This window comes from Callorhinus ursinus, unplaced genomic scaffold (genome assembly GCF_003265705.2).
Source record: "Callorhinus ursinus isolate GAN/ISIS: 27379988/994484 unplaced genomic scaffold, GSC_fseal_2.0 scaffold17, whole genome shotgun sequence".
Taxonomy (NCBI): domain Eukaryota; kingdom Metazoa; phylum Chordata; class Mammalia; order Carnivora; family Otariidae; genus Callorhinus; species Callorhinus ursinus.
This window is the reverse complement of record NW_027397079.1, coordinates 28,353,462-28,412,525: the sequence shown is the minus strand read 5'-3', so window position 1 is coordinate 28,412,525 and position 59,064 is coordinate 28,353,462. Positions and strand designations below refer to the sequence as shown.

The 59,064-nt window shown below is 42.2% G+C and overlaps 1 protein-coding gene and 1 pseudogene across 2 annotated transcripts; one reads left to right on the top strand and one right to left on the bottom strand.

Moving 5' to 3' along the window:
* The first annotated feature begins 6,497 nt into the window (after positions 1 to 6,497).
* On the top strand, positions 6,498 to 48,999 carry GSR (glutathione-disulfide reductase). Of its 2 annotated transcripts, XM_025886079.2 has the most exons (13): positions 6,498 to 6,818; positions 19,475 to 19,501; positions 22,106 to 22,194; positions 23,443 to 23,512; positions 26,045 to 26,192; positions 28,915 to 28,969; positions 32,472 to 32,571; positions 35,608 to 35,694; positions 36,881 to 37,039; positions 40,080 to 40,191; positions 42,980 to 43,111; positions 44,724 to 44,857; positions 48,185 to 48,999. In XM_025886079.2, the coding sequence occupies exons 1-13, from the start codon at positions 6,522 to 6,524 to the stop codon at positions 48,332 to 48,334; spliced, it is 1,560 nt and encodes a 519-aa protein (XP_025741864.1). In that variant the 5' UTR covers positions 6,498 to 6,521; the 3' UTR covers positions 48,335 to 48,999. The 2 variants fall into 2 exon arrangements, with proteins under 2 accessions (XP_025741864.1, XP_073758515.1); XM_073902414.1 differs by lacking the exon at positions 19,475 to 19,501.
* Positions 40,385 to 41,141, bottom strand: LOC112834622 (ubiquitin-conjugating enzyme E2 C pseudogene; annotated as a pseudogene).
* Positions 49,000 to 59,064: the final 10,065 nt, after the last annotated feature.

Below are 59,064 nucleotides of genomic sequence, written 5' to 3'. Positions count from 1 at the left end.
CTTCTCCTAGGACTTCAATAAATGGAATTGTACAAAATGTAGCCTTTGGATTAGGCTTTGTTCACACAGCATAATTGTTTTTAAATTTTTATTTTAAGATAATTATAAGTTCACATAGAATTATAGGAAATAATACAGAGAGATGACATATATCCTTTACCCAGTTTCCCCCAATGATAAATTCATGCATAACCATAGTACAATATCATAAACAGGAAGTCAATATGGACACAACCCACCAATCTTACTCAGATCTTACTGGTTTTACATACAATCGTGTGTGTATTTGGTTCTATGCAATATTATCACTGGCGTTGATTTATGTGACCATCACCAGTCAGGATACAGATGAGTTCCATCACAAGAATCTCTTGTCCTACCCTTTTATAGTCACAATCACCTCACTTTCTATCCTTCACCACCACCAAACCCCAAGCAATCATTAAAGGATCTCTATCTCTTTAATTTTGTCATTTCAAGAGTATTATGTAAGTGTGATCATACAGCATGTAACCTTTAGAGATTGGCTCTTTTCATTCATTATAATCTTGAGATACAAACAAATCGTGTGTATAGATATTCATTCCTTTTTATTGTTGGATTCTATTCCTTTTTTTTTTTTCTTTTCTCTCCCTTTTAAAAAAGATGTTATTTGAGAGAGAGAGAAAGAGAGCGCGTGCGCAGGGGGAGGAGCAGAGGGAGAGGGAGAGGTAGACTCTGTTCTGAGCACAGAGCCCGACACGGGGCTCAATCCCATGACCATGAGATCATGACCTGAGCCAAAACCAAGAGTCAGATACTTAACCAACTGAGCCACCCAGGTACCCCTCCTTTTTTTTTCTTTTTAAGTAAACTCTATGCCAAATGTGGGGCTCCACCTCATCACCCTGAGATTGAGGGTCACAGAAGGAAGAGAGAGAGAAGGATGTGACTAGAATAGCTATACAGAGATATCAGTATGGTGGGACTTCATTTCTTCAGCTGAGAGGTATGGATGTTCACTGCATTATTCTTTATATTTTGTTTATTTTAGATATTACAAATACATTTTGAAAGTAAAGTTACAGAAAAAATAACATATTTAGATTTGGAATAGATGTAAAGATTCTAAAGCTTTTTATGGTCTCCCCCATCTTCTTTCAAAATACATTGGTAACACAATTAAGTAGAGGTCCAAAGGGTGAAAGAGCTATTGAGTGCATGTGTGATTTCCCCCAGATGTGTCTTCTGAGAGAGTGTCCAACTTCCCAACAAAGCTGACTTGCTGTTCTTGTCAGAAAAATTCCTTTTGTGTATCGTAAAATTTGCTTTTTGTTAATCTCACATTCAGTTCTGTCTCTTCAGTGTTTATCCTTTCCTCAATATTAAACACTGAAATTGCACAACTGAATATTTGTTTTATTCCTTTCCTCAAATTATTTTTATACTCATAAATGACAATTATCTTTACATTTGCATCATGAGAAATACATTTCATTGAGCAACCTGTTTATGCAAGGTTCTTTGTATACAACTATTTCCTGTACAGACTTCTCAGATTGTTTGTAGAAGTACTATTACCACCTTCCTTCTAGTATAATAGCCCTTGATCTGTAACCTCAACTAACACAAAGTTGTGATATAAATTAGTCACTGATGAGTCATGAATACAGTTCCTACAAATTACACTATAGAAAGAATGCAGAGGGAGAAAAAGGCTACATTTTTTTTTAAAGGGTATAATGCTAAATGAAATAAGCCATTCACAGAAAGACAAATGCCATATGATTTGTCATATGTGGAATTTAAGAAACAAAACAAACGAACAAAGGAAAAAAGAGAAAAACAAAAAAACTAGACTCTTAACTATAGAGAACAAACATGGTTAAAAGAGGGGAGGTGGGTGGAGGGATGCGTGAAATAGGTGATGGGTATTAAGATTATGATGAGCATTGAGTAATGTATAGAATTGTTGAATCACTATACATATATATATACCTGAAATATATATATATATCTGATACATCACTGAAATTAATATAACACTGTATGTTAATCATACTAGAATTAAAATTTAAAAAATCATTCAATTATACATACAGTAGGTAAATTTTAAGTACGTAAATTCTCAATGGTTTTTTAAAAATAGATGAAGAGATAAAAAATGATACTTGACATTTTCTCCTACACAAAATATCATTTTAAAAAATCTTGGACTGGGGCGCCTGGGTGGCTCAGTCGGTTGGCCATCTGCCTTCAGCTCAGGTCATGATCCTGGGGTCCTGGGATCGAGCACCACATCAGGCTCCCTGCTCAGTGGGGAGCCTCCTTCTCCCTCTCCCTCTGCTGCTCCCCCTGCTTGTGCTCTCTCTTCCAAATAAATAAATAAAATCTTTTTAAAAAAATCTTGGATCTTTTATTTTTACCATAGGACACTATCTATAATGGTTTCTTTCCACTAATGGTTAAGAGAATAGACTTCAGAGTTAGGACTCTAGGATTTGAATTCCAGCTCTGCCATTCACAGCTGTGTAATCTTGTACAAGTTATTTATCCTCTTTGAACCTCAGTCTTTTCATCTATAAAATGGAGATAATAATGGTATTTATTTCTTGGGTTGAGGAGAAATAACAAAGTTCTTAGTACTGCACCTAATAAAGCTCTTAAGCACAGTCCTTAGTTCAATATGTATTAATTATTGGTTTATTATTTTGACAAATATTTTACAGTGTCTTTGTGGAAATCACCTAAGTTTGTCTAATGTTCCAAGAAAAATTCAGGGATGCCTGGGTGGCTCAGTCAGTTAAGTGTCTGCCTTCGGCTCAGGACATGATCCCAGGGTCCTGGGATCGAGTCCCCCATCAGGCTCCTTGCTTAGCAGGGAATCTGCTTCTCCCTCTGCCTGCTGCTTCCCCTGTTTGTGTGCTCTCTCTCTTTCTCTGATAAATAAATAAAAATCTTTAAAATAAAATTAAAAAAAGAAAAATTCAAAAATGAAATTATTAAGAGATGAAATAATGGCTTGGGGCTTTGCTGTTTCACACAAATCATGCTAGTTTATAACGATGTCACAAGACTGTCACACTTGAATAACTCATTGATTTTCATTCTCAGCATTTTTTAAGTTTATTATTTATTTATTATATATTATAATTATTTATTATAATTTGTACACCAAATGTGGGACTCGAACTCAAGACCTGGAAATCAAGAGTTGCATGCTCTTCTGACTGAGCCAGCGAGTTGCCCCCATTTTCAGCATTTAATACCATCCTGAAACTACCTCTTACTAACTACATTGACTAAATTTTTACTGTAGCCGATAATTTTTTTTGCTTGAAGAGAACTTAGAAACAGTCTAAAGTCCTCAAGTGCTTGGGAAATGGCTACCCGTTCCCCTTCCCATGTAAGTCAGAAGCAAAGGTAAAAACACTTATACGAACAAAAAATATTTTAGCCCAAACAATACTTTATAGATCTTTAGTTTCAACATATTGCATGGGTTTATGTAATTAGGTGGTAAAAAGTTCTTTCCTCCTTTAAAACTAGCAGGGATATATAGATCTTTACCTCCTTTCATCTTTATATTGTTTTATGGCATTTTTCTCCCATATTTCCTGGTTCAAAACTTGTCATCTTTGACTATTGTACCCTCCCTCCACTCTGTCTTCACTTCCTCATGCCTGCACAAACTTTTCCTTCCTATCTGTTCTCCATACTGCCACCTTTGCCTCCTAATAGAGTCAATTTCACCATCTCCAGTTCATTTCATATATTTCCAGGGAAAGACACCCCTAAGAAATCTTCAGCAACTCCTCATGGCCTCTGGCGTAATGTCTAAACACCTTAGCCTGGTTACAAGCAAGGCCTTCCAAGACACCACCCATTTCCCATCCCCCCTTTCAAACTGCCTACAGTCCAGCCAATCTGCACTCCTCTATTCACCCATCTACTGCCTCATTATCCTACCAACTCATTTCCTCCACTCGAAGTTATTCTCTTTATTTGACACACCTACCTCCTTTTGGTCAGCCTTCCCATTTCACAGATGAAAAAACTGACACTTAGAGAGGTGAAGTGACCATGACAGTGCCTGTGGTGGGAAATGCATCCAAGTTTCTCAGACTCAGACTCTTTACTCCTCAATATTTCAGTGTGTATCTCTTAAGAACAAGAATATTCTCAGGGCGCCTGGGTGGCTCAGTCGGTTAAGTGTCTGCCTTCGGCTCAGGTCATTATCCCCGAGTCCTGGGATTGAGCCCTGTGTTGGGTTCCCTGCTCAGTGGGGAATCTGCTTCTCCCTCTCTTCCTTGTTCTTGCTCTCTCTCAAATAAATAAAAACTAAAAAAAAAAAAAAAAGAAGGCTATTCTCTTACATAACCACAGTACAATAATCAGGAAATTTTGCATCGATGTAGTACCATAACATATTATATAGGCCACACTTCAAATTTCACCAACTATCCTTTACAGTGAATTTTCGCCAATCCAGAATCCCATCCAGGATCAAGCCTTGTCTTTATTTCTCTTATTTCTTCACTATTCTTTAACCTGGAATAGTTCCTTTGCCTTGCTTTAATTTCAAGACATTGATAGCTTTTATTTTACTTTTTAAAACAATTTATTTGTTTGAAAGAGGGCGGGGAGGGGCAGAGGAAGAGATCTTCAAGCAGACTCCCTGGCTGAGCATGGAACCAGTGGCCAGGCTCAATCCCATGACCCATGAGATCATGACCTGAGCAGAAACCAAGAGTTGGACACCCAACCGACTGAGCCATCCAGGTGCCCCAAGACATTGATAGTTTTTAAAAAGTATGGGCTAGTTGTTTGTAAAATTCTCCTCAGAGTGGGTTTTTCTGAGTGTTCCCCCGTGATTAGATTCAGATTACGGATTTCCAGCAGGAATACAACATAAGTGAAATTGTGTACTTCTTACTGCTTCACCTCACAGGGCCCACAGTGACAACTGTCTCTTTACTGGCAATATTCAACTTTGATCACTTGGGTATGGTGGTGTCTGGCCCCCTGTAAAGTTACTCTTCTCCCTTTGTAATCAATAGCAATCTGTGGGGACATATTCTAAGACTGTGTAAATAAGCTTTTCCTCATCAAATTTTCACCCATTTACTGATGTTTACTGACACAATTATCACTATGATTGCTGCAAAATGTTGCTTTTCCTAACTGTTGTTCCTTCTACATTTATTACATGGTGTCCTACTGGAAGAACTTTCCTTTCTTTCCCCATATTACTTTTTTTTTTAAGATTTTATTTATTTATTTTGACAGAGAGAGAGAGAGGGAACACAATCAGGGGGTGGGGGAGGGAGAAGCAGGCTTCCCGCCGAGCAGGGAGCCCGATGCGGGACTTGATCCTGACCTGAGCCGAAGGCTGACGCTTAACGACTTGGGCCACCCAGGCGCCCCTCCCCATATTACTTTCTAAACAAGGGGGTAAAAAGGCTTAAAAAAAAAAAAAAAAAAAAAGAAGCGGATACCATTTTAACTGGAGTGTAGTTAGTCCCCATTCCCCTTCAGTGCGCTGGGTCCAGCTTCTCTGTGACATGGACCTTCATTCCTCGGGCTACAACAAGGGCTCTCAGCCTGTGGGTGATGGGCCCGGTCATAGTGCGGCAGAGGGTGGCCTAACACCACACAAATTCAAAGCCCACTTACTCCTTTCTTGTGCAGTTGGTGGTTCCAGAGATTCTAAAACGACAGTCCAGGGACGCCTGGGTGGCTCAGTCCTTAAACGTCTGCCTTCGGCTCAGGTCATGATCCCAGGGTCCTGGGATAGAGCCCCGCATCGAGCTCCCCGCTCAGCGGGAAGCCTGCTTCTCCCTCTCCCACTCCCCCTGCTTGTGTCTCTCTCTCTCTGTCAAATAAATAAATAAGATCTTAAAAAGAAAAAAATAAAACGACTCTCCAGTCTCTATTGCTTGGGAGTAAAATGCTTTTGTTATGCTTAACTTGTGGACCACAAAAATATTTATTCCAATGTTTCCCAAACTAAATATGTTCTAGATTCTCCTGAAACCTAGAGAATTGTTTACAGCATAGATGGCTGGGGTCCGGCCCCCAGAGAATCCGATTTAGTACATCTGGATTAAAGCCCAGGAATCAGCAAATCAGCAATCCAGGTAGTCTGCGGATCAAACTGAGAAACATCACCCTCCAAAATAATGAAGGGCATACCTCCCTTCCTCAAGAAGTTGGCGCCACTAGCAACTCCCAAGGTCCCCGCTCAGGAAAAGGCGGGTGAAACAAAACAGGGCGCTCATCCCTCCTCGCCCCACAGGGCCTTCGGAAAGCTACATCCGGTTGATGCCACTCGGGTGCGGGGTCCCAGGTGCTGGGCTGAAAGCCGAGAGAGCCCTCTAACCCGGTGGGTTTGGGCCGGGCGGGCAGGCTGGCGCGCGGGGGGGGGGGGGGGGCGCCCGGGGGCCCGGGCCCGGGGCCCCCCCCCCCCCCCCCCCCCCTCCCCCGGGCCCCCCCCCGCCCCCCCCCTCCCCGCCCCGCTCTTCGCGCGTACTTCCGCGTGCATGGCCCTGCTGCCTCGGGCCCTGAGCGCGAGCGCCGGGCCGAGCTGGCCGCGGGCCGCGCGCGCTTTCCCCCGCTTCCCGCTGCTTCCGCCGCGGCGCACCCGCGCCCTCTCCCGCGCCATGGCGTGCAGGCAGGAGCCGCAGCTGCAGCGCCCGCCGCCCGCCGCCGGCGTCTCGGCCTCTTACGACTACCTGGTGATCGGGGGCGGCTCGGGCGGGCTGGCCAGCGCGCGCAGGGCGGCGGAGCTGGGCGCTAGGGCCGCCGTGGTGGAGAGCCACAAGCTGGGCGGCACATGCGTGAGTACGGGGTCCCCGGCGGCGGGCGTCTCCTGGCGCTTGTGTCTCTGCGGCGCCGCGTCCCGCAGCCCGGCTTTGTCTTCGCTTCGCAGGGGCAGCCCGTCCTCTTTGCTAGTGCGGTCCGTCTGTCCGGGCATGGGTCCCCAGCGCCGCGCTCTCTGCTTTCCCACCCGCATCTGAAATCAGGGTCCCAGCAGGTTTAGAGGAGACAAGTGTTAAGGGCTTCCCCGCGGCTCCCAAAGCGAAGCCTTCGTCTCTTCCAGCCCAGGGGCAGTGTTAACCGTAGGGGGTTAAAACCTAACAGAACTTGACTGCATCCTCCCTCCTCAAGGTGGAAGAGTACTGTATTCCATCCTTGATCTCATTCCCAGATCCGTGAAACAGAACTGCCCGTGGAAAAAATTGCAGCTGGCGCGGGGGGTCGGGGAGCCGGATTGGGTACACGCCTTGGAGGAATGCGGATCCTGATCCTCTCATTTCAAGGGGCACAATGATTTACAGCGGTGGTTCTCGCCCCTTGACTGCATATTCGAATCACATGAGAAGTTGGCAAAATTCTGCCTGGGTTCCACTCCCGTGGCTTCTGATTTCACTGGTCTGAGGTGCAGCCTGGGCTTTGGGAGTCTTTAGAAGCTCAACAGGTGATTCTGATTGCAGCCAAAGTTGACAACCACTGACTATAGTTTACCTCGATGTAAGATTTACAATTAATTGAATTCTCATATCTTTTCCTTTTGTTGGTTTTGTGTTTTTTGGGGGGTGGATTTTAAAACCGCCTCCAAAAAAGAGGGTCGAAAATCTTAGGATTGAGAAGCTTCGTTAAAAAAAAAAAGTTCCCATGTAATTGCTGTGGCCTTTTCTGTCACAAGACTTGGGTGAGGTACTTGCTATTAACATTACAATTCTGTATCCAAGAGTAACCTGGGATTGGAAAGGGTTTTCCACATTCTTTTGGAGACTGATGTTTAAATTACACCAAATTGGGGACTCCTTAAGGGCAGGGATGGGTTCATGTGTTTTGCCCGTTTTATCACCTTAACAAAATATCTTGCTCAATAACCATATGTGTAATGAATCAAACTCAAAATTGACAGTTTGTGGAAAGGGCTGACTCCGTTGTCCAGTACTCGTTTTTCATGTTCAGAATGAAAGGGGGAATGGAGGAAAGGAAAAATCCCTGGTAATCATCACCTTGCACCTTGACATCTTAGTGCAGACTCCATTAGAAGTGTGTCTCTGCAGAAAACAGAGGGGTGCCACTAGGAGGCCCCCTGGACAGCTGGTGAGAGCACTTGATGATTTCTCATCCTCCTACCTCTTTTTTCTTTCTTTCTTTCTTTCTTTTTAGGATTTTGTTTTTACGTAATCTCTACACCCAACGTGGGGCTGGAACTCACAACCCAGAGATCCAGTCTCACGCTCTACTGACTGAGCCAGCCAGGCACCCTGTACCTCTTTACTTTTCTCAGTTTTCCTCCTTCTGCGTTACATCATAATCAGCGTGTGGCATCCATCATTCTTGCCTGGTTCCACTGATATTAATCAAGAAGGGGCATTTTTAGGTTCTTGTTAGGAATATGAATACACTAAGAGGTAAACTACGTCTGGAGCAAGCGAAGAATAGCTCTGTTCAGCCATTTACTGCTTCCTTATAGAATGCCTGGCCTTGCCTGTGTCATTCTGCCACAGCAACTTTTCTTTTTCTGTAAGCATTGGTATCTTGGGGAGATCCCCTATTTCATATTTTCATGACATTCCATTTGGGTTCTTCTCAAACTGGCTTTTGGTTTTGAATTACAAGGAAGGGTGTTAGGTATGTGTTGAATATCAGAGAATATATAACAATTGATAAGACAAGAGTTTAAATTTAAGATTCCAGTTATCTAGGCTAGCTATAGTTGCAGTAATAAACTTCTTATGTCCTGTGATTTCCAAGCAGGTGCAGGGAAAAGGGAGGCCCTCTGAAGCACATCATTTCATTTGTTCATGTCTTCATTTCCTGTATTCTAAGTGCTAAGTACTTGGATTGAGGCTGGCGGAGAGAAAAGGGTAGATACAAATATCTGAAAGGCAAAGGTCCCTTCCCACATGGAATTTGCAATATAGTGGGGAAACAAAATGTTGACAGTCAACTCCAAAGTGAGGTGGTCTGTGTTAATTGCTGCCGATAGTAAAGAATTACAGTAGTGGAGAGTTGGAATCATCACTTCTGCCTGGGCACCATGGGATGGATGCTTTTGTGAAGGAGAGAGTATCTTTCTTTCTTTCTTTTTAGAGATTTTATTATTTGTCAGAGAGAGAGAAAGAGAGCACAAGCAGGGGGAGCGGCAGGCAGAGGGAGAAGCAGACTCCCCGCCGAGCAGGGAGCCCAGTGTGAGACTCAGTTCCAGAACGGTGGGATCATGACCTGAGCTGAATGGAGACGCTTAACTGACTGGGCCACCCAGGCTTCCTGGAGAGAGTATCTTTCTGAACTTGAACAGGATGAATACCATTTTTTGATAGGGTAGGATCAGAGGCAAAGGCAGAGAGGCAGGTTAGGTTGTGAAATTGAATTTGGAGCAGAGGGTGTCTCTAATAGAAGTCAGATAGGGGAAGCTGATGGGTAGGTTGTGGTAAAAAAAAAAAAAAAATGAAGTTCCTGGGGGCACGTGGCTGGCCCAGTCCATAGAGCATGTGACTCTCAATGTTGGGGGGGTGAGTTCAAGCCCCACACTGGGTGTAGAGCTTACTTAAAAAGAATGAAGTGAACTGTGTGAAATGGTTTTTGAGTAGGGGAGTGACTCAATAAAAGTGGTTTTGTGGTAGTGGTACAATTGAAAGATGTCCCTGGGGATAGTCAAAAAGAAGTTTCTTTAATATTGATTTGTTAAGCATTTTCTTCCTAAATAAAATATTTTGATTCTGGAGCATGGTGAATTTTTTAAGTTGCTGCGGATGAATTCACACTGAAGATCCAAATTAAAGTCTTCCTGTACCTTAACTCAACTTCTGGTGGTGATCATCCCGTTATAGGGATTGTGTTTTTTCTTTTTTAAAGATTTTACTTATTAGAGAGAGAGAAAGAGTGAGCATGAGTGGAGGGGGCAGAGGGAGAGAGAGAGGCATACTCCCTGCTAACCAGGGAGCCCGATGGGGGGTTCAGTCCCAGGACCCCAAGATCATGACCAGAGCCAAAGGCGGAGGCTTAATCGACTGAGCCCCCCAGGTGCCCCAATACTTTTAGCTTTATGAAACACTACATGAACCTTGTTATTTTCCTTTCATTTAGGATTAGACTCCCACAGATCCTTGTAGCAATTTGGGAAGCATTGTTCTGGTTCAGCACCCTTACTTACTGAGGAGCAGAGTGGTGGCAGCTAAAATATACTAAACCTAATGGATAAACCAGGTCAAGAGGCATGGGTAGCTCTCATACCATGATTCCACCCTTAAATTGGTCTTTATTTTTCTCCATGGGGAAAAAGTTGTAGGGTATTAGGTTGGACACTAAAAGTGGGAAACTGGAAGAAATCATCTATTTTTCCCTAGAATTCAATTAAAGATAATAAACTCTTGTTGCCTATTGCAATTAAGTCATTTCTGAGGGCAGAAAAATAAATGAGATGATCTTTGAATTCAGTTTTTGGCATCTCCAAAACATTAAGCGTAATACTTCCCTCGTGATCAACTAAGGAGACATGCAAAGATTGCCCAGAGCCAAGGTGAATGAGAGCCTTCTGGGAGTTTTGTCTCTGTGGTTCAGTTCTCGGCCTACGCAGACATGGGAAGAATCAGCTTGAGGAAAAGTTCTTTCTGATTTACTGCGCCCTTTGCCTCAGGGCCTGTGGGAGCACATGTTCCAGTGTTCTTGCTGAGTGTACTGATTCTGTAACCGGATTCTTGTGGTATAGGTGTGCAGTTCTTACCAACGGGAGTTCGTTCTAAGGGTTGATTACCGGGCCCAAAACCTTTTCTCTTTTTCTTTCCTTTTCTCTCCTCTCCTCTCCTCCCCTCCCCCTCCCTTTCCTCTCTTTTCTCTCTTCTCTTTTCCTTTCTCTTTTCTTTTTTAATAGAGATGTAATTGACGTATAACATTGTATTAAAGTGTACAGCATAATGATTCCATATTTGTATATCCTGCGGAATGACCACCAGAAGTTGAGTTAAGCTTGTCCCCATGCATAGTTACAAATCTTTTTCTCTTGTGATAAGAATTTTTAAGATCAACTCTTAGCAACTTCCAAATATGCAATATAGTATTATTAACCATGCTGTACATCATATCCCCATGACTTACTGATTTTATAGCTGGAAGTTTGTACCTAGTAGAAGTCTTGATTATTAATGTCACTGTGAACGGTGCTGCACAGCGCCAATTGGAGAGGCCAACAGGAAAGGCGGGGGTTTTAAAAGATGCCTGAGAATCAGGCTGCTCAGTAGACTGTTGTTTGTGTTTATCTAGGCTGAAAACAATGACTTAGCCACATGTAAATCGACCGACCTTGGAGGTGATATCAGGTACTTTGATATTATGATGCCTATATCTCCACATAAGGCTGAACATATTTTTAAAAAAATTTTAATGGTAAGAACACTTAACATGAAATATACCCTCTTAACAGATTTCTAAGCAGTGCAGTGTTGTTGACTATAGGTACAATGTGATACAGCAGGATACCTAGAACTTACTCATCTGCTTAACTGAAATTTTGTGCCTGTTGATTAGTAACTTCCCATTCCTCTCCCACCCCTGTCCAGACCCTGGCAACCACCATTCCATCCTTTGGTTTTATGAATTCAACTATTGTAGATATCTTATGTAGGTGAAATCCTGCAATATTTCATTTATTTCCCTTATTTTAATATAACGTCCCAAGGTTGAATATGCATTTTTAAGTGGACATTTACATAAAGGAGATCATACCTTCAGTATTTTTTAAGACTTTATTTAATATTTATTTGAGAGAGGGCGCCTGGGTGGCTCAGTTGGTTAAGTGACTGCCTTCGGCTCAGGTCATGATCCTGGAGTCCCAGGATCGAGTCCTGCATCGGGCTCCTTGCTCAGCAGGGAGTCTGCTTCTCCCTCTGACCCTCCCCCCCCATGCTCGCTCTCTCTCTCTCTCATTCTTTCTCTCAATAAATAAATAAAATATTAAAAAAAATATTTATTTGAGAGAGAGCATGCACAAGCAAGGGGGAGGTGCAGAGAGGGAAGTTGACTCCCCGCCGAGCAGGGAGCCCAACCTAGGGCTCCATCCCAGGACCCTGGGATCTGACCTGAGCCGAAGGCAGACGCTTAACTGACTGAGCCACTCACATGCCCCAACACAGCTTCAGTATTCACAGGTAACCCTCAAAAACAGAAGGTTACCCTAATTTGTTTTGTGGGTTTAGAGTTTCGTAAGGTGTGGCACACTTAGATTCATAAGTGCCAGATAAAGGAGTGATCAGAAAGGGTGGGGTTAGTTGAAGTAGGCAAATCCTAGTGTTGAAATTGCTCTTTTGATTTACCCTGTTGATTGTTTAATTTTTTTGTGCTAGGATTAGTGTAATATTGCTTTGTCATCTTGCTTCAGAACCCACTAAGTCTGCCAGGCCAGAAAAGAAAGGCTGCCTCGGAGCTCCTCAGAGGTCCTATCTGTTTGTAAAGGGTACTTTAAACAAGTCGTAACAGAGAATGTTTCTTGTAGAGTGGGATTGAAGGAATTTTGTGGGAAGACTAATGACCTTATAATTAATAACCATTTATTCACTGGGTGTTACAACATTAGATATGAAATGAGGATATACAATCCTAGGTTCTTTTCTTTTGGTGAGGGAGCAGGAGATGTAGGGCCAGAGATCACTGTCGTGGGCCTCAGGGGGTAGAGAACTGACCATCCAGAAGAAGTTCTGTCTCACGTAGCTATTTCTGGGTCCCCCTGGATGCCTCAGAGTAACAGTTCTTTTAAATTTGACAGCTGAGGGGCCCCTGGGTGGCTTGGTTAAGCATCTAATTCTTGATTTCGGCTCAGGCCATGATCTCAGGGTCGTGGGATCAAGACCTTTGTTGGGCTCCGTACTCACGGGGGAGTCTGCTTGAGATTTCTCTTTCTTCCTCGCCCTCCACCCCTCCCCCAGCTCATGCTTTTCTCTCTCTCAAATAAATAAATCTTAAAAAAATAAAATAAATTTGACACCTGGGACTGAGAGGTCCACATTAATCTCATGTTCTGCTTAGCTAAGTATTGAGCCAAAATGATTTTATTAAAATATTTTATTTATTTGAGAGAGAGCACAGAGTGAGAGGGAGAAGCAGGCTCCCCGCTGAGCAGAGATTCCCAGTGTGGGGCTCGATCTCAGGACCCTGAGATCACGACCTAAGCCGAAGGCATATGCCTACCCGACTGAGGCGCCCAGAGCCAAAATGATTTTAATTCCAACCTTTGTTAATATCTCTTGTATCATTTCATTTTCTTGCTTTAGATTCTGTTTTGCACAGAATACTTTTTTTTTTAAAGATTTTATTTATTTATTTGAGAGAGAGAGAGAATGAGAGATAGAAAGCACGAGAGGGAAGAGGGTCAGAGGGAGAGGCAGACTCCCCGTTGAGCAGGGAGCCCGATGTGGGGCTCGATCCCGGGACTCCAGGATCATGACCTGAGCCGAAGGCAGTCGCTTAACCAACTGAGCCACCCAGGTGCCCCAGAATACTTTTTTTTTTCTTTAGCCTCCCAGTACTAATCTTTAATTGAAGTCTGAAATTTGAAGGTAAAGACATGGATATTAGATGTTTAAAATGTGTCAAGATATAATGCTGTGATGTATGATAAAAAAATATACCTTTGGTCTTGGTCCCCGTCCCTGGCCCAGAGCTCCTAAAAACCCTTTGGAATTTTCTAAGTGATAAAAGTAATAAAGGTATCTTGATATTTATAACAAATGAATATTCCACACCTGAGTTTATGTAATGAGGTGACTTTTGGAAAGAACCTAAGGGTGAGACCTGGTTGGCTGGAGAACCAACCTTGTGATTTGAGGTTTGGGATTTCATTCCCATCTCCCTGGCCTCTGGGGAGGAGAGCTGGAGGTTGAATCAATCATGCTATGTAAACAAATCTTTGAAGGGAGAAAAAAACCCAAAAGGTTGGGGTTCAGAGAGCTTCTGGGTTTGGCAAACACATGGAGATTGGAGGAGAGTGGCAGAAGCTCCACACCTTCCCACATATGCATCTCTTCCACCCGCCTGTGCTTGGGTTACATCCTTTTTATAGTAAACTGGTAATCTAGTAAGTAAAATGTTCCTCTCATTTCCATGAGCCACTCTAGCAATTAATCCAACCCGAGAAGGGCGTTGTTGGAACCTCTGAGAGTTGGTCTGGAGCACAGGTGATAACTGGTCTTGTGATTGGCATGTGCAGTAGGGCGGCCAGCCGGCTTGAAGGACCAAACCCCCAATCTGTGGGATCTGATGCTACCTCTAGGTAGATGGTGTCAGAATTGAGCTAATTGCATGATGGCGTCAGAGTAGTAGAGGCACAGGGCCAAGTGGTCTCATTCAGTCACTGTTGGTGTGAAGCTGATGAAACTTGACGAAGACAGGGATCTTTGTTCTGGTCGCCTATCTACTCCAACCCCTAGGACGGTCAGGCATGCACTAAGTAGGTATTCAGTATAGAGTTGCTGAAAGAATGAGCTGATGAAGTCATAGGGTTTTGCTTAGTGAATGATGACTGATCCAGCATATTCTAAGTGCTCCTTCCTCATGCCAGTCTTGAACCAGGTGGTAGGATGCAAAAAAAGAAAACAGGAAACTGTAGGCAACTCTGTGACGGGAAAAAGAAGCAGGGAACCAGAAGAAGGAAGTCTACTGTTAAGTGCAGGTGGCATTCTTGACAGGTGCAGTTGTCAGTGGACCAGATCCTCATTTTACCACCGACATGGGCAGTGTGAAGTTTTTGCCTATCTGGGCAGAACTGAAGGTGAGAGGCGCGCAGCCTAGAAACATGGTGAAGCCCCTGAATTTTGCCGTGTGTATCATTAGACTCTTCACCTGTTCTGTCCCTGTTGGGAGGGGCCCCCGTCTCTATTGTGAGCCAATGCTGGCAGGCAAACTGAACAGGATTCTGAACCCTAGGTCGGGACAGGGAGTTCCCAGAGATGGACTGTCAGATTGCAAAGAACGCAAAGCTACAGGAGTGTCTCTGGCGTTGGCTGTCCTCAGGAATTCGAGAAACTTGTCTCTAAGGCTTATCATTGGTTAATGCCCCCTGGGGAATGAGGGCTCTGCAGGGAAATTTGCCAGGTGGAAAGTGTTGTATGTTTCAGGTCTTATCCGCTGTGTGCACCCCTGGGAAGTCAGAGCCCTGAGAACCCATCACCCTGGTGTCCCAGCCTGGGAGGCAAGCTTTCTGCCATCAGTTGATTCATTCCTGAAAGGGAGCCAGCCACCAGGGGAATTGATCTCTTCTTTTTCAAAAAGCCTTTTGTGAGCTTGGGGGCCCAGCAGACTGCAGAAATAATTCAGGGGAGTCCATGTCATCCTCAGATCTATCATGAATTAGAAAAGAGGTGCTTTATTTGCATTATCTCGCATCTTCTCAAAATCTCTGTATTACCATTCCCATTTTACAGAATAAGAAACTGAGCTCAGAGATTTAGAAACTTACCCACCAACCGCCAGTAAGTAGGAGGGAAGGTTGGGATTCAAACTCGTGTCTGTCTGACTCTGTGCTTGTGTTCTTCTGACAACCTACTGCACCTGTCAGCTAGAGAGGAAGAAGGGTTGAGCATGACTATACAGAGCTTTCCACCCTGGCTTCCCCAGCTCTGTTGATAACTAATGGCTGTTTTCTTCCCTTCCAAGTCAGAGAGGCATCTGGTCATCAGTTGTGTTGTGCTGAAGTGTAACTAGGTTTCTAAAACCAGTGGAAAGGCCTGGAGGCCTATTACTAGGAGCTGTCAAAATAGGGCGAGTTGTATTTCTTTCTTTCTTTTTTTTTTTTAAGATTTATTTATCTATCTGAGAGAGAGACAGAGAGAGCAAACAGAGGGAGAAGGAGAAAAGCCGACTTCCCGCTGAGCAGGGAGCCCGACCTGGGGCTCTATCCCAGGAGCCTGGGATCATGACCTGAGCCGAAGGCAGATGCCTAACCAGCTGAGCCACCCAGGCGTCCCAGCAAGTTAAAACATTTTAGAAGGAAAAAAGGCAGAGACTTCTAAAAAGTAAACCAAAGGGGCACCTGGGTGGCTCAGTTGGTTAAGCGACTGCCTTTGGCTCAGGTCATGATCCCGGAGTCCTGGGATCAAGTTCTGCATCCGGCTCCCTGCTCAGCGAGGAGCCTGCTTCTCCCTCTATCTAACCCTCTCCTCTCTCATGTACTCTCTCTCTCTCTCTCTCATTCTCACTCTCTCAAAATAAATAAATAAATCTTTAAAAAAATAAATAAAAAAAATAAAAAGCAAACCAAAGTTAGTCATAACACTTGGGACGAGTGAAAGGCTGTCTTGGCCCTTAGAAGAAGCATGTCCCAAACTTTTTAAAAAATTGCCTCAATAGCTTTCAGATAGCCCCAAATGTACATGAGGAATAAATTGATGATGCCTGAGAGTGGTTCAGAACATTTAGTGCCTTATGACCATTTAAATTGCTTTTAAAGGTTCCTGGGAAGCTGGAGAAGGTTGACTATAGGACAAATGGAGTGTATTTATGTAGTGTATTGAAATCATCTGTACTTTTGGAGAAAGTGATTTTGGATTCTGTCCTCATTGAAGCCTCTTGGTGAACTTAAGCTGCCAACTGCAGGGTATAGAACTGTGCATAGAAGGGACTTGGAAGCACCCTGCCGTCCAGATGAACCGGGAAGGGCAGGTCTGATGATAAAATCATTGCCACCAAGGGGCTGGGATTCAGCTGCCTTCCTCTCTTCTACCACATAGGAAACACCTGTCTTCCTCCTTCCTTAGAATTGGCTCATTCCATCTATTTCCATAACTCAGATACTTGGGAATTGAGAAATAGCATATCCTCTGCTTGCTGGGCAGTGCAGGGAGAAAGCCGTAAATTATTCTAACTGCTAATATAAAGTACTTTTTGAATAGCCTGCTTGTAATGCTAGTGTAGCTGTGATGCCTTTATTTTATGAGGCTTGAATTCTGCCCCCTTATCTCAATCATCTGAGTTCCCACTTCTGTTGCCTTCTGAATCCTTATTTTAGCAAAATCTCATAAAAGATCCAAGTCCACAACTAGATAGTGTGTGACCTGTCTCTTTCTAGGAGAAAAACCTCCAAATGACTGATAGCTTGAAACTTATAGAAACATAACTCACTCCTTTATAATTCCTGGGTGCAGAATAATGGGAAATAATAGGATTAAAATGAAATTGCAGGAGGTATGCTGCAAGTAGAGCAATATCGGGTGACTGTTCATAAGACCTTTTTCAAATATTTGAGATCTTAATGAGATTTGGGCAGGTTTCTTTTACTCTACCATTTCATATAAAATCCCTTGGCAGGTGCGTACATATGTAGTTCAGATTTCACTGCAGGATGCCCAGAAAATATTCTGTAAGAAGTAGGCTTGTATTCTTTGGGCTTATAGAGAGCCATCCTAGCTCCTTATGGTCATGATCAGCAGAGCTGTAAACACCTGATATAAATTATTTCCAGAAACCAACAGTATTTAAATATTCAGTCTTTACTCCATGCCAATAGGCATAAGTGAACATACTGATATTTTTGAGGATATACAGTTGAGACCTTATTTAAATCTCATAACTTCAGGGGTGCCTGGACTCTGGATTTCGGCTCAGGTCATGATCTCAGGGTCCTGAGATCAAGCCCCACATCAGGCTCTGTTCTGGGCATGGAGCCTGCCTAAGATTCTCTCTCTCCCTCTGCTCCTTACACCACCACCACCCTGTTCATGCTCTCTCTCTCTCTCTCAAAAAATTAAAAAAAAAAAACTCATAACTTCATTGTAATTGCCAAGATGTCACCAACACCTCCCAGTCAGTATTTATAAGATTAAAGGGAGTCAGGGATACACATTACATGACAAGTTTCCAGGGCTGAGGGGGTCTCTAATTTGCCCTTCAAAAGAGTGAGGTCAGTGTAGTTTTCCTTTTGCAACCAGCTCCTCTGCTAAGGTACACCGAGTGTTTACCCATTCAGCCAAGTACAAATTTCTTCATTTTAATCAGTCTTACTCTTTTAATTTTCTTATTGAATTCATTTGACATGTAGTACTTGTGTAAGTTTAAGGTGTACAGCATGTTACCTTGATACATTTATATAATATTGTCCATGTAATGATATTTATCACATTACATAATCATAGTACAATATTATGGTCTATATTCTGATTAATCTTACTCTTTTTTTTTTTTTTAAAGATTTTATTTATTTATTTGACAGAGACACCGTGCGAGAGGGAACACAAGCAGGGGGAGTGGGAGAGGGAGAAGCAGGCTTCCCGCCGAGCAGGGAGCCCAATGCGGGGCTCGATCCCAGGACCCTGAGATCATGACCTGAGCCGAAGGCAGACGCTTAACAACTGAGCCACCCAGGCGCCCCCTGATTAATCTTACTCTTAACCCAGCTTTTTTTTTTTTCCATATTACAAATTTTAGCATGTGATCGAAAGGAAATAAACAGATGGAAACAAAAATTTGTACGTAAACATATATCACAGCTTGTTTACAGGGACTGTTGGGAAGAATTTCTCTCTAGTCTGAGGGGTATAAATAGTTGCTTTCTTAAACAACTGGTTGGTTTTTGTGTGACATCTTACAACCGCTTGTGTTTTCCTTTGTGTTTTGGCAGCTAGAAGGCTAAGAATCAAATTTGTGGTCTGTCTCTAGCAAATATATAAGCATGGATATATATAAGCATGTATGTATATGTACATATATATGCATTCATACATATATATGTACACATACAGAATAGTGTGGATGACCTTACTGCTTGATTCTTCTTTGTCCTTTGTTGTTTTTTTTTTTTTTAAAGATTTTATTTATTTATTTGAGACAGAGAGAGAAACAGCACGAGAGGGGAGAGGGTCAGAGGGAGAAGCAGGCTCCCCGCTGAGCAGGGAGTCTGATGTGGGACTTGATCCCAGGACTCCAGGGTCATGACCTGAGCCGAAGACAGTTGCTTAACCAACTGAGCCACTCAGGCGCCCCTCTTCATTGTCCTTTGGTCCTGAAAAGTAACGTAGATTTCTGCTAGAGAATTTTTCAAAGGGGCATTTTGAGGATTTTACCCAGCGTATGGCATAAGTTTCCCAGAAATCCTCTAGACCAGCTGCTCAGATGGCTCAATTGCCCTCTTACCTCCTGCTGCTTTCTTCTGCTTCAGACTTCTGGGTTCTCTACAAGTTCAGGCTTGGGCCACCTCCTGACCTGTACCACCCCTGCACTGCGTAGCCCTGTGGACATCGAATTATTTTCTGTCTCTTTCTCAGTGACTGTTTTTCTTGAGAAAGTGCTGACAAATAAAATTCTCTGCCTCGTATAAGAAAAGGAACATTCATATCTTTAACAACTCCGTAATAGAAAAAAGGTAGTAACTGTAGAAGGTGACATAGAACTTAAGTAAGTCTCCTGGGTTGATGCTTGGGGTTCATTTCTTGCAGGTTTGTGGGATGATTTGAGTTTAATATTCTTAAAATCTGTCCTTTTCCCCCCCTAGGTGAATGTTGGATGTGTACCCAAAAAGGTAGAATTTTTATTTCTTCTTCTTTCCACACTCCTTTTACATATTTGATTAATGAATGCATTGATTTATTAGCTCAGAGTGCATGAGTGAGATTATATCTAGGTCCAGTGATTAGGACTGGTCCATCTGCACAGGATTGCTTTTTCTCAATCTAAATAACTGAATGGAATCTTTTTTTTTTTTTTAAGATTTTATTTGTTTATTTGACAGAGAGAGATAGTGAGAGCAGGAACACAAGCAGGGGGAGTGGGAGAGGGAGAAGCAGGCTTCCCGCAGGGCAGGGAGCTCAATGTGGAGCACGATCCCAGGACCCTGGGATCATGACCTGAGCCGAAGGCAGACGCTTAACGACTGAGCCACCCAGGCGCCCCCTGAATGGAATCTTCTTAAGTATTCCCATTTAATTCTGTAGCCTCATGGATTCTCTTAACAACTGTGGTGGTTTTCATTCCTAGTGTCTGTGGTATAGGGCACACTGAATGAACTTGTCCTTCACCTGTGACAAAAGACGAAGAAATGGCAGCTCTTATTTCCAAAGCTGCCTCTTGCTTATACTGGCAAATCATTTTACTCCACATTTGAATGTGCTTTCAAAACATACTATAATCCGGGGTGCCTGGGTGGCTCAGTTGTTAAGTGTGTCTCTCCCTGTCAAATAAATAAATAAAATCTTAAAAAAAACCCCAACATATTATAACTCTAAACTTTAAACCTTTTGTTACTGAGATTACTTTCTAAACTGGCATTTTTTTGGTAACAGGTAAGCAAATATTCCTAATCTTTTCAGTGACACACACCTGAGTATAATGCCAGAAGGGATTTTTATAATCTGTTCCCTAGTATAGGTAGGTGGGGTTTGGGTTTTGTTTTTGGGGGTTTGTTTGTTTTTATCATAGGAAGGTTTCTTTTTTACTGTGGGGCACTTTTCTCAATTATTTTCTTTCCTTTTGGTTTTAGATTTTGGACTCCTAATTGGAGTCATGCAGTTATGATATATGAATTATGTAAATCAGTTATAAGGTGGTTTTATGTAGTTTAAGCCAGTTATGGTAGTAAATCCGTTGATTGATGCTACCTCATTATTTAAAAATATTATCTGGACCTAGTAGCCTGAATTTGTAATATTTTGTTCCCATATATTTCATATATTCCTTCTATTCTGATCACATGTGCAGGACATTTACCTTATATTTCATAGGGCTCTACTGACTTCAAAGTGTTTTTGCATTCTTGAAGACCAGTTGGTAATTGCCTCTTGTTTTCCAGAACAGCCTGAAGCCTGGAGTAACTCCTCCAGAAGGATAGAATGGGGCAGCAGTAGAGAAGGAATCAGATGGATGGGCCTGCTACTACCCTCATTAGGATAAGCCTGGAAGTCCAGTGTAGTTCATATAGAGCTTCTCCAGAGGGTGTCTGTTACTATAGCATCATATATAATACAAATTGGAAGTAAATAAATACGGTACCTGATGACGGGAAGATGTATAGTGGTGATTCTTTTTTTTTTTTAATTTCTTTTTATTAATTTATTTGACACAGAACGAGAGAGAGACAGAGAGCAAGCACAAGCAGGGGGAGCGGCAGGCAGGGGAGAAGCAGGCTCCCTGCTGAGCAGGGAGCCCGATGTGGGGCTCGATCCCAGGATCCTGGGATCACGACCCGAGCCGAAGGCAGCCGCTCAACCGACTGAGCCACCCAGGCGCCCCTATAGTGGTGTTTCTTAAAATAACCTTTTTTATTTTGTAGTATTGACAGACCTTTCATATGTATTATTTAAGATAAACAATCTAGCAGATAAAATGGTTAATTCTGTATTATATGAATTTTACCTCAATTTTAAAAAAGCAGAATCCAGCAGGGTCATCAGTTACTCATCTTTAGGCATAAAGGGAGAAAGGTACAAAGAAGGAATCTAAGTCTTATCAAAAATGGAGTCTCAGGCTTGTCTGACAAAGAAAAATGATAGTTTGTCATCTAGAGTTCTGGATGCCAACTTGAATTTAGTCATCATGATAATCAGTTGGCATAAAAGGCTCTTATGTATTTTAGGCTGCATTCCACAGAGATGTAACAAACCTCTGAGTTCCAGATGTCTAATTACACACGTCCTTAACAAGGACATGTTCATAGGCACCGACATTATAGCAGGGATTCATTCTCCTTAAGGTTTCCAGTCCCAACTTGATCTCATAGCTTCTTCTAAATCACTTTACTGTAAACTACAGATGCAGTTCCATTTCCTAGAGCTAATCACAGAAGACAGGGCTTCAACAAATCTGAAACTTAAAACAAGGATGGTAAGCAACAATAAATTTTTACCAGAAGGACTGGGAGGCGTATAACATCCTGCTTCTATAGAGTTTATAAAGTAGGGAATTTAATAGAAATAATTTCCTGCAACATTTCAGCAGCTTCCTTACAACATCTGTCTGGTCATATTGCTGAACTTTGAGAATGTTTAGTTTTATTTTTATTTTAAAGTTCATTATTTTTATCTGCTATTATGTAGTTCCCTTTCATGCATGATTTCTTTCTTTCCTCAGGACTCATGTACTACTATTGTGGCTACCTTTTTTTCTTTTTTCTTTTTTTTTTTTTTTACAGGTAATGTGGAACACAGCTGTCCATTCTGAATTCATGCACGATCACGTTGATTACGGCTTTCAAAGTTGTGAGAGTAAATTCAATTGGCGGTAAGCGTTAATGCTCAGAGGGTTCTGTTTACAAATATAAATCTCGTTCTTTCATAATTAAATGAGCTGCAAACTTTTTTGGGAGGGTGTTACTGTGGTAAAATATATATAACATAAAGTTTTGGAGGTGATGGATATCTGTGGCCTTGATTGTGATGCTGGTTTTAAGGTGTATACTTCTCTAAACTGATCAAGTTGTATACGGTAAATATGTAAATATGTACAGTTTTTTGTATGTGAGTCTTACCTCAATAAAATGACTTTCAAAGACACACAAAGTCCATTTTAGTTATTTTTAACTTGTTAATACAGGGCCATTAAGTATATTCATAGTGCTGTGCAACTATTACCACCATTCATTTCGAGAACTTTTCCACCATCCAAAACAGAAACAAGGTGCTCGTTAGACAATAACTCATCTCCCCTCCCCCCCAGCCCCTGGTAGCACTATCCTACTTTCTGTCTCTATGAATTTGCCTATTTTAGGTACTTTATACGATATTTGTCCTTTTAAGTCTGGCTTATTTCACTTAGCATAATGTTTTCAGAATTCATCCATGTTGTGGCGTGTGTCAGAATTTCATTCCTTTTTAAGGCTAAAAAATATTCCCTTGTGTTCATACCACATTTTGTTTATCCATTCAACCTTCAGTGGACTTCTAGGTTGTTTCTACCTTTTGTCTACTGTGAATAATGCTGCTGCGAACATTGATCTACAAGTCCCTGCTTTCAGTTCTTTTGGGTCTATACCTAGAAGTGAAATTGCTGGGTCAAATGGCAATTTCATTTATTACTGTTTTTTTAATTTTCCTTTTTTTTTCCCTACCCTGCCCCCACAAATGGCAATTTTATGTTTAACTTTTTAAGGAACTGCCATAAGCTTTTAGAAGCCCTCAGATTTTTGGAAATTCATTCATTTATTCAACAACTATTTACTGAATGGCCGCTAAGTACTAGGCACTTGCCAAAGCAGCTCTTCCTGTCTTTTCGGCAGAAAGAAAGTTAAGTACTGTGGATTCCACCCGAACGTCCTCCCTGGAGTAGAATGAGGGCTCTGCACATATGGCAGAGCAGATGGACACAGGGGAAGGGGCAACTGCCTTCACAGATGCTCACTCATGGGGATCTTGTTGACGGTTCTCGGTGTGTGTGATTCTCTGCTGATGGGGTGTTCTGGGACAGATGCCCCAGTCACTAACTAGAAGAAGAGAATCCTGTTTCTCAGTACTGACTCAAGTTTCATTACAGTGTCATAAAGGAAAAGCGTGATGCCTATGTGAGCCGCCTGAATACCATCTATCAAAATAATCTAACCAAGGTGAGTGTGCTGGGTTTGGAGCTTGGAGAGGGAGCTGTTCTCTGCTGGACTGTGCTACCCATCTGGCCAGACAAAAACATAGCCTTTGCGCATATCTCTTGTTGTTTCTTTTATTTCTTTTGCAGTTAATGATTTTGAGGTAGACCTGCCAGAGCGAGTCTCTGACTCAGGAGGACAGTCTTTTTTTCTACAGAGTGGGCAGCACATGGTATGATTTGTAAACTGGGTCTTTCATGATGGCCGCCCCTTTAATAGGTCTGGCCCTCCACTTAGTTCCAGAAACCCAAAACATAAGAGACCGATTTACACAGCAATGCTCCAGCTTATTAATTCACATTGGAAGTACTGCCTGGCTAGAGAGCTGCCATTGTTCATTTGCTCACAGCAACCTCATCCTTGGTGGCTAGATGTACTCAAGAGAGCAAATTATGGTTCAGAAGGTTATTTTTTGTGAATGAAGTCTGATCAAGAACATTGGGCAAAGGCTTGTTTACCTTCAGCAAATATATATTGTCCTTTGCTAGTCTGAGGCTTTTTCTGCCTTGCTGCTTAAATGTCGTACTTCTTCCACTCGGGGCTGCTGGAGACATTGACAAATGGTGCACCATCCATCGGTCCTTTTTCTTTTCTTTTTTTCTCTGAGAGAGAGAGAGAGAGTGAGCAGGGGGAGGGGCAGAGGGAGAAGCAGGCTCCCCGCGGAGCAGGGAGCCCAATGTGGGACTCGATCCCAGGACCCTGGGATCATGACCCGAGCCGAAGGCAGACGCTTAACCGACTGAGCCACCCAGGCGCCCCGTCTGTCCTTTTCTTGACGGCATACATCCCACCATCCTTATTTGCCTTTGTGGTTTCACTTTGCAGTTTCTAAGATTTCTGCAGGGCTTAGACTGTATTTAGATCAGTAGATTGTTGGTGATATTTGGGCCAGCATAATCTCATCGGCAGCATGTTCATAAGCCAACTTTTAGGGTTGAGTTACTTCTATAAATGGCTAACCTCTTATATTTTTATATTGATTCTTATTCATTGGGTTTATTTTTTGGGAGGGTGATATTTTCCGACCTTAATCCCCACTTCAAGAGGGAAGTATTTGGGGGCCTTTTGTCCCTCTACACTGATGACAAGAGATTTTAAGACCGTTAGACATGAGCATAGAGGTACCACTTGCTATACTAAAATACCCACATCAATTTTTTTAAATGGAGTGAGCTAAAATACTTTCGCAGAAGAGCTAGGAAAATCACTCAAGGAACAGCATTTTTTTTTTTTTTTTAATATTCACAAATCTTGGTGTGTAGTCGAACTTACTGTGTGTGACCTTATGGGAAAGGAATTACTTATAGTTCATCCAGAAATTGTGAAGAGGAAGGGAAACTTTCTGTCAAGTATCTTAGGAAATGCAAATAAAAATTATATCGGTTCAGGTGCCTGGGTGGCTCAGTTGGTTAAGCAACTGCCTTCGGCTCAGGTCATGATCCTGGAGTCCCGGGATCGAGTCCTGCATCGGGCTCCCTGCTCAGTGGGGAGTCTGCTTTTCCCTCTGACCCTCTTCCCTCTCGTGCTCTCTATATCTCATTCTCTCTCTCAAATAAATAAATAAAATCTTAAAAAAAAATTATAGCAATTCCTCCCCCACATGATTATTATTGGCAGTTGACCCATATGCCTCTTTGTCTAGCACCCTGTGGAAAACCATTCTCTCCTGAGGAAGGTTTTTCTTGTGGCTTCTGGCACTGATCTTGATTCAGCTTGGTTAAGCAGGTCATCTGTAGAGCAGGCCTGGAGGGCTGTTTGGGAAGGAGGAAATAACTTAAATCAGAACCGAACATGTTCTGAAATGTTGAAATACGCTATTTTGTGATCAAGCTCCCATGATTCCGTTTTCCTGGTAAGTTGCCCACATTTGCTTGCCAATACATGTATCATGGCTTCAGAAGCTTGGTCTCATTCCCCGAAAGGGAGGCCCCGGCACGGAGGGTGCCAGAGTCTGAATTCTCAACATCTCCAGTGCAGAACTTCATTGTCATGGTATTTTGTGGTATTCTTCCATTTTGTTTGAGAAAACAGAAGCATTGCATTTTCCTCCCTTGGCCAGAGTGTTCCTCTTTCACCTCTACTTCCTTCACCATTATCTTTTTTTCTTTCTGAGCTTTCTGACCCTCCTGCAGACACACCATTCTTCAGTGTGCTTTCATTGCAAGTGAGGAGGACTTTCTCCCTCAACTCCTGGGGACAGGGATGTAGGCTTTCTCCCTGTGGAGGTGACTGGCACATATTTTTTTGGTCTCTGGATTTTGGCCCAAGATAGCATCTTTATTTCTTCTTACGGCCTACTTCCAGCATCAAATGGCAATCCCCTTACCTGAGTGTCAACAGATGTTTTGCCGAAACTCAGACGTTACAGAGTTGTCTTGGCATCAGCAAACCTCGAATCCAGATAGCCTCCGTAGAGAAATGGAAAGAGCTGGTACATTGCCACGGGTGTTTTTCTTGTATCTTGAGCACAGGCTAATGTCACGGTCCCTTCTCCAGTCCCATATAGAAATCATCCATGGCCACGCAGCGTTCACATGTGATCCCGAGCCCACAGTAGAGGTCAATGGGAACAAATACACTGCTCCTCACATCCTGATTGCCACAGGTGGCGTGCCCTCACGTCCTCAGGAGAGCCAGATCCCCGGTGAGTCTTCTCAAGGCAAATACCTGTTGTTAATAGTCAAGTGGAATTTACTGTTGTCTTCAGCCTTGCAAGCCATGCCAGAGGATCTGCCTGTTCCAGTTCTTTCTCTTGGACAAGGCCACACGGCCATAGGAGAAGGTCTCTGCAGAGCCTAAATGTAATTGGCTTAACTGGTACCTAGTGATGGGGCAAAGAAAGGTATTTTTTCCAGCTCCAACCTCATACATCCTACAGGTAACAGGGAGAAAAATCAGCAAAGAATCTCCTCCTTTCCTTCTCAGCATGACAGAGATGGTTACCCGCCTGGATTTGTCACATGGGTTGTTATTTACAAGACATGTTCTTTAGTCACTGTTTGGCTCAAGGAAGTGAAATCTTGTGTGGATGTGACTTAATGACCTATTAAACCTTCGTATGCATAGTTTTTTCTCTCACAGAGAATTATAAATTTAAAGCAGTAAGGAATCTCAGTCCTATTTGCTCTTGCATTTTATGCACACAGGGATAAGCCATGAACATACTGCCTTATTCTCACATAAGAAACATGGTTCATATCTTTCTCCTCAACTAGATTATAAGGTCTTTTTGGGCAGTGATCATAGCTTATACAAATTTTGTATTCTCCCTGGATTGGCCTCATAAGATCCATGACCAACCTCAATTTATATGGGAAATTTTGAGTGTATATGCATTTATGTATTTTGTTCTCTCTGGGGAGATGGTCCAAAACTTTCACCAGCTTTTAAAGGGAGTTCATGACCCCCAAAAGGTCAAGAGCAACTACCATAAAAGATAGTAAGATACTTTTCTCAAGTACCTTAAAATTTAGTTGAAAGATTGGACATAAGCATCCCAACATGAAACAGTGTCCAAGATTGAATGTTAAGTGAAAAAAAGCAAGGTGTGCAACAGAGTGTATAATATGCTACAATTTGTGTCTTTTTCAAAAGGCAGGGAGACTGTCCATATGCACTGGAATATTTCTGGGAAGAAACTAAAAGCCCTGTCATGCTGACTCCCTCTAAGGAGAGTACTAAAGGTCAGGGTTGGGAAGACTTCTGCTTTTCACTAGATGCTCTGTTGTGCTTTTTAAATTTTTTAAAATGTATACATTTATTAATTTAAAACATAAAAACAAATGCAAAGAAATAAAAGGTCAGTGTTCCAAGGTTATTTCCAGATAGTGAGGCTTGGGGTGCTCACAGGTGGGACAGATTACTATGGGATGGCATCAACCAAAAAGACTGCCCAGGAAAAGGGTTCACAAATTGAGCGGTACGTGCTGAGGAAGAGGGAGACCGAAAGAACCAGTGGGTAATAAAGTTGTCTTGGAAAGACATTCCGCTAATTCGACCAGTTTTTCTAGCACTGAAGTTCTGGGGGCACATTCATTAAGTGGAGACCAGAAGACGGTTAGGCCCGAATGTGGAGACTTACAAAGTCAAATGAAGGAATCTCTAGAGTTCACGACAACTGGGTCAAATGACTGTTGGCTTATAAATAGGGTTGTGACAAGATCTAAGCGATAATTTTAGAAAACTAATGCGACAGTGACTCACAGAGAAGGGAGATCAGTATAGAAAGCTGTCACAGGAGAATGTATGGGAGGTGATGATATGGGTCCAAACCCCAGCATCAGCATCTGACCTGTAAAGGAGAAGCTCAGTTCTGCAGGCGGTTACTGAGCCGCTGCAGCGGGCCAGGCGTTAGAGAGGAGAACAGGCATAACAGCCTCAGAAAGAAGACTCAGCTGCTGGATTTCATGGATTCCAGGACACATTAAAAAAAAAAAAAAGTATATTCATCGCATCTGAAATCAGGATGTGTCCTTTATTTTTTTTTAAAGATTTGTTTGTTTATTTTAGAGGGAGAAAGAGAGCACAAGTGGGAGGGGAAGTGAGAGGGAGAGAGAGAATCTCAAGCAGACTCTGCACTGAGGGTGGAGCCCAAAGTGGGGCTTGATTTCATGACCCTGAGACCATGACCTCAGCCGAAACCAAGAGTTGTACGCTTAACCAACTACTCCACCCAGGCGCCCCTGGATGTGTCCTTTAATCATGGCACCTCAAATTTGGCAAAGTGCAATATTTTTATTAATTGATGAAGTATTGTGGGGGGCATTGAGAGAAGGAATCCTCGATTGACAACTCAGGATTTCATTTGGATTATTGGTGGAAGGTGGTCCATTTAACTGAAGTGGCAAACTTGAGAGAGGGATACGGTTGGGATATAAAGTTTAGGTTCAATTCTAAATATGCTGAGTTTGAAGCAAAGTAGAATTATATAGCAGGGCAGTTAGAAATCTGGGACTGGAACTTGGGAGGAGGTCAAAACTGGAACATTTGGAAGTCCTCCACAATGAGGGGAGAGTTGGCTTAAACCTTTGAAGAAAAACACAGAAGAGAGCCAAGGCTGAGCCGAGGGGTTCATGTCTACATTAGGGGGCAGGAGAATGAAGCAGAGCTGGCAGGGTCTCTCCACAAGAGCCAAGAAGGTCTTAGTTCCTCGGAGAAATGTAATAGGTAGCCGTCACTGCTTTTATTTCTAGAGAGAAAATGGAAATGTGGATTGGCAGTTTCCCAAGTGGAGACTTTGACAAGACAAAACTTGTCAAAACAGTATGTGATGGCAGAGAAAGCATCTGGGTCCTACACAAAATGTTGATACTGTTTTACAAGAGAAAGCTCAGTCTGTGTGACCTGTATTGCATTTTCCTACACAGGTGCCTGCCTAGGAATAACCAGTGATGGATTTTTCCAACTGGAAGAATTGCCTGGGTAAGCTGGTTTCCTTGCCAACCTCAGTGTTCATTCTTCCTCAGTCTCTCCTAACATTTCTTCTACCTCTCCCTCCCGGCCATTAAATGCAGGCATTCCTTGAATTTTCTTCACCTGCTTCTCTTTTTATGATCTTGGGTATCTCATCCACTAATATCCTAGGGAACAACATGGATCTTTCTTTCTTTCCTTTCTTCCTTTCCTTTCTTTATTCCCTTTCCTCCCTTTTCTTTTCTTTCTTCTAGATTTATGTATTTGAGAGAGAGAGAGAGCGGGGAGGGGCAGAGGGAGAGAAGCAGGCTCCCCGCTAAGCACAAAGCCAACGCGGGGCTTGATCTCACAACCCGGAGATCACAACCTGAGCAGAAATCAAGAGCCGGACGCTTAACCAACTGAGCCACCCAGGCGCCCCCTGACGCAGATCTTTCATTACAGTTTTTAGGACCAGAATCAAACACACGGTGGTTTTGAAGAATAAATAGTAAAGTCCTAAAACCATCTTCTTTCTTCACCTTAATACAGCATCAACTGACGATGGGTCTCAAGTAACTGAGTCTGGTTTCCAAAGCAGCTAGTGCAGAGAGAATCTCCATAAATGAAGACTCTGGCACTTTCGCAAAAGAGAGCTTTTTTCAATTTGTCCTCTACGCGTGTTTGTCCAAAGGACCTTAGTAAACGTCTGTCACGGATTTAGATACATAGAAAAAAAATCTACCGAGGAAGATCGTTTCTCCAATTTGAAGAAGCTGCCACTTCCGGGCTTTCGGGGTTGCAGGGAACTTCCTTTCGCTCACGATAGACAAGAATACTTAGGAGCCAGAGGAGGGGCCGTTTGGCTCAGGACTGGCCTTTATCTCCCTCTGAGTAGTACTCGTTCTGGAATCAGTGTTGCTCAATGCTGCCGCTCCCTCAGAGTGCTGCCAGTCCCGTTGGAGGTCTTAATCCTGTGTTTTTATAACGGCCTTTATGGAGGGTGAGTAATAGTCCATTGTCCATACCTTTACCTTAATTCACCTGGAGCCACAGACGGTGAAACAGGGGCAGGAGGGCTTCTTTGAGTTTCATAGCTGTGGTGGAAACCTCCCATGAAGATACTCGGAGCAGGCACCCTCCTGACTTCGAGAGAAGCACAGTCCGTTTAGATTTGCTCTCTGCAGGGCACGCAGCCACGTCAGAGAAGCGCTTTTCTTCCCTCATGATCCTCCCTGTCCTGGTTGGTTTTAAGGTTGAATGATGACACATGTGAGAATGTTTCCAGAAATGTGGCCATTACTTGTCGTGTTTGGATGATACAAGTCAGTTCTAGACTCACCCTCATAGAAGCTTCTTTATAGATACCTGTATAAAAGTAAAATCATTTATTTTAAAATATTTAAAATGCGGGGCGCCTGGGTAGCTCAGATGGTTGAGCGTCTGCCTTCGGCTCAGGTCGTGATCCCAGAGCCCTGGGATCGAGTCCCGCGTCGGGCTCCCTGCTCCTTGGGAGCCTGCTTCTCCCTCTGCCTCTCTCTCTCTCTCTCTCTCTCTCTGTCTTTCATGAATAAATGAATAAACTCTTAAAAAAAAATAAAATATTTAAAATGCTAGCAATACAAGTTTAACAAGTGAATTTATGTGTGTTAGGAACAAAAGACTCTGGGAACATAGGAAATGAATGAACAATTTTTTTTTTCTTTTTTTAAAAGATTTTATTTATTTATTTTAGAGAGAGAGTGCACGAGTGTGTGTGAGCGAGGAGGCACAGAAGGGGAGGGAGAGGGAGAAAGAATCTGAAGCAGATGCCTCACTGAGCAGGGCTCGATCTCATGGCCTCGAGAAAGGAGAAGAGGTCAAATATAATAGGAAAGAGGGAGGTCGAGATGGAAGAGCTATTTCAAAGCTTCCAGACTATGTAGACATTTCTCTTTCCAAATCCTGGGTTGTAAGATAAGCTGACTTGGAGCTGTGTCAGTTCACACTTTGTCCTCCATCTAGACCAGACCCCTCTGATGGCACAGACCCACCACATGGATACCTTACCTTTGGAAGGTAGTAAAGAAAGGTTTCCTTTGCTCTTCCCAGATGGCTTGCTTCTTATCCTAGCAATGGTAGAGGACCATGTTTGAAGCATTAGAGAAGCCCAGCCCTGAACAGGGCGACTCTGGCTGAGGGGCATTTATGCTCCAGGCTGCATCATGGAAGTAAACCTCATTGCTCTAGGGCCAGGATCTGCTTCTCCATCACTGATTCAGACCTTCGTCAGCATTCACCTAGTGTTGAAGGTGCCTTCTTAGACTGAAGTTTATGCAGGGAGTCTACTTTTAATTCAGATTTATCCTATAACTTAAATGGCTTGCTTTAATTGGCCTATAACCTACTGCAAAGATTCGTAGACTTGAATAGTGATCAAGGAGAAGTTCTGAGCAGGGAAGAATCATGGTGAGTGTGTTGCCAGTTTTCGTTTTAAGTACGAAGGTCACTCATAAGGAATCATCTCTGGGGGTGGCCCGGGTGGCTCAGTTGGTTAAGCATCTGCCTTCAGCTCAGGTCATGATCCCAGGGTCCCAGGATCGAGCCCCGCGTCGGACTCCCTGCTCCGCAGGAAGCCTGCTTCTCCCTCTCCCCCTGCTTGTGTTCCCTCTCTCGCTGTGTCTCTCTGTCAAATAAATAAATAAAATATTCAAAAAAAATAAATTAAAAAATCATCTCTAGTTTCAAAGGTTTTTTTGTTTCCTTTCTAGAGAAATGAGGCTAAAGAACTTTTTTTTTTTAAGGTTTATTTATTTGAGAGAACGAGTATGGGGGAGAGGGGCAGAAGGAGAAGAAGAGAGAATGTTTTAAGCAGACTCCATGCTGAGCATGGACCCCAATGTGGGGCTTGAACTCATGACCCCCAGATCACCACCCTGACATCATGACCTGAGCCGAAACCAGTCGGACAGTTAGCCAACTGCACCACCCAGGCACCCCGAGGCTGAAGAACTTTTAATAACTAAAAATATATTTCCCTTCTACAAAGGGATAAAATTCCAACGTGAGGGGCGCCTGGGTGGCTCAGTCGGTTAGGCGTCTGCATTCGGCTCTGGTCATGATCCCACGGTCCTGGGATCAAGTCCTGCACCAGGCTCCCTGCTCAGTGGTGAGTCTGCTTCTCCCTCTCCCTCTATGGTTCCCCCCACTTGTGCTCTCTCTCTCTGTTGAATAAATAAAAAAAAATCTTTAAGATAAAATAAAATAAAATTGCAGTCCAGTATCCAAGATTGAATCTTGGAGCAGAAAAAGGAAATGAGTGGAAAAACTGGTGAAGTCTGAATAAAGCCTGGAGTTTGGTCAATAGCAGTGTACCAACGTCCATTTCTTAATTTTGACGGGTGTACCATGGTTAGGCAGGATGTTAACTTGCAGAAAAACTGGGCAGAGTGTGTACAGGACACCTCTGTACAATCTTTTCAACTTTTCCATAAATCTAAAATTATTCCCAAAAAAGTTTATTTAAAAATATTAACCCTCTCTCTCATTTTAGCCGCAGTGTCATTGTTGGTGCAGGCTACATTGCTGTAGAGATAGCTGGGATTCTTTCTGCTCTGGGCTCAAAGACATCACTAATGATACGGCATGATAAGGTAAATTCCTTTTTTCCTTTTCCCTTCCCTTTGCTTGACCTTTAAAAAAAATCTACCCTGAGAATATTAAAGACTATAGTGTTAAGCATGTAGAGGTCAGTTGGTTTATTCTGCATGGAACTGCATAGAAGCTATTTGAATTGGGCCGTATGTCCTTAGAGATGCCACGGGTTAATGATTTTGATTGGATCAGACTGGCTGGTATTTTCATCATGAAGTGGTAGGTATCAGGTGCCTTAAAAGGAAACATGCAGGCTTACATATAAATATTTGTTAAACAGACTGTCAGGTTAATTTCTTATTCTGGAAATCAATTTCACATGATCAGAAGGTAGTGTTGGATTAGTAACACTCAGTCAAAAAAATTTACTACATTGTTTGCATTAGAAGAAAATGTATCAAAGATATTTGCATACCTATGTTCATGGCAGTATTATTCACAAGAGCCCAGGGATGGAAGCAACCCAAGTGTCCATTGACAGATGAATGAATAAACAACATGTGTATATCTGTACAATGGAATATTATTCAGCCTTAAAAGAAAGGACATTCTGACCCAGGCAACAACATGGAAGAACTTTGAGGACATTATGCCAAATGAAGTAAACCAGTTACAAAAAGACAAATCTTATGATTCCCCTTATATGAGGTATCTAGAGTAGTCAAATTCATAAAAGTAGAAAGTAGAATGGTGGTTGCCAGGGGTTGAGGGCAGAAGGAAGTGGGGAGTTGTTTAATGAGGATAGTTTGAGTTTTGCAAGAAGTAAAGTTCTGGAGATGGACGGCACAACAATGTGAAGAGCCCTAACACCAAGGAACTGTATCCTTTAGAAATGGTTAAGTTGGTAAATTTAATGTTACATATTTTTTATCACAAAAAACAATAATAATAATAATAAAGGAAGTTTACAGATCATCTTATTGAATGTCATTTTATAGATGAAGAAATTAAGGCCAGGCAAAGTTTTGTGACTGCAAATTAGCATCATAACTGAGAGTCAGCTAAGGTCTTAGAAAGCCCAGGACAGTACAGTTGACCCTTGAACAACTTGGGGGTTAGGGGTGCTGACCCCCTGTGCAGTGGAAAATTCAAGTGCAACTTTTGACTCCCTAAAAGCTACTAATAGCCTACTGTTGACCTTCACCTGAAACCTTATCAATAACATAAACAGTAAACATGTATTTCATATATGTGTTATATATCAAATTCTTACAATAAAGTGTGCTGGAGAAAAGAAGATGTTACTAAGAAAATCATAAGAGGGGCGCCTGGGTGGTTCTGTCGGTTAAGCGACTCACTCTCGATTTCAGCTCAGGTCATGACCTCAGTGTTGTGAGATCAAGCCCTGCATCGGGCTCCATGCTGGGTGTGGAGCCTATTTAAGAGTCTCTCTCCTGCTCTCAAAAAAAAAAAAATCAGAAGAGAGGGGTGCCTGGCTGGCTCAATGAGTAGACCATGTGACTCTTGATCTCAGGGTCATGAGTTCAAGGCCCACGCTGGGTGTGGAGCTCAGTTAAAGAAAAAGAAAATCATAAGAGAAAACACATTTACTGTATTCTACTGAAAAAAAAAAATCTGCGTGTAGGTGGGCCCATGCAGTTCAAACGTGTTCAAGGGTCAGCTGTTTCTGCTAAAATGCAGCCTCCATGTCATTACCTGTTGAAGTGTGTTACTTTATATGTCTTTTTGACTAGTCATGATAGTACCACTGGGTTTTGGTACAGTATCAGAGCTTTCAGAGATACGGTTCCGGGCAATGATAAGAGTATTGGCCTAAGAATCTGGCTTACCTTAACAAGCATGTGATTTGGACAAGTCATATGATGCTTTAGGGACAGGATTTATCAGATCCCTAACCATTCAAATGCTATGATTCTAATTCTTGATTATTTGAGCAAATAGAGGGAGACAAAGGAAATTGATAACCCCAGTCAACATGTACTTGAAGGAACTTTCTCTTTGGCTTTGAGACTTGTCATATAATTCACCTGCAGGAGATTTATAATCTGAATAATGTCTCCTCTAGGTTTAATGTTATGTTATTTTGCATCGCAGGAATATATCCAGCAAACTGGAAGGAAGGAGAGAGGCAGAGGGATAGATAGCCTTAATTTAATGTGTAAATAAGTAAATAAACTGCAGCAGTTTATCAATAGAATGGATAATTCCTGCATTTGGAAAATCAGCTCATTTGCACATATCCTTGGGTTTCCTGCCCTCGCCAACCCCCCTAATTCTCCTCCTCTTTCCTGTCGTGGTGTAAGTCCGTTCTAGAACTTTCCTATGAATAACTCATGACCTCCCATCTTCACCCTGCCTGGGGTTTGTTGCATGCAGATTGTCACAAAGAACTCTCCAAGGCCACGGTCTTGACTTTTTTTGCATAGATAAGGAGATTTTGCTAGCAAGATCTTCCCTTAAATCATACCAGAATGGGGGTGCCTGGGTGGCTCAGTTGGTTAAGCGACTGCCTTCGGCTCAGGTCATGATCCTGGAGTCCCTGGATCGAGTCCCGCATCTGGCTCCCTGCTCAGCAGGGAGTCTGCTTCTCCCTCTGACCCTCCCCCCATCTCATGTGCTTTCTCTCTCATTCTCTCTGTCTCTCAAATAAATAAATAAAATCTTTAAAAAAAAAAAAATCATACCAGAATGGAAGCTGCCTTGGAAATACTGAAAGGGGAAGGAGAATTTCTGGTCCTAAGACATAATTATGGAGAAAAGCAGCAAGCTTGGGAGGAGAGGTACATGGCAAAGAGAGTAGAAGCCTGAAGGTTGCCTGTCTATTTAACTTTAAAACAGAAGTTAGTGAAATCAGACATAATCCATTTACATGCAGATCTTTTTTTCAGTAGAATCAGACATTGGGGGTGATGTAGGAAAATAGATTAAAACTCCACTTAAAATATGGCCATGAATGAGAGAGGAGATAGGAGGGAGGATGCTGATATTTGGCTCCCAAGTTTGTAACATTATCTTCAATCAAGTTTTATTCCTCTCCCACCACCCATCCCTCTGGTGCCTCTGTTTATATACAGGTACTTAGAAATTTTGATTCCATTATCAGTTCAAACTGCACTGAAGAGCTGGAGAATTCTGGCATAGAGGTCCTGAAGTACTCACAGGTATGGCTGAGCCCCAAGCATGCTTACAGCCCTTCTTCCTCTGTGTGTCATGAACACACTTTCTGCTTTTGGTTCCACCCGAGTGTTTAATAAACACAAACTCTATGTCTCCTTCAGTCAGTGTAGCCTTTCTAGAGTTACCAATTCTTTTATTTATCCTAAGAAGCTATATTTCTCAATTATGTGAGTAAAGTCAAGGTATAAAGGATTAGAAATCTGGTAGTTGAATTTAGTTAGAACTACAACTCATATTTTTAATGCTCAGATGCCTTATTGAACATGCTTATTTTTGAGGTTTATATTTATTTTTCAGGGAATAATATTATGGAATCTGTTTTTAAAGTACCCTTTTGAGTTCTGCAAATGGACAAAATTACAGAGTACTCTACTTCTTAGGGAATCACTAAATTTCAGTTTTCCTGGAGCATTAGGTTTGCAAAAGCAATTTTGTCCCTAGAGCTGCACCCTCTCAAGTAAAATAATAAATGTGAAATTGCTTTGTGAATGTCAAAGTGATAACCTGGTAGTGGGGTCAGAACCCCTTGGGATCTGCACTAAACTGTGTGCCTCCAGCTCTTCTGACCTGATTCTCACCCCCTCTCTGTTCTGATTAAGAACATCCAGAAGAAATACCGGCTATGAGGTGTGAGCAAGCTTCTTAGTGATGCTGCTGCAGCCCGTATCCTCCCCACCCTTCAGTCGCCAATCACTGTGCTTAGCTTTGTGACTTAAAATTTTATCACGATTTTTAAGAAGCACAGTTTAAAAACCTTGTTTTTAAGCTGAAGCATTAGGGTGTTGACAAGCAGACATTTCTGGCCGTTGGCTGGATAATTCTGGCCAACCTAGGAAACGGTCTTGGCTCCTAGGAGTTGTGGTCTTGGCGTCATTTGGGCAAAAGTGAATGTGTCAGCACGAAGGATCCACATGTAGGATTTGGTGGAGATTTTTTAAATGTTAAGAATTCTAATTTCCTCAGGGATGCCTGAGTGGCTCAGTTGGTTAAACGGCTGCCTTCAGCTCAGGTCATGATCCCAGGGTCCTGGAATCGAGTCCTGCATCGGGCTCCTTGCTCAGCAGGGAGCCTGCTTCTCCCTCTCTCTCCCTCTGCTTGTGCTCTCTCTGTCAAATTAAAAAAAAAAAAAAACAGAATTCTCATTTCCTCTTTGTTTTCCGTTGCCAATAGGTCAAGGAAGTTAAAAAGACTTCCTCAGGCTTGGAAATTTGCATGATTACTTCAGTTCCTGGTAGGAAACCCACCTTGACCACGATTCCAGATGTTGACTGCCTGCTATGGGCCATTGGGCGGGACCCAAACTCCAGTGGCCTGAATTTAAACAAAGTGGTAAGCTGACTTAGTCTAACCAAAGCATTCTTGAATCTGTTAGCAGTCCTATGTTCCCCACCCCCTGCCCCCCCCTTAACTTTGGTGGGTTCTGTTAGATTTTTTTTTCTCTTTTTATCCATGCATCCAGTTTGTCATCAAATCCCATTGCTTCTTTGAAATTGGAAAAAAAAACAAACAAACCTATTTTACCTTTTTAGTGTGATCACCCTAGATCAGGTCTCTGCCCTGACTCGCCTCTTTCTAACAGATTTCCTTTTTACAGTGATACTTGGCTCTTTAAAGTCCTGTAATTATTCCTTATCATCTGCAACCTAATCTCCATTGCTGGGTGTGTCAATCATCCTGGACATTTTGGGCACTTGGGGTTGTAAGTAGTTGTGAAGCCGATCTACCAGTGTTACAATTAACATTCTGAGGTGTTCTTTTAGATTTTGAAGGCAAGTCTACTGTAGTAGCTTGGGGTCTAGGTCCCAGAGTTTGACCCAGTTTTGAGTCTTAGTTCTGTCACTTACCAGTTGCCTGGCCTTAAGCAAGCAGCTTAATTAGTCTTTAAGTTTCAGTTGCTTCATATTAGTGTAGGAATAAAAATAGTCCTTGTCTCCCTGGGTTATAGAGAAGAGTAGATGATGAGAAAGTGCATGCAAAGTAATTAGTTTATTTATTTAAGATTTTATTTATTTGAGAGAGAGAATATGAGCACGAGTGGCGGGGGGAGAGGGAGCAGCATGCTTTGTGGGGTGCCACCCCGGCGCCCCACAAAGTAATTAGTTTAGATGCTGGCTTGTAGTATGAACTCAGTCCATGTTAACCAGCTGCTGCTGTTGATGATTTTGATGATTTTCCTGATATGCTTTACTACTCTACAAGTAATAATAGGATTATTTTGTTTGTGGTTTATATATTTGATGGAACCTCTTGCGCATTGTATAACATTTTTCATAAAAGGTGTTTTTCAGCATTTTAAAAATAAAATATTGGGGCACCTGGGTGGCCCAGTCATTAAACGTCTGCCTTTGGCTCAGGTTATGATCCCAGGGTCCTGGGATCGAGTCCCACATCGGGCTCCTTGCTCAGCAGGAAGCCTGCTTCTCCCTCTCCCACTCCCCCTGCTTGTGTTCCCTCTCTCACTGTCTCTCTCTGTCAAATAAATAAAATCTTAAAAAATAAAAAAAAAGTAAAATATCCAGATGTTTTTTTTGTTTTTAATCTTACCATTTGGTGAAATTTAGTAAAACTAGTTGTCTATTTTCATATTGAAAAACTGGTCGTCCAGGTTTTCACCTTTCAAGAGATATTTTGTCATTGTACAGATACAGGCTTTGGTAGGTCCAGTCTTCAGCTATATTTGCTGAATCTTTAAAAAATGAGATAAAAGTTTTCAGCCTCATTCAGTGTTAAAATATATTTGCATAATGCAAATGGAATTATTACCATGTGTAGGTCTTGTCAAACTATTACTAACCTACTTTTTTTTTTAAAGAATTTCTATTTTTTTAAATTAATTAATTTATTTGAAAGAGAGAGACACAGCGAGAGAGGGAACACAAGCAGGGGGAGCAGGAGAGGGAGAGGCAGGCTTTCCCGCCGAGCAGGCAGCCCGATGCGGGGCTCGATCCCAGAACCCTGGGATCACAACCTGAGCCCCACATCGGGCTCCCTGCTCCACAGGAAGCCTGCTTCTCCCTCTCCCGCTCCCCCTGCTTGTGTTCCCTCTCTCGCTGTCTCTCTCTCTCTCTCAAATAAATCAATAAAATATTAAAAAAAAAAAATCTTGCCCACAACTCTTCAAGGGCTAAGGACGGAGAAACCAGGAGCAGCACATATATAATAAACAGTCCACCAGGCTGTAATTCTATGGGGTAGGGAGGATTTCTGTATTACTTACCACTATTTACAGTGACCAGGTTAATGCCTCATTTGTACTAGAAGCTCAAGTATTTGTTGATAGGCAGTTATACAAGGTCCCATAGCTAGTAAGTGGCAGAGCTGGGATTTGAACCCAGGTTTCTCTCCTTCCAAAGGTTATACTCTTAACCACTGTGCCACCTATTTCCACTGTGTCTTCTCACGTGGGAGTTTATAGAGGTGGGGTCTGCAAAGCCACAAGATAAGCATGGCACATCTTTTTGGAGCAAAAATCTGACTCAGTATACAGGAAAAAATTTTGGTAAAGGAAATGTCAGTATGTTTTAGAGAGAAATACCAAATTTACTTGGATTTTTTAAATTAAAATGGTAAGCCTCAAAGAAACCTGCTTTTGATGACCGCTTCAGGCTGTCCCCTCTAAGTTACGAGTTAGCATGCTTCAAGAGGAGTGCTTCAGTGGAAAAAGTTTTTTTTGGGGGGGGGGGTTAAAGATTTTATTTATTTATTTATGTAATTTGAGAGAGAGAGTGAGTGGGAGGGAGCCCGACTCAGGGCTTGATCCCACCACCAATAGATCATGACCTGAGGCAAAACCAAGAGTTGGAGCCACATAGGCGCCGCCCCATGCAGTGGGAAAAGTTTGAAAGCACTGTCTTTGATGGACTCCAAAGCCATAGGAAGTAGCACATCTGATAGTTGAGCGTTTCCTTTTCATGTTTACCTGGCCAGTTGAATTGTATTGCAAAGGCAAGTCCTGTTAAACACCGAAATTGGATAAAATACTTACCTTTTAAATTAAGCAAAAGATATGAACGTCTCAACTTGTTGAGATGTTTTTCATCTTGGGTACCTGGTGGCTCAGTCGGTTAAGCGTCTGCCTTTGGCTCAGGTCATGATCCCATGGACCTGGGATCGAGCCCCGAGTCGGGCTCCCTGCTCAGCAGGAAGTCTGCTGCTCCCTCTCCTCTGCCTTCCCCCTCTACTCATGCTCTCTCTCTCTCAAATAAATAAAAATCTTAAAAAAAAAAAGATATTTTTCACCTTGTGGTTGAGTGTTGTGGTTTTTAAAGATTCAGGCTGAAGAGGTGCTTGAAATGAAGATCCAGGGATTTGGTTTGCCTTTTTTGGTAGATTGACCAAATAGTGACATGATAGCCTTTCACTTTTTTAGGGGATTCAAACTGATGACAAAGGTCATATCATCGTAGATGAATTCCAGAATACCAGCGTAAAAGGCATCTATGCAGTTGGGGACGTGTGTGGAAAAGCTCTTCTTACTCCAGGTACTGTTTTCCTCGTTTCTTGGGTAAGGGAAGCTCTGTGGGTTATATAAAACCGTTCAGCTCTTCACAGTCCAATCCGCTTGAGCAAAGTTAAAAGGATGAGTGTCTTAATGTTGTCAAAATAATAGTATGTTGAAGTAGTTTGGTACCTGATGTTTTCTTTTTTTTTTTTTTTTTTTTAAAAAAACCAATGTATTTATTTAATATATTTGTCACAAGGGCTCAACCAGAGACTTAATTTAAAAAACAGAAACAAAACAAAAATGACACCACAGCTTAAGATACAGAGTCCTAGACAGAAATGAAGAGAAAGACTATCTAAGGAGAAAATAAAAAGACAACACAAAGAGAGAGGCTGGACAGTCAGGGATCTTGGCTGGAGACCTGCTTCGAGTAGGTTTCTTGCAGATACTTCTTAAAGGCTGTGGGGTTTTTCCAGAGCTCGGCAGCATGCGTGTTCAAAGGACTATCAATGTTTGGTTCTCCTAGCAGGCTCTGGATGGACAGCAGGATGGTCCTGACATCATACAGGGCAGACCACTTGTCCTTCAGGATGTCCAGGCAGATATTTCCCTGGGTGTCCACGTTGGGGTGGTAGCAGGGTGTGAGGAACTTCACCGTGGACGCGTTGTAAGGGTAGCCACTGGGGAACTCCAGCGAGAGCTTATACCTCAGGTCTTCATAAACTGTGCCTGCTGCCCCATGGATGGTCCCCACCCATTTGAAAAGGTTGTCGGATTCAGGGAAGGCAGAGATGCCTTTGTCACCAGACATCATGAGGGTCATCAGCTCCTGCTGTAGCCTCTTGCCCACGGGGCCCCGGGCGGCGCCCCCGCTGGGCTCGGCTCCTTTGCGGGCGGCGGCGACGCTGGCGGCAGCTGGGTCGCGGTTCTGGGAGGCCATCCCGGGCGGTGCGGGGAGAGAGACAGGAACTCGGAGAGCACGACTGCAACTGCCTGTACCTGATGTTTTCTGAATAATATTCATTTTTCCTGAGAAGACTTTAAAAGGGCTTTAGTGAAGGCTGAAATTGTTACAGAGTTGATATGGTCACCTTCTGAAGAAGTTGTAAGTTAGAATCTGAGTTGCATGTGGTGACAGTGGAAGGAAGTGGCTTTGGGAAGAAGCAATTTAGAGTGGCATTCTTACATGATTAGTCTTTTTTTTAAAGGTTTTTATTTTTATTTGTGTATACGTATTTTTTAGGTTATTTTTTGAGTAGGCTCCATGCCCAGCGTGAGGTTTGAATTCATGATCCTGAGATTGAGAGTTGCATGCTCTACCCACTGAGCCAGCCAGGCGCCCTGATTATTTATTGTAATGACCAAGATTGACCCAACTCCCATAATCCCATACCTCAACCTACTTTCTGAGTTAACTGGCACCATTTCAAGCTCTTCTCCCCACTTTTATTAGCGACATCACTCCATCTGCTTTCACTCTGTGCCCCTGTGGTACCTCACCAGCCTTTCTAGAATGGCACTGGATCTTTCCTCAGAATGGAAAGTTACAGCAGTCACACACCCAAAGCCTTTTAGCTCCTTCTGGAAGTTCTTTTAACAAAAGCAAAATAAAAAGCAAAGTTTCAAAAACTTGATAACTAATCCAATCGTTGAAAATTATATCAAAGAAAATTTCTTATGTATCCTACTGATACCTTATTTTGGGAAAAAACTCAATTTGAAATCAAAATTAATAACTGATGCTTTTACTGAATAATAGGCATTTTTTCTAAATACGAGATAAAAACAGGCTAAGGAGAATAAACTTAAAAAAAAAAAAGTGGGCGCCTGGGTGGCTCAGTTGGTTAAGCGACTGCCTTTGGCTCAAGTCATGATCCTGGAGTCCTGGGATCGAGTTCCACATCGGGCTCCTGGCTCAGCGGGGAGCCTGCTTTGAACTCTGACCCTCTCCCCTCTCATGCTATTTCTTTCTCTCTCAAATAAATAAATAAATAAAATCTTTAAGAAAAAGGTAAAAATAATTTAAAAAATAAACTTAAAAAATATCTTATGGGGGCACCTGGGTGGCTCAGTGGGTTAAGCGTCTGACTCTTGATCTTACCTCAGGTCATGATCTCAGGGTCGTGAGTTCAAGCCCTGCGTTGGGCCCTGACTTAAAAAAAAGAAACAAAAAAACTTACTCTGTCAAGTCAGTGGCAGTATGACTAAGTGTGTAATTAGCAATTGTCTGACACCATGGTCACCAGAACCAAATGGGCCCAGAAATCCTCTTGGACAGTAAGGGAGATTGTGGGGTCATTCAACACCCAGGATCGTGGTCTTTATCCTTGCCAATGAGAGCCCTAATCCGTCAGGACCAGCCAGGGAGGAGGAGCCACAATGTACCTGAGAGAGAGGCTGAGGCTGGGGGGCCTTCTAGGGAATTAAAGGAAAAAAAAAACCCATACTGTGAATTGCATAAGGTTATAAAGTGGAACTACAGTTGGTCAAAACTAATATAGTTTGCTTCATTAATATTGTATCAAAAAGCTAATATCCTAATTAAGTAGGTAACTGCCAGATGATTGGGAACTGGTAAATAAGCCCTCCCAACCCTTTTTTTGTCCTAATAGAATGTACAGAATTCATATAAGATGATAGTTTTGAATTGTTAACAAGGCATTGGTTTGTCTTCGTTATAATGACCTAGATATTATAGTGAGCATTGGCGTAAAACTTCGTCAGAAGTAGTACATTAAGCCAGATGAGGAAATGGTTAGTAGAACAATTCTGCAGTTTTAAAGTGAGCAATAAACTGAGACGCTGATTTACAAATATCTTTGTAGTTGCCATAGCTGCTGGCCGAAAACTTGCCCATAGACTTTTTGAATGCAAAGAAGATTCCAAATTAGACTATGACAACATCCCCACGGTCGTCTTCAGCCACCCCCCGATTGGGACAGTGGGACTCACGGAAGGTAGGTGTTTAAAAACACAGGTGATTTATAGTTTCCATCTTATCCCTAACTGCAGGGGGAAGGTGCTGACTAAATCTCCCTTCACTCCCTAAATTCCACTCCTTTCTGGTTGGCCTTTTATCACAATTCGTTTCCTCCCCAACTGCCAACACTTGGAGAGTAGAATTCCTTTTCCCCACACCACCCTGTGTGTCTCTTTGCCTTTTTTTAGCTTTTTTTATTTGAACTAATTTCAAATTTAAAGAAAAGTTGCAAAAATATAGTAATTCCCCTTATCTGCGGTTTCGCTTTCTGTGGTTTGTTACCCGTGGCCAACTGTGGTCTGGAAGGACATGATCCTCCTGACTTATCGTGAGAAGGTCGGGAGTAACTTAACGCTAGGTCACAGCACCTACATCACCCACCTCACCTCATCTCCTCACACAGGCATTTTATCACCTCACATCATCGTAAGAAGAAGGGTGAGTGCAGTAGGATAAGGCATTTTGAGAGGGACCACATTCATGGAACTTTTATTACAGTGTATTGTAATTGTTCTGTTTTTAATATCAGTTATTGTTGTTCATCTGCTGTGCCTAACTTATAAATTAAGCTTTATCATAGGTATGTATGTATAGGAAAAAATAGTGTACATGGGCTTTGGTATTATCCACAGTTTCAGGCATCCACTGGGGATCTTAGAATGTTTTCCCTGTGGATAATAGGAGACTACTGTACTACAGAGGACTATGTATACCCATAACATTTTTGCTTTACCATAGTTTTCTCTACACCCACACGTAAATACACACACTTCAGTGTCTATTTCCTAGGAACAAGTCCATTCCTTTACATAAGCTACGGTTTTCAAAAGACAACATTTAAATTGATAAAATACTGGGTGCGGGGATAGGCAAAAATAGGGAAAGGGGATAAAGAGGTACAGACCTCAAGTTATAAAATAAGTCATGGGAATGAAAAGCACAGCACAGCAAATATAGTTATTAATATTATAATAACTTTGTATACTGACCAATGGTGACTACACTTAATCATGGTGAGCATTTTGTAATGTTTATTATTGTCAAATCGGTATGTTGCACGCCTGAAACTAACATCATGTCAACTATACTTCAGTTTACAAAAAAGGTATTAAAAAAATAAATTCATACAATATTATCCAAACTTTATTCACATTTTGCTAATTCTCTCAAATAATGTCATTTTTTTCTTCTTTAGATTTTTTTTTTTTAAGTAATCTCTATACCCAATGTGAGGCTCAAACAACCCCCAGATCAAGAGTCACATGCTCCACCGATTGAGCCAGCCAGGTGCCCCTCAGATAATGTCATTTTTAACACTTTTCCCCCCAAGGTCAGGATTCAGTCCAGGATAATGCATTGTATTTAGTTTTCATACCCCTTTGGTCTCCTTTAATCGAGAGACAAAATTCCGTAGCCTTTCCTTTGTCTTTCATGACATTAGCATTTATGTTACAGAATGTCCCTCATTGTAGTTTTGATATTTTCTCATGATTTGACTCAGGTTTATATTTCTGGCCATCTCTCTCTTTGATAGCTCAGTGGAATTGTTTAGGTTTTTGACAGATGCTTTTTTTGCCTGTGCATTATAGATGAGGCCATTTATAAATATGGAAAAGAAAATGTGAAGACCTATTCAACCACCTTTACCCCGATGTATCACGCGGTTACCAAAAGGAAAACAAAATGTGTGATGAAAATGGTTTGTGCCACCGCAGAGGAAAAGGTATGGGAAAAATGTAGTAAGCTAAAAAATGTTTTCAGACTTGCAGGGATGGGGGTATTTTGGTGGGATGGGGGAGTGGGGAGACCCAAGTAAAGAGTTAAGCCTTCTTTGTTTCAACTGGTGCAGTCCCACTTTTATCTCCCTACATATACTGGGGTTCTTTGTAATATTTCATTAAGAAAGAAGGTTCCAGGGGTGCCTGGGTGGCTCATTCGGTTAAGCGTCTGCCTTTGGCTCAGGTCATGATCCTGGGTTCCTGGGATCAAGCCCCACATCGGGCTCCCTGCTCAGCGGGGAGTCTGCTGCTCCCTCCCCCTCTGTTTCTCCCCACCCCATCCACTTGTGTTCTCTCTCTCACTTTGCTTTCTCTCTCAAGTAAATAAAATCTTCTAAAAAAGAAAGAAAGAGGGGCACTTGGGTTGCTCAGATGATTAAGTGTCTGTCTTCGGCTGGGGTCATGATCTCCAGGTCCTGGGATCGAGCCCCACATTGGGCTTCCAGCTCAGCAGGGAGTCTGGTTCTCCCTCTCCCTCTGCCTCTCCCCCTGCTTGTGCTTTCTCTGTCTCTCCCTCTCAAATGAATAAATAAACAATCTTTTAAAAAAATAAAAAGAAAGGAAGAAAGGTTTCATATGTTTGTGCTTTTAAAACATAGGAGGGAAAGGTTGAAAACCACAGAAAAGCTCACTGTCATTGACCCATAGGTTAGAATAGATAGGCCCCTCGGAAATACTGTTAAGTGTAAGAACTTAATGGAAGATAAATTTAGATTTAACATAACCAATCTGAAGAAGAGAGCGCTTATTCAATAAAAAATTTTCTGAGATATCACTTATCTAGTTTTGGTTTAATATTTTGAGGACCTGCCTGGCTGTTTTCCAGAGTAGCTGCATGCTTTTCACGTGCCCCTCAGCACTGTATGAGGGTTCCAGTGCCCCTACCTCCTCGTCAACACTTATTACTGTCTTTTATTATAATTGTCCCAGTGGATGAGAAGTGGTATCTCATTGTGATTTAAATTTTGAACAGGTTTGAATTTACACAGGTTTTTAAAAAAATAATTTTTAAATAGGTTTATTTGGGTATTAGGCCAACTATGGGGCTTTTCTACAAATTGAATTAAATATTACAGTGGGACATAGCAATATATGCTCTAGGAAAAACATGGCTCTGGGAAGGGACAGCAGCTTAGTTGAAGATTCAGGTATAGTTTCCAGTTTCTCTTGTCAAAAAAAGCATACTCTGTATCTGATTCAGTGACCCTGTAAACCAAAAGCCACAAGACAGTCCCTGGATTATAGAAATCAACATCACTGAGGATTGACAGAAGCAGAGAATCAGAGCAAAGAAAGTAAGTGGGTTGGCAGCAAAACAAAAGTTGCTGTTTTTTGGCCCTGAATGTTCCTGAATAGAATAAGATGTCCAGATATTGAATCAGTGAGGTCTCTACTTCTCTCTTATCAGTTATTTCTTCATGGCCTTTATCATTCATTTGATAAATATTATTTGACAGACTACCAAAGACTAAGAACTGGGATATGGAGAGGAATCCTATAAAGTTCCTGCCATCCCCCAAAACTTAGTAAATTTAGTTTAGATCACAATATCTAAAAATATGTATGGTTTGGGACTTTTTTGTTTTAAATTGAGATATACTTTTTTAATTGTAAAAAAAAAAAACATAAAATTTACCATCCTAATCATGGTAAGTATAGAGTTCAGTAGTATATTTTTTTTTTTAAGATTTTTATTTATTTATTTGACAGAGAGTGAGAGAGCACAGCAGGGGGAGCACAGAGAGAGAGGGAGAAGCAGGCTTCCCGCAGAGCAGGGAGCCTGAAGCAGGGCTCGATCCCAGGACCCTGGGATCATGACCTGAACCAAAGGCAGAGGCCTAACGACTGAGCCACCCAGGTGCCAGGTGCCCCTCAGTAGTATATTCTTGCTCTTTTTTTTTTTTTTTTAAAGATTTTATTTATTTATTTGACAGAGAGAGAGGGAACACAAGCAGGGGGAGTGGGAGAGGGAGAAGCAGGCCTCCTGCGGAGCAGGGAGCCTGATGTGGGGCTCGATCCCAGGACTCCAGGATCATGACCTGAGCCGAAGGCAGACGCTTAACTGACTGAGCCACCCAGGCGCCCCTCTTGCTCTATTTTGAACCCAAGTAATTTTGTGGTTAAATTTTATACTTTCTCACTCTGGGAAGAATATTTGCTGTAGGGCGCCTGGGTGGCTCAGTCGGTTAAGCGTCTGCCTTTGGCTCAGGTCATGATCCCGGGGTCCTGGGATCGAGTCCCACATCGGGCTCCCTGCTCAGTGGGAAGCCTGCTTCTCCCTCTGCCTCTGCTCCCCCAACCCTTGCTTGTGTTCTCGCTCTCACTCTCCCGCTCTGTCAAATAAATAAATAAAATACTTTTAAAAAAAGAATATTTGCTGGAGGTTGAACATTAATACAGTTTTTAAATGATTGAGAAACAACTGGAAGATGCGATATGAAACAAATGTCTCTTAATGGTCCTTTGTGCGGTCATCCAGTGTGTATGGACTAAGGGCCTCCTGAGGGCCATCTTTTGCTTGGTCATATGGAGATAGCAGGAAGCAAATTTAGGCAGGTCCCCTCTGTGTAGAGATTAAAATCTGCAGGGAAGATGGGCTGTAATTTTCTTTCTTTTCTTTTTTTAATTTTTATTTATTAGAGTGAGAGAGAGAGAGCACAAGAGGGGGTAGGGTCAGAGGGAGAAGCAGACTCCCTGCTGAGCCGGGAGCCCGATGTGGGATTCGATCCCGGGACCCCAGGATCATGACCTGAGCCGAAGGCAGTTGCTTAACCAACTGAGCCACCCAGGCGCCCTGGGCTGTAATTTTCTAGTCCCCAAATAAATAGAACATTGTAGTTGTAAGAGTCATGAAGGAGAGATACTGGTACCGAGCAATCACGTGATAGACAGTTTCACTTGGTTGGGAAGGCAAGTGTAGCTCTTGGAAGAATGAATGGGCTTTAACTCAAAAGGGGAGGAAAAATTGTCCAGACAGAGGGAACAGCTTGTGCAAAGGAGAGAGCCTGGTGAATACTCGGGACAAAGGAAAGCCAGAGGGGCCTGAGAGGGGAGAACCTGAGCGGGGAGGGCTGTGTAGGGTGGGCTGGGGAGGGACATGGACGCAAGACTGTGTAGGACCTTGTAGGCTGTGTTCTGCCACGTCCAGATGAGAGACTCAAGTGTTTTTGAGGTTTTAAAATATCACGTATCTCGCATGACAAATAAAAAACGTATTCGTCTACCTAATAAAAACTTTTACTTTAAGAATTTTTCTACCCCCCCCCCCGCAGGTGGTTGGGATCCATATGCAAGGAATCGGGTGTGATGAAATGCTGCAGGGTTTTGCTGTTGCAGTTAAAATGGGAGCAACAAAAGCTGACTTTGACAACACAGTTGCTATTCACCCTACCTCTTCAGAAGAACTGGTCACGCTTCGTTGAAAACCCAGAGACTTGTATGGTGGGCAGCTGGACCAGGAGACCCAAAAAGCACCAAATTACCATGTTTACTTACCACCGTTCCCATTTTATGTATTTCTTTATTGTAATCAGGAAATTCTGATAGTGGAAAATTTTCAGTGTGTAGTAGGACTTATTTATGTAATTAGAAAGTTGTTTTGTCATCCAGGGTTAATTTTCATTTGATTGCACCTCACAGTAATCAATATTTTAAAGTTTTGTTTTTTTTAATTTTTTATTGACAGCTCTGTGCTAACTGGTTTTTTGTTTTGTTCTGTTTTGTTTTTGTTTGAGCCTCCTCCCAGCTAAAAAACTATATGAAGTACGGTTAATTAAGGTGTTTGAATGAATATCGTTTGCTGATTTTTATAGATGAAGATGACAGCAGGTCTGCATATTGCAAAGCTGCTTCAGTGATGTGACCTTTCTCCAAAAGCGTGTGACATGAGAGACCGCCTTCCCTACTTTCTTTTGCTTTAAATGATTAAAAATCATGTTCCTTTTATGAGTTGAAGTACATCAAACTTGGGAATGATTTACACGAGTGAGGGACATTTTGGCAGTGATTTCAGCTTTCAGAAGGAGAGGAATTCAAAGTCTTCCTCTGCTGAGAGTTCGTAGTTCAATGAATGATTTCAAGTTTTTTATGTGCTCTTGTCATTTTTTTCCCCCTGAAAACTATTTCCAAAAATCTGAAAATAAAATCCTAGCCGGTCTTCTAACAAAATTTGTTATTAGGAATTTATAGCTAAGAGATCACTTTCTAAGAATATTTCCCATTGGAGATTACATGCTAACAGTGAGCTACCTTAATTAAGTAGGCTTAAGGCCTTATGAGGGGGAAAAAAAGAGATTTTTATAGATTAAGATCAGAGGTATAAAAGAAGCATTTAGCAAAGTTAATGGTTGAGTTGGAAGAACAGTCTAGAAATCACTTAGGTTTTTAGCATTTTATTTCCATTAGCTTGCACCAACTAGGTAAATTAGTTAAATTTTTCCATGGTTTTCATTAGTGACATAGTGCTACTGATCTCTTTCTTGAGGCTTTTACTGAATGTCTTTCTGGTTAGCCACGGCCAGGTTGCTGACTTAATGAGTAGGTCCAATGTCATCAGAAGAAAAATACCACATTAGTAACTAGGTTATGTAACTGTTGCAGCAAGAAAATAGGGTCTAAAAACCCAAACATGGACTGACATAACTCCTCCTCATCTCTTTGTCAACCACCTAAAAGGTAGTGGACCATAGTTCTGGGCTCTGCCGGCCTGGTTTTGTTTTACTCTGCATAGAGCCCAGACTTTGGGTGTGACTTTGTAAGGAACAGGGGAGATGCTTCTAATTAGATCCACTCCAACACCATGTGTTTTTTATCTTAGGTGTCCTTTGCCCTGCTTTTTTTTCTGGGTCCATAGTAAACCAACATGCAAGTAACCTTTTCCAAGTTGCGGTCTTCATTCTCATCAGTGCCCAAATGAGTCTAGCCTGTGAGGGTCTCTGGCAGTACAGCCTCTACCACACAAAGCACTGGGCCACGTAAAGGTATACAAGGCAGCACGTTGTATACTATCTGGCACATTGTAGGTCCCCTCAGAGTGGATGTTGAAGAAAGGACACAGTACAGTTGACCCTTGAACAACATGGGTTTGAATTGTGTGGGTCCACTTATATGCAGATATTTTGCGGTACTATAAATGTATTTTCCTTCTGATTTTCTTTTTTTAGGATTATTTATTTATTTGAGAGAAAGAGCACAGGAAGTGGGGGGGGGGAGTAGCAGAGGGAGAGGGAGAAGCCAATTTCCCGCTGAGCAAGGAGCCCGACATGGGCTTGATCCCAGGACCCTGGGATCATGATCTGAGCTGAAGGCAGATGCTTAACTGACTGAGCCACCCAGGTGCCCCACCTTCTGATTTTCTTAATAACATTTTCTTTTTTCAAGCTTATTTTATTGTGTTGTTTTGTTTTGTTTTGTTTTTTAGTGAGCTCTGTGCCCAATGTGGGGCTTGAATTCATGACCCCAAGATCTAGAGTCACAGGGTCTCCTGCTCTACCGACTGAGCCAGTCAGGTCCCTCTCTAGCTTATTTTATTGTAATAATGCAGAATATAATACATATAACACACAAAGTAACGTGTTAATTGACTGTTTATGTTATCGGTAAGGCTTCCAGCCAACCATAGGCTATTAGCAGTTAAGTTTTTGGGGAGTCAAAAGTTATACAGGTGTTTTACTGCATGGGGGGGTTGGTGTCCCTAACCCCCACATTGTTCAAGGATCAACCATACTTGCTTTCAAGTGATCATGTAGTCTAGAATAAGAGAGAAAATTCTACACAAATAACTCACTCAAAGCAGTGTGTTCATCACAGGGTGACCATATGATTTATTGCCTAGAATGGGACACTGTTGGGAGTAAAAGGGGGCACTATTAATTGGGACAATGGGCACTGATTTGTACTATTGTAGGAAAACAGGACAGTGCCGCCCTAAGTAAGGATCATTGAAAGAAGTGGAAGTATGCGAGTTAAGAGACAGTGCCATTTTGCTGGGAAAACTGAAGGGCATGAGAAAGGAAGATTATATAAAGTGTGGAATTTGGGATTGTGGAGGAGGTCAGAACATGTGGAACGTACAGTGAGGCAGAATCGGGCAAAGTACATATGAGAAATGATAGAGTTCAGTTTGGAGCATCAGAGAGGATGTTGGTTTTGTATAGAATGTTCTTCCCCACTTGTTTACCTGATGGTCTGATTATGTGTTGCTGCATTACAAACTTCCTGAGAGCTTAGTTCCTTAAAATGGCAACTTTTTTTTTTTTTTTTTTAATGTATCACGGTTTTGTGGGTCAGGAATTGGAGCAAGACTCAGCTTGCAAGGATGCCTCTTCTATTGGTGTTGACAAAGATCATTCTTTGGTATTCAAATGGTAGATGGGCTGGTCTAGAGACTCTGAAACCGTCATTCATATGTCTGGCACTTAGACAGGGATGACTGATTGGAAGGCTGGCCTTAGCTGAGACTCTGAATCCCAGTGCCCCACATGTAGATTTTCCAGCATAGCTGTCTTAGAGTTGATGGACTTACATGGAAGCTCAGGGCTCTCAGAGATTGTTACGAGATTCCCAGACAGATGCTACAAGCCTTATGATCTAACCTCGAAAATTCTAGAACATCGCCTCTGCCATATGCTATTGGTCAAGCAAATCACTAAGACCAGCCCAGATTTATGAGGAAGTGAATTGGACTTCACGTCTCAGTGGGAGGAGTGGTAAAGAGTATGTGTCCATCTTTTAATTACACACCTGTCAACCTGCTCAGTTTACAAGGCTTGCCTTAACCCATCTTTGTGAAGACTTCTTTAGTAGTTTTAGGTATTACGTTCCCATAACATCCTGTCTCATAGAAGGTCTATGGTCACATAGTAGGTCTGCAGTACGTGTTCACCTGGTCATTTTACACTTAACATCAATCAGTTTTATATTCTCTGTATTGAGTTTCACAGTACTGTCCCTGGTATATCATGTAGCAGCTTCCGCTGCAAGAAGACAAAGCCTGTGTTGCTGTGTGATTTTTGATGTTAAAGTGAATAGAAAAGGCCAACATTTTATTTTTTATTTATTTTTTTTATGTGTATGTGCGTGAGTAAAGTGATAGAAGTTTATTAAGTGAAGATACAGAAAAAGCTCTCAAGAGTGAGAGGGGTCCCAACAGGGTTGCCCGAAAAGGCCAACATTTTAATCCTTTTTTAAAAAATTAGTAGGCAGGATGTTCAGGTTTTCAACAGATTTTTTCCCTTTCCATGAATCTGACCTCCTTGGTGTAGATGAAGGGCTATTAGAGGTGGATACGGAAGGTGGTTGCCATTGTGCCTGACTCTGAGAAATACTCTTTTATTGCCATTGCCTTTGGTACAATATTTTAGCATTTTGATTCTTAAATGAAGATCAGAGTCAGGGGCACCTGGGTGGCTCAGTTGGTTAAGCAACTGCCTTTGGCTTGGGTCATGATCCTGGAGTCCCGGGATCGAGTCCTGCATCGGGCTCCCTGCTCAGTGGGGAGTCTGCTTCTCCCTCTGACCCCCCCCCCTCATGCTCTCTCTCTCTCATTCTCTCTCCCAAATAAAGATCAGAGTCAGTGTTTCAAAGGTAAGTGATTATATCCAGTCATTTCTGTATTCTGTGTAGTATGTTTTAAGGGCCATTTAATGTGTTGGGGCAGTGTCAAAAGGTAAAGTGTTGGTTGCTAGGGCTGGGTTATATCTAGACTTTATATTTTTTTAAAGATTTTATTTATTGGGGTGCCTGGATGGCTCAGTCAAGTGTCTGTCTTCATCTCAGGTCAGGATCCCAGAGTCCTGGGATCGAGCCCCACATCGGGCTCCCTGCTCAGCGGGGAGCCTGCTTTTCCCTCTCCCCTTGCCCATACCCCTGCTCCTGCTCTCTCTCACTCTCTCTTGTGGGTGCACTCTCTCTCTAATAAATAAATAAAAATCTAAAAAAAAAAGATTGTGAAAGGAAATGCCATCAAAGTGGTTTTGGAAGATTAAAGTGGAAATAGGAAAAAAAAATGGAGAGTAAGGTGGGAGATCAGAGGTGGGGCTGAGACTGTGAGGTAACAAAGGGCCTGGATTGGGGTGGTGGCAGTGGGAAAGGGAAAGGACACTTACAAGAAAATTTGCAACAGAAGAATCAAGAGGAATCATGAACTGATTGAATTTAGGGTTTGAGAGATTGGGAGGAGTCAAAACTAGGCCTGAAGTTTACAGCATGAGGGGCTGGGAGAAATATACCATTAATAGATCATAAAATCTCAACAGGTGGAGAAAGTTGTTTAAAGGGGACAGATGCTATGTTTTGGAGAAGTTGAATTTGTGGTCCCAGTATTTATCTAGATATGAAAAACATGGGAGTTGAGAAAAGTCGGGACTAGGGAGACACATTTGTGAATTACATACCTGGAGGTCATAGTTAAAGCCACCAGTGTGTATGTATAAACCTTAAGGCAAGAAGGTGTGTTAAGAAAGAGGAGGCTAGAGTGTCAATAACGCCCACGCTGAAGGGGATAAGGAGCCAAGACCTCAGAGGAAAGAGATGGAGCAGGAGTAAAGACACGAGGAAAGAGCTCAAAGGGAGAAGGGAATGGTACACAGAAGTCCACTGAGCCTAAGACTTAAGAAAACTACAGAAATTGACAGGAGTGTCAATGTTCTTCAGCCAAGGACCAAAGGAACCCTTGTTGAACAGGTTGGGTTTGTTACTTGTTGCAGTAATGTTAACATATGGGGATATAGGGTGACATAGTAAGAGTTCTTTTTTTTTTTTTAAGATTTTATTTATTTGAGAGGGGGAGAGCACACGAGCAAGAGAGCATGAGCGGGGTAAGGGGCAGAGGGACAAGCAGACTCCCCGCGGAGCTGGGAGCCCGATGCGGGGTTCCATCCCAGGACCCTGCGATCATGACCTGAGCCGAAGTCAGATGCTTCACCAACTGAGCCACCCAGGCGCCCTAGTAAGAGTTCTTTCTAACAAAGAACCCATTATAAGATATGGACTTTCACTGGGTAATTTTGGGGAAGGTATAAGGAAGCAGAGGTTGATTCTAGATTGGTATTTTCAGAAAGCAGGAGGCAGCCTTCTGATTTTATATTACAATAAATGTTTGTGGGGAGGCAGCTCCACACACACACCAATTACTAGTAATTGGCAAAGAATAGCAGTAATTCATTCAGCAAGTGGGGGATGTGTGGTATTCTGTGCCACGTAGTGATCTTGGCCAAAGTGAGTATGAAACTTTATGTCCAACAGGAGAAAGATGATTTAGATTCATTCTCAGACTTCACAGGCTGTTCGTTTCTTTCTTAGGAGGTTATTGGTGACTTTGAGATTCCAAGTTAAGTAGAGATGTAGAATGAAAATAACAAAATAAAAACGGCTAAAAGGAGATTCATTCCTGGGCGCCTGGGTGGCTCAGTTGGTTAGGCGACTGCCTTCGGCTCAGGTCATGATCCTGGAGTCCCGGGATCGAGTCCCGCATCGGGCTCCCTGCTCAGCGGGGAGTCTGCTTCTCCCTCTGACCCTCTTCCCTCTCATGCTCTCTATCATTCTCTCTCTCTCAAATAAATAAATAAAATCTTAAAAAAAAAAAAAAGCCCATAAAAGGAGATTCATTCCCTAGTGAGGAAGAAGCAGCAGAGAAACTTTACCTGAGGGGATGGTGCCAGTAAGTAAAGGGAAATGGGAGATTGATGACGCTGGCACGAGAGGTGATAATTGAAGAAATAGGTTCTTTCAGAGCAAACAATGAACATTGTTGAATGCTTTTAACAATGTCTTTGTTTTTCATTTTGCGTGGGCAAAAACATGTTTGCTTCAAGATTAGGGATCATGATATGTTTATCCCCATCAGTGCCAAGCCAGTCTCCAAAATAGGTCCATAATGCCTCAGATAAGCAACCCCAAACTCGAACACTGACCCCAACCTACCTTTGCACCCTTATCCCCCTTCTCAGACTCCACATTCCAGCTAGACTGGAAGGACAACTCTTCCATCCCAACCAACGCCCTCCACCCAGCCCCATCTCCTCTCACTGCCTCTTCTAGCTCTGCCTGCGGCATCCCGCACATCCTATGAATTTGACCTCCCTTGCGTAGAGCAGCTCTCCTCTCCCCAGGCAAAGCAAGTTCTCCGCCCTCGTCCCACAGTATCTGGTTATGTCTCCGAGGACACTTGGCAGAGGCTGACTTGCACTCTGGATCTTTGTTAAATTCTTGAAGACAGGAAGCAGGCATTATCCACTCTAGAATTTTATTCTTCCTCACACTCAGACATAATGATGTTTACTTGTTAAAGTACAGTGGGGACAAGTGAGTCAGATGATCCCAAACAAACTACTTCTTGTTTATAAAGTTAATACTTTTTGACAGGTCTGCATGTCTGTCTGTATCTATTGATCTATCTAGAGATAATTCCAATATAATGGCATTCAGTATAATATGTATAATATGTATGTGTATATATAGAGATATACCTACATAGATACAGATGGACATAGGTAGACATCTCTGTATATATATCCTATAAATTAATGAGACACAATTCATTTAAAATTGGCAAACGATGGGCTGGCTCAGTCAATAGAACATGGGACTCTTGATCTTGGCGTAGTGAGTTAGAGCCCCATGTTGGGAGTAGAGTTTACTTAAAAATCTTTTAAAAATTTAAAAAGGAAATGATGAGGGGTGTCTGGGTGGCTCAGTCAGTTGAGTGTCTGCCTTTGGCTCAGGTCATGATCCCAAGGTTCTGGGATTGAGTCCTGCATTGGGCTCCCTGCTCTGCCGGGAGCCTGCTTCTTCCTCTCCCTCTGCCTGCTGCTCCCCCTGCTTGTGCTTGCTCGCTCTCTCAAATAAATCTTAAAAAAATAATAAAAATAAAAGGAAATGATCAGACCATTCACATAAATGAAAACTTAATGACCAGCATGAGAAAACATTCAACTTCACTAGCAATTAGACAAATAAGAATGGATACAAAGAGATACCCATTAGATTTAGAATATATAGATATTTGATGATCTATTCTTCTACATACTCGGGGTAGACCATGATGGCTATTACCCCTCTTCTCCTTTCTGTTTGCGAGGCCTCAATTTTGTTCTGATTTCATTCCATGTGCTCAAAGAAGCCTCCCATCTTCCCACCCACAGAAAGGTGAGCCATGGTTGACTGAGGTTATCACAGCGGTTTCTTTCCCTTTAACAGTGATTGATTGGTTTAGGCGATGGCATGTGGCTTTATCTTGGCCAATAGCTACCTAGGAGGAAGTCTGTGTGTGTAGGGGTGGGGGATCAGAGCTCTGATAGAGGTTTTCTTTATCCATTAAAAGTGATGCAGAGGACAAGCAACAACATCAAGAATAGACAAATGGGGATACATCAAACTTCAAAACTTCTGTGTATCAAAGGAAACAAGAGTGGAAAGGCAACCTACAGAATGGGAGAAGCTAATTGCAAGTCATATATCTGAGTAGGAGCAAATGTCCAGAATATATAAGAAACTTCTAAAACTAATAACAACAAAAACCAACCTGATTTTAAAATGGGCAAAGGACTTGAACCGACATTTCTCCAAAGAAGATACACAAATGGCCAATAAGCACATGAAAGGATACTCAGCATCATGAATCAAATCAAAACCACAATAAGGTATCACCTCATGCCTATCAGGATGACTACTATCAAAAGAACAGAAAACGTGTTGGTGACAATATGGAGAAATGGAACCCTTGTGCACTCTTGGTAGGAATGTGGCATGCTGCAGCCACTGTGGAAAACAGCATGGTGGTTCCTCAAAAAATGAAACAATTATATGATCCATCAATTCCACTTCTCAGTATATATCCAAAATAATTGAATGTAGAACTCAGATACTTGAACACCAATGTTCGTAGCAGCATTATTCACAATAGCCAAAAGGAGGAAGCAACCTAAGTGTCCATCAGTAGGTGAATATAAAAAGAAAATGTGGATCTCCATGGAGTGGAATATTATGCAGCCTTAAAAAAGAAGGGATTCCTGTCACATGCTGTAACAAGGATGAGTCTTGACATGATGCTAAGCCAGTCACAAAAGGACAAATACTGTATGATTCCATTCATGTGAAATATCTAAAGTGGTCAAAATCCTAGAAACAGAAACTAGGACAGTGTTTACCAAGAACAGGAAGGGAAAATTAGTGTTTAGTGGGCATAGAGTTTTGGTATTGAGAGATAAAAAAGTGGTAGAGACCTGTTGCCCAACAACATACGCTTATAACAATAATATACTTAACACTTATGAAATGTGAAATTAAAAATGGTTAAGATGGTAAATCTTATGGTTTTTGTTACAAAAAAAGTGATGAAGGAGAGTTTCCACAACTCAACAATAAAAAACAATGGTGAAGTAGGTGAAGTGGTATCTCATTATAGAGTTCTATACTTACAATGGAATATTATTCTCCCTCAAAAAGGAAATGTTCTGACACATACTGCCACACGGATGAACCTTAAAGACATTATGTTGAGTAAAATAAGTCCACAAAAAGGCAAATATTGTATGACTCTACCTACATGAGGTGCCTAGAATAGGCAAACTCATAGACACAAAGTAGAATAGAGATTGTCAGGGGCTAAGGGGTGGAGGCATGGGGAGTTAATGTTTAGTGGGTACTACTTGGGATGATGAAAAAGTTCTGGAAGTGGTTAGTGGTGATGGTTGCATAGCATTGTGAATGTACATCATTTCGTGCCACAATGAATTATAGACTTAAAGATGGTTACAGTGGTACATTTTATGTTATTTATATTTTACCACAATTAAAAAAATTTTTTAAGTGATTTCCAGTGAGGAAATGCCCTCTCATCTTGTCTGCCCCTAACAGCTGGAACTGCAGCAGCCATTTTGTGGCTGAGGGCAAATCATGCTGAGATCAGTAGACTAGAAGATGGGTTTGTGATGATGCCATTCTGTTGAATTTATGAGACCTAGAAATGCCATCTCTGCATTTGTTCTGTGAGGGAAAAAAAAGAAAGAAACTACTTATTATTTAAACTGTATTTACCCAGGACTATTCTTTTTGTTAGGCCAGGGAAATCTTCAGGCATAGTGCCTCACTGGAACATGTCTTTGAAGGGTGAGTGGGGTTAGGCTAGAGACCAGAGAAAGGGAAGTTGAGTTAAAGGAACAATTGGACAGGTTTAACGTTCTCAAAATATTTGCTATGTTCCTTCTATAAGCCAGGCCCCAAAGCAGATAGAAGCTTTGTGTCAGGAAAGAAGAGACCTTGTACTCAAAGCCAGAATCTCCAGCTGAGGGGTGGGAAGAAAGGGGAAGGAGGCACAAGGTGCTTTGAAGCTAACAGGTTCTGTGCCTTTGGCCTTTGGTCTCTGGCTCTGTGTCAGGCCATCTGCTGCGAAGGAGCGGCATCTAATATAGGGCAAAGGCCCTACTGTGTTAAGGTAAAGGAGGGGCAGGAAGGGAAAGAGCTTAAAATTTACTCAATTTTAAATTGTGGGTTTTTTTTTTTAAGATTTTATTTATTTATTTGAGGGCGGGAGAGAGCACAAGTGGGGTGAGGGTCAGAGGGAGAAGCCAACTCCCCACTGAGCAGGGAGCCCTATGCGGGACTCGATGCTGGGACTCCAGGATCATGACCTGAGACGAAGGCAGATGCTTAATGACTGAGCCAACCAGACATCCTCAATTTTAAACTGTTATTTTAAAAGTGCACACATCCTCTTTGTTGTCCTCAGACAAACCTGGGGTTTTCTTCCTAAATGTAGCCCTATCCATTCACCAAATTGCTTTTTATGGGGAGGGAAAGCTGACAAGTGAGCAAGTGCAGTGAGAACTGTGTTGGCGATGCACCCAGGAGCTATGGAGCAAACCAGGGGCATGAGCAACCCACACTGAGGGGTCCAAGGAGGCTTTGGACTTGAGCACTTTCCTTTTCTCTCTGCATCATAAATTTCTTTTTCTTTATTGGATCAGAACCATTAACATACACAATTCTGTAAGCTCCCATTGAACCCAAATCTTTCCTTGACCTTGTATCCTCTCTTCCTTCATTATTTTGCATCTATTTCTAGCAAAACCCTTAAAAGAATTGTCTAGATATTCTGTCTACTACCTCAATTCTCAGGCATTCATCCCCAACATATTATGCCCTAGTGAAGGTC

Coding starts and splice junctions, on each gene's coding strand:
- GSR (XM_025886079.2), top strand. CDS start 6,522: ATGGCCCTGCTGCCTCGGGCCCTGAGCGCGAGCGCCGGGCCGAGCTGG. Junction 40,192..42,979: donor AAAAGCTCTTCTTACTCCAG/GTACTGTTTTCC, acceptor ATATCTTTGTAG/TTGCCATAGCTGCTGGCCGA. Junction 43,112..44,723: donor GACAGTGGGACTCACGGAAG/GTAGGTGTTTAA, acceptor TGTGCATTATAG/ATGAGGCCATTTATAAATAT.